This window comes from Hyposmocoma kahamanoa, unplaced genomic scaffold, assembly GCF_003589595.1.
Source record: "Hyposmocoma kahamanoa isolate Upper Pololo Valley unplaced genomic scaffold, ASM358959v1 270, whole genome shotgun sequence".
NCBI classification, from domain to species: Eukaryota; Metazoa; Arthropoda; class Insecta; order Lepidoptera; family Cosmopterigidae; genus Hyposmocoma; species Hyposmocoma kahamanoa.
In genome coordinates, this window is record NW_020653770.1 from 72,965 (window position 1) to 140,230 (window position 67,266).

The 67,266-nt window shown below is 38.4% G+C and overlaps 1 protein-coding gene across 1 annotated transcript; it reads right to left on the minus strand.

Annotated features, from left to right (window-relative positions):
* Positions 1-3,386: 3,386 nt before the first annotated feature.
* LOC113229013 lies at positions 3,387-47,897 on the minus strand. Its single transcript, XM_026462484.1, has 8 exons — positions 47,836-47,897; positions 45,804-45,906; positions 45,392-45,604; positions 44,941-45,143; positions 44,751-44,890; positions 44,136-44,383; positions 29,308-29,477; positions 3,387-3,681 (listed from the first exon to the last, which is right to left on the minus strand). The coding sequence occupies exons 1-8, from the start codon at positions 47,895-47,897 to the stop codon at positions 3,387-3,389; spliced, it is 1,434 nt and encodes a 477-aa protein (XP_026318269.1).
* Between the last annotated feature and the right edge of the window lie 19,369 nt (positions 47,898-67,266).

A 67,266-nucleotide genomic window follows, 5' to 3' on the forward strand; every position in this document is an offset into this window, starting at 1 on the left:
CTTCCATAGTATAATGTCCTACGGGATTCTCATGTGGGGTAAAGCGGCAGATATTCAAACCATATTTGTATTGCAAAAACGAGCGATTCGTTCTGTGTACCGTCTAGGCTCTCGGGTATCTCTCAGAGAAAAGTTTAAGGAGACTGGTATCATGACTGTGGCATCACAGTACATTTACTCAAATATTTTATGCCCGTAAAAATATACATAATTTCAATAAGAAAGAAGATATCCATAATATTAACCTTAGAGCTAAGTCCAAACTCATGGTACCACGATTTCGTTTAACCAAGGTAAACAACTCTTTTATGGGGAACTGTATACGTTTTTATAATAAGATTCCGGAGCACATATTAAGTTTATCATTTCCTAAGTTTAAAAAGTACATTAAAAATATTTTGATCGAAAAATTATATTACAAAATTGCAGACTACGTGCTAGATAAAGATGTATGGAAAGACGACACGGCTCCAGAATCCAGACAAATTTGATTCCACAGCATTTAAGATTATTTGAAAAGAGCAATCCCTAGAGTTTCTTGCTCGTTCTTCTCAGGGAGATCAGCGTAGTGTACGAGCAGTAGCTTAAATGTGACGTTTTCAAGTGTATATTTATTATACCTATGGAATAAATAATCTTTGACTTTGACTTTGGCTTTGACTTTGTCTCGCACGTGCGGCGACGAAAAGCTTTGAATAATTAAAAGTTTTGCATTCTTTTTCTTTGCGTCTAGGGGCGGCTCTTTCAATGGATACACTAGTTATGTGTCGTTATGGCTTTTTCAAATAACCTAACGAAACCGTTTTGCGTTTTCAGATAACGAGAAAACTATCTATTTTTGACAACTATCTACTCGGACTTCGGCGCAAGTGACGAAGCGTTGTAAAACGTGACAAGCGCAAGGCTACAATTGATATCATAACGTAACTAAAATAAGAAAACCGTAGTTTGTTTCGTGGTTTTTTTTGTTTAAAAGCGCTAATATCTGGAATTTAAAAAAAAAATGCATTTGGTAGCCCAAATCTTGTCCATACATATATCATCACGCTACAACCCAAAAGTTTTATAAATATTATACACTAAATTACAGGTTCATTTATTTACAATTAAACACTATAAAGTCTCATTTAAAATAAAACTAATTTGCGCAATCCGTTACGATCAGTAAACAAATAATTAGTATGCCTATCATCATGCGCGACTGCAAGCAAACTAATTCATTACTAGATAGCAATGAATTAGTTTTTTAAATTTAAAAACAACAATCGCAAAAGAAAAGGGACCCTGCAGATACACGTGTCAAGGTCAAGGTCAAAACTGCAAAAATTTTAAATTTCCGAAAGTTATTCATTCTAATAACGACTTTTATTCATAATACAAAAGTCACATTATGCAACAACGAAACGTCATCAATTTCATAGTAAATTCAATCATCCTACCTCGTACTTATGCAAACGGGACGCGCGTCCTATCTTATATCTTACTCGCTCTTACCGTTGCGTTGCGATGCCTCTACGTCGCCAACCACAACGACAACATCTATTGCGTGATTATATAGAGCGTTGCAAGATAGCAACACTTTAAAATCACTACAAAACAAGCGATGGTTGTCAAAAACGCAGTGACAATCTTAACGGCGCGCGTTGTGAAAAATAGAAAGTTTTGCTGGGTTAGAAAACGAGTGATGGTTATGAAGCCAAATTGATAGTTTCAAAACTGTCTACGCTAAATAACGCCCATAGACAGGAGACACATTTAATACGTCGGCTACTACATTATGTTTGCTCCGGCAATAAATACTGTCGTAATCCCATTAGTAAGCGGCGAGGGCTCAGAATGCTAATCGCCACGTTGTAACACAAGTATAGGTTCTTACGTGATCATACGATCAAGTTATTTTTATTTATTTGTTCACAAAAAGACAAACTAAACTTACGTGCTAATTACTTATACTATGTACAGATTTGATACTTTGTTACACATTATTGCTTAATAATTTGAGGAAAGACACTCTTTGTGTTTCCTCAAAAATCGAGATAAATTTCCTACTGTGGGAAAATATCTTTAACGAACGCTTGCCGTCCTTGGCGGTATTCAGCGCAGCAATAATTTGCACGGTCTTTATAATGTTTGCGTCTGACGTGGTGCTTTCGAGGTTCGAGAGCCCTGAACCGTAATTACTCCAAAACGAAACATCAACGAGGACTTAAATGATAATTTACTGTTTGAAATTAATATAGTAATAAAAACGTTTTGTATCGCGTGCAAATATACAGGGATTGTTTTTCAAAATATATCCTATTTTTGGATTGAAGGCCGTCCAGACGTAGTTAACATTCTTCCATTCACCGCCTTGAGGAGCAGGACATGCATAAAAGTAATGCATCATTCGATGAGGCATGACTTTTATGACTTTTTTTTATGAAGCATTACTTACATGAATGATCTGTCTGTTATAAAGGAGGACGAAACAATTCGTTACTTTATCGCAAAACCAGTGCTTGGAAAATATTGACAACTTTTGGTCGGCCTCCATGTCGATGTCAGCAACCGATACGGGGACAGGAACACTGTGTGCCAATCTGCGAACTCGTGTGGCATTTTCTGGCGGGGCCTTCGGTTCGGTCCGCGACCGGCGTTGTTGTAGCCGAGTGAAGGATTCCGTTGTCTATCAATGGCGCTGCGCTGTTGTTCCCCCGTGATGCAACGAAGAAGCGCATCGTGCCACTCAACGTGGTTCTTTCTTGGAGAGTATAGATTGACGTGTGAAGTGGCGAATGTGATTGTAGTGGTGTGGTAAATCCTCCACATTTGCAGGTATGTCGAAATTTATTTCCGTCTTGTTATGAATTTTCTTCAATTGCAATGCTTCGAGTTCTTGCTTATTCTGAAACTGAATTATGGCCAATATACGCTTGAAGGTTTCACGGATTAAAAAAGTATGTAAATGCAGAATATTGGACAAATTCATCCTTGGACCTCTTAGAGAAATCGACAAAATTAACGCCAGAGTCAAAAATCATCGATTGTCACAAATTGATTGTAGTAATTACAATTAATTTTTATATCGTAAGGAAGTTAGAGTGTTTTACTCGGCGCGTTCAACTGATTGAATAACTTGAAACTGTGAATAAAATTAAATCAGGGAACAGAAACACGTTCACTTAAACACTGCGTCAAGATACGGGAAACAAGACAAATGTTGTTCGAGTTAAAATCTGTATGTAACGTAACCACCGATATGCGATTTGTGCATTGCAGCAAGAGCAAGATAAATTTCACGTAAATTCTGTAAATTTATTTGAAATTTATCGTAAACAAAAGGTAAATCATCTACCAAACAAATACTAGAACAATAAGTAACAACTCGGCGGAGGTTTGACTTCTTAACAGCATTTGTCCATTTGTAGTGGCGGTAGCGTAGGAACGAGCCGCAGGCGGTCGTGACGGCGTCGGCGCGGCGTCGGCGCGACGTCGTCCGGCAGTCGCGCGGCGACCGCATCCGTGCTGTGCTGTGCCGCGTGTCGGTCTGTCCTTTGCGTTCGCGGCAACTCCAAAACTTTGCCGGTGATAGTTCGTGAGTTGATTTCAGCCAATTCCCTTCTTATGATGATGCGTTGTTGTGTTTCTGGGTGCGATGTGGCGGTTGCTGGGCAGAGAATCTTTCTTCCGTGCCGGCAGCTGGCCGATTTCAAAGGTGAGGAGTCTTAAACTAAGTTTGGATATTTTCGAGCAGAGCAGGCGTATGGCCTAAACGTTTAGATAGTTCCCTTTTTGGGGAGAGAGAATTCGATACTCACATTGTGTTCTACGTTATTGCTCAACGCTACGTTGTTGCTATTGAGCATTGAGGCTCCATTGAGCACCTCTCAGTACAATATGGATTTGCTTCGGTTCGACCGAGCCTTTAGTTTTTTAATTCCTTGGTGGATTCGATTGCGTAAGTGAACTCACGCAACGTAATTTGGCCTGCGCTGCGTAAGTCGGCTTGTTCACCTAATTACGAGGTCTACCGCTCGAAGCCATTGCGGTCCGAAAGTAATCAGATTGGTCTCCGAGCGGCGTCGGCGAGCGCGCTCGTGCGATTTGTTTTGATACGATTTTCTTTGTAATTCGAATAAGCGTAAACGAAGATATGATTAACATGGCATTATGACAACAAAATATGATCCTTAATGCCTCACACGTTAATGCATATTTCCTACTTATACGCCTACACTACTACTTTCCTTAAATACCAACACTGTGCACAGGTTCCATCCTGAATTAATGTTCTCTCTATATGTGTACGTCATTCTACAATCCTCTAAGTAGAATGCTTCGCCGTTCGCTGCCTTGGCACCACAGCCCGACGGACTAGATGTTTGCTACTAATTCTGGTGTCGAAAAAACATAACAAAAGGTCCAACGTCGCCGTGGGTATTACTAATTGTCTATAAATATGTTAAATATGAGGTGAACTAATAACTTTTTATAAATACGTTACTTACCTTTTAAACTATTTATTTCCACACACATTAATTCCATAATAAAGAAAACAAGACTATTTAAAAATATGTATAACAAAATTAGTATACAAAACTACTCCATAAATATTCTTTGTGGAGTACATTGAAATTTATATTCAACAATGTCTCCATCATCAAATATTTTTATCGAGTTTTTTTATTTAATTGGATTTGAATTAAATTTTGCGTAAAGAATTGTTTAAAACGCTGAAATATGGAAACAAGCGAGTGTGCAGTGATTACTTAATAAGCGTTTTCAACTTACCTGTCTCTCAAAAAATATACACTGAGTAATTTTTTTTTTGGACGTTCAACAAACATTAGGAGAAGACACTTTACTTTACTTTACAGACGTGACTGGGTTGCTGAATTTCAAAAGAATTTAGTAGAGCTGTAAGTAGTCTTCAACCTCTAACACGGAGCAAACATCAAAAACGTTGAAAAGTTAGTTTTGGAAGACCGAAGAACAACCATAAAACATTTAGCCGAGATCCCACAGATTCATTTCAAAGAATTTAATCAATTTTGACTGATTCATTGGGATTTGAAAAAGGTTCGGCAAGATGGCAATCACGAATGTTAACTGAAAATAAAGAGCCACGTTTCGTTATACAAAGCGTTACTAATCTTGCAATATACCGTCGTGATCTAGCTCTATATTTTGTCGTCGTTTTGTTGCCGTGACAACATGATCCTAAAACCAAGAGTCTTGAAAGCGATCATCTTCTCCACCAGTGAAGAAATTTTGAGTTGCTCTATCCGCTAGCAGACTCATGGCCTCTTTATTCCGAGACAATAATGGAATCCTTTTCATCGATTATATCCTGAAAGGACACACGATTGCTGGACGCTCTCACGCAAATTAAAAGTGAATGAACAATGAATTTAACCTTGGGCGTGTTGTTTCATCTAGTGTTGCCCAAATGCAATATCAAGACGGAACTGAACCTAGTCTAGGTCTTGCGTCATTACACCTGGACCCCGATTCAGAACTCTTCGATATCTTAACCGAATTGTTCGATTGGATATCCAACAACGTTTACGGAGTTAGTCGGCGAATATAGATTATAAGAAAAATGAGATCCTTTTACATACATTTTTAAAATTTTAAAGGCCTGAAATACAAGAATGCATAAGTCTCGCATTAAAATAAATTAATAAAATTGAACAAAATCCAGATTTTATTTAAAAGATTTCCATATTACATTCTTGCTTTGTGTACAATTATACATTTTACACATGTGATGTAATTTTGTTGTGCATTGGTCTCACCCAAGGAGCACACTTTAAACGCCTTAAAACTGTTATATCTATAAACAGTCTTAATATGGTATAGATTTAGATAATGGTTCTCTATAAATGGTTTTAGAAAAAAGAAGTTGTTCTTATAGACTTATTTCACTCAAGTCCAAATTTTAAAACCTTCTCAATACCAAACAACTTAATTAAGTGTAATCTCTCTTAAGATTTACTCTTATAGTCCTTATTTTAAGTTCATCTGTAGAACAACTGATTATTTTTAGTAAAATTGTTCTTTACAGATCCAGTAAAGCCTATTAATACTCTAAAAACTAGTGTTCTAAAGTTTATTCTAGATATATTTAATTTATAGACATTCTGTAGTGTTTGTACTTATTGACAAACACGTTATAGCACGTCTTCAGTAGATTTTATTTAAAAACATACTACAATTAGGGTTTTTACTCTATTGGACGTTGTAAGAGTTTATGCAAAATGGATACAGTAAAGAATACTAAAAGATCTGGTGGAGGTGGTAAACCTTGGATATTAAGTCACATAATTCGATACAATCAGCGTCGCCAATGCCAATTGTTCAAAATCCCCAAAAATCACTATAATAATAATAACGTACACACTCAACATAGCCCCGCACTGGGGAAACCTTGTGTCGCGGGTGCCATGGACACACACGTAGACAACCACAAATTACATCCAAACTCACGAGAGAAATAAAGGCCATACAAATATTTCTTCCGACCCGGGAATTGAACCTGGGACCTCTGCATGGCAGTCCGGCATGGTAACCGTTCGGCCAAGGAGGCGGTAAAAATATTTTCAGTAAGTACTACATTGTGTTATCATAGTTATCATTTAAAAGTGTTATTTTATGCACTAGTACCTATATATAGTATTTAATTTATATTTAAATTAATCGTAAATATAAATTACAAAAGCAATCAAAATAATCAAATAGCTAACTGTCTCTTTCCGACTCATAGCTTGCGTAAAAGACTGAACGAGACCCAACACGTCAATTTCAATTGTTTCAAACACAAGCGTTTGAAATATTTAGAACAAAAATTTCATAGAGTCGCTTTGATGCTAATGTTATTATTAAAATATTTTTTAATACATGTTAGTAATACTTTCAAATATTGTTGTACTCTTTCTACGGCTTGGGGTTACGAATCAGAAGACCGAAAATACATTTGCCCGAAGTAACGTTTGCACGAATTTCCATAATTCCGAAAGTATTTTTTTAGGTTTTTTATAGAATATTACAAAACAAACCTAAGCTAACTTAGTCTTTTCTTTGTAATAAGCATCCAAAACTCCCTAAAGCATAACGGTTTTATTATGAATCGGTTTTCAGGATTATGAAAGTTTGGCTTTACGTTAAATTTGAATTTAAAAAAATCGAAACATCGGTACATTTCTTATGGCATGGCATAATAAATGTATTTGTTTCAGTTTTCCTCGAGATATATTTACCTATACTTTGCTCACTATGGAGAAATATAATAACTGAATCGCGACGAGAAGAACATTAAATTTTATCCTGAAAATATACAAATTTGTTTGCTCGGTTCATTTTAGACAATCGGATATGTACATAACGAGCAAAGGCTTACGAAAATTAAAAAAACAGCTTTGCCCACATTGCTAGTAAGAACTAGATTTTGGTGCCTAGGCATTATATTAAATTTATATTAAAGCTTTGGTATGTGATTACATCAATGAGTGAACTGTGCATAGAAAGGAGAGAATACAGGAATTTATCCAGTAAACATAGCTTGAACTTAAGGAGAAAGTGACAAGTATTAACAGAGAACATCTTACACCGCCAAAATGCATTAAAAATCAAAAGTTGGATGAATGACAAAATATACCAATTTAAGAAACAAAGAAGGTAATTGAAGCAGACTGACACTGCAAATTAAATAGGATTTTTTTTAAAGTTTAAGCAATTTGTAGCTTTCACATGCAAACAATACAAATAGTACAACCTTGATAGCCTAACGGTTTGCACTGTGGACACTGGATGAGAAGTTCCCGGGTTCGATACCGGTAGGATTAATTTAACAAATTAACATTTCTAAATGGTTCTGGTGTTGGTATTCTATTGTAAGACAATCACCTGGTCTGAAACTAGGGAACTCTCTGTACATACTCCCCATGAGTATCAGAACAACAGAATCCCAGAGCAGAACCAATTTACAAAAGTTCATTTCCCAAATTGGTTCTACCGGGAATCGAATCTGGGACCAAGAACGATGGAATTTATTTCGGGGCACAACTCCGAACACCCAGGCCAAAACAATTTTCGAAAAGTTCACATTTAGTTTTATAGTTGATTGAGCTAATTTTTTAAGGTTTTTAAATAAAATCTCGAATAACTCGAGAAATCGGGTACGAGAATTCTCGAAACTCAAAAAAAAAATCAAACACCCCTAGCTCGTAATGAATGGCATTATATAAAATTCAACATTTACGTATAAAATTTATTTATAAATAATAAAGGCTACTCCATTATACCTGTGTTCAAGTACTTTTCACTAGAAGCTACATATGGTGCATTTTGGTAAGATTCCAGTAGAAGCTGAATATGGTGTTTTTTTGTGCCTTTCAATTGTTGCAAGCAAAATTAGACAGTACTGCGATGACATTACAATTTAAATTCAATGTTTTAGCTTTTTCATATTCCTTTACATGTCACTACGTTTAAATAGGTTGACTTGGGACGTTTTTTTCGTGGTTTTTGTATTAGACCCGTCGTTTATTTATTTATTCTATTAGATGTCTTATAGTATATATTTAGATATGGGTGTGCTGCTTGGGCAATCTATTATTTGTACCTGTAATGAATAAATAGATCGACCGTGTTCATAAGAGTTCTAGAGGCATCACAATATAGGGCTTTTCGCATAATAATCAAAAAGGTCGAAGCTCGTGTGGCGAAACGTGGAGTGGATTTTTGGTTTGTCAGACGCGAGAGTGGGCTGAGCGAGCAGCGTAGCGCACCACGTCCGACATGCAATTTGAGATGTAAAGGCGGAAAGCTACGACGTATCATAGTATACTTTTGGCTTTGCCACATGGTAAGTAAAGTATTCACGTCACAAAACAATAGTAATCGTCTTCGTGTACGTTAATTACGTAGAAAAAATAAATAACAGCATTTGCGGGGTGTTTGTTTGTCAAGACAAAGGGTTTCGGTCTCGTTAAGCAAAAGGTACAGCTGAGACTAGTCAGTAATAGGGCGCGCTCACCGTGCAGCAGTAGGTTGTTGCCACCCGCGCTTGCGAAACATCGCAAGGTACTAATTAGTTGAAGACCTCGTTGACGCCTGCATTGTTTCTTGTGTTCACAACTCTGAGCGCAGGCTGCACTTCTTTCACGACACATTTTGTCATATTATGCGAGCCCGGATTGGAACGCACGGGATATGTTTAATAATAGTATAATAATGTATTTATCATCTCCACAAACATAACAATTGTATATAATGAACCAAAATTTGCAAAAGACCGGTACCTAAAGTAAAGAGACGCTGTTTTACTACGTCTCGTATCCCGGATAACGACTCTTGAATATAATGTTAGATAAGTAGGACTTACGTTTAAAAATTCCAATGAGGTTAAAATAAGTAAGGAACATTAAATGTATCAAATAAATTATATTGTGTTGTGTGTGTGTATGAATAGGTTTGCTACTACAAAATCATAAATAGTTCTTTCATTTCGTGATAATTAACTGTAACAAATATTTTTTGAATTACCTCTCCAGCTTCATGTTTGGCCACGAGTATATTGTGTTGTATATTTATGTGTCCATTTTTATAAGTCTATTACTAATTAGATATGGGTTTAAGTTGTCCGAATAATAACAATTATTATTGAAGACATTGTAAAGACGACTGTTAGGTCCTAAAGGGATGTAAAATTAGAAATCAATTCAATTACATAGGCTGGTTTGCAACTAAATAAATGTAACGAAAGGTCGCTGTCGCCTGTGGTGTAGAAGACGAATGCTCCTGTGCCGCTGTCGCGCGTCGTGACGTCACGTTAGACCGTGTCCTCTCGCGCGTCTCTCCCGACGACTGCGTCTGAAGTAGAAGTTTTGTGTCAACGAAGTTTTAGTGCTATTGTGGTCAGAACTAGTAAAGAGTCTTCAGCTCAGACGTTCAGAAGTTCTCAGTTCAGAAGTTTAGATCAGCTTCAAGAAAAATAAACGAGTTTAGGCGCGTGTTTGTGTTGAAAGGGGGAAATATTAGATGGGAAATTTTCGGCAAGTTGTTTACTTTCAGCGAAAATGTACGGATTATTTATAATCGTGGAGGATTGCGGTGACTCACCAGATTTAAAGTGTTCATGTGGGATTTTTTGGTAAATTAATGACTAATTTTAATTTTTTTTTGGAGTTGTTTTAGCCATTATTAGTCGGTCACGTTCACATTGAAGTTTTAATTATTCTAAGGTAGCCATTACAAAAATATTATGTTATTTTTCAATTGTAGCATACGACGGTATTTCTGCTGTCGGATTTTCTGAACTTTAACTAAATTTAATTTAATCACCGCAAAATGCGGCTGTCTTTGGCAACAGCCAATGCTGTTATTAACATACTATGGATAATTTAAGTCCGAAATAAAGAAATTTATTATTATTATTATTATTATTAACAGTCGATTTTAATATGACATAAATAAACTTTGTATGTGCTTTAAAGAGCACAACTCGAAACTGTTGAATGTTTCACGCGCAACTTTGGCGAGGCCGCGGTGTCCTTTTCGAGAGGCGAATCTGAATTATTCATAATTCATACTAAACTTTTGTTTTGCTAACTGTAACCAGAAGCACATTCGCAAATTATTGTTCTCAGAAAAGTAGACGAAGGGGGCAATAACCTTATCAGCGGTTCGCGTCTTTATAGATTACTTTTAGAACCGCTCAAAAGTACATAGAAGATAAGATATCCACAGACTAATAGCAATATCTCTGCTGCAAACCTAGGGTTGGGTGGGGTTTAGGGCAATGTGTAGTTATTTATACAGCATCAACAAATATAATATGATATGTACATAAATTTTTATTGAATTGACATTCTATTATTTTTTATGTGAAATTACTCCACTAGTTTGTTATAATTATTAATACAAAGATCGAACACTAAGAAAAAATCATTCGATCCGGCCGGAATCGAACCGACGTTTTCTAGCAAACCGTGTCAGACGCTATGCCCACTAAGTCACGGAACGAATCAGCGGACCTCACGAACTTTTCTATGTGCTTGTTGTCGTATCTTCGTATTTGGAGTAATTTCACATAAAAAATAATTTAATGTAAATTCAATAAAAATTGAAATACAGTGAATAGTGACGTCTGTAGCCGGGGCTGGTAGCTGTAAAGGTATCTAACTGGGTGTCGAAATACTTTCATAGGTTTCTCATAGATGGCGCTACGTAGACGTAAAAAGTCGTTGAAAAACCAAATACAAAGACACGATAACAAGCACGTAGAAAAATTCGTTTCGTGGCTTAGTTGGCATAGCGTCTGGCACGGTTGCTAGAAGACATCGGTTCGAATGCGGCCGGATAGAAGGATTTTTTCTCAGTGTTCAATCGTTTTTTTTTTTTTTTTTTTTACACACTCAACATAGCCCCGTTCGTTGTATTAATAATTATGATAATATTTTTTCACAAAATAAAGTACGCTTATTTTAGTATGAATATAGGCATAAGAAGTTTCCGTTTTTCAATTCATGTTGCCCAACTGTTCGATTATCAGCAGCAATGTTATTAAAAATGCAAAAATTTTCATAAAACACATTTTATTGGTACGATAAAACAACTTAATTTATTTAGCTCGAAACTGGTTTTCTGACAATCGGTTCTATATAACATAGACATAAGTTCTATATAGCGTAAAATTACTATCTAACACTAACTTCGTCTGGATATAAGTTTTCGAGCACTAGTGGTACTTGCCTCCCCGCACTTCGCCTTTGTGATGCACAAAAGTTTTTGAATGTACTACGCGCTGCATTCAGAAATAATCATATACCACAGCAAACCTTTCTGGACTGGTTTATAGAAACCGCACCGAGCGGCTGCAGCGGCGGGGGCCCGGACCCCCCGTACACCTCGTAGCGCCAGCGTATATAGATACCGGAACAGACATTTTAAGGGTTCGTCCAGTCGTAGAATATCTACAGAGGGTGTACAACATGCGTGAGATATTCGACGAAGAAGTCTACACCACTAATGGGACTCCTTCCTGCAGCGAGACTTAAACCGAGTAAACCATTTAAATGTACAGGGGTGGATTACTGTGGTCCCGTTGATATAAGGCTCTCGCCGGGCAGAGGAGAGGAGCAAAATCGTATAAAGGTTACATATGCCTGTTCGTGTTTTTTTATAATATCAAGTGACGGGACGAACAAGTCGTGCGCCTGATGATAAGTTACACGCTTGTCCATAACAGTTGCAGTGCCACTCAAAGCTTCAAATCGCAAAGATTATATAGGGGCACTGCCACTGCGTCCGTCACCCTGAGACATAAGTTGACAAGTCCCATGTGCCTGTAATTTCACCAGCACCCTTACCCTTCTAAACCGGAACGCAGTGATGTTAACTTTACTACTTGGCGGCAGAAATAGATAAGGTGGCAGTACTTCCCTGGACGAACTATTTCACAAGGAGCTCTACTGCTTACAAAATGTGTGGTGTAATGTGCATGGTAACCTGTGCAATTCATCTCGAAGCAGTTACGGACTTGACATCCAAGGGTTTCATTGCAGCCTTCCGTTTTACTGCTCGAAGAGGTCACTATCAAGATTTGTATAGCGACAACGGTACTAATTTCATCGGTGCAGACAGAGAAATGCGAAACATGTTTAATAGTGCCAAGTCATCACTACCCGATGAAATAGCAGCTTTGCTCACGTTGGAGCATACAACATGGCACTTCATACCCCCTCGCACACCCAATTTTGGAGGGCCATAGGAAGCGGGAGTACGTAGCACAAAGGGACATTTACGTAAGGTAGTGGGAAACAACACCCTTACTTATGAGGAGATGGTGACAGTCCTGGCGCAAGTGGAAGCATGTTTGAATTCACGGAATAACGTTGCTGAGCGATGATCCAAACGACCCTCTCCCCTTGACACCGGGTCACTTTTTGGTAAGTGAACCGTTGTTAAACATAGCCGATGAAAATGTTACTAATTGTAATGTAATTGGTTTAGATAGATGGCGTCTAACGCAAAAAATTGTAACTGATTTTTGGAATAGATGGTACAAGGAATATTTAGTAAATCTTAATCAGAGATATAAATGGAATAATAAATGTACCAATGAGCCCGAGATTGATGATGTTGTTGTTTTGAAAGAGGACAATATTCCTCCTGCTAAATGGATTTTAGGTAAAATCATACAGAAACATACTGGACCTGATAATATAACGAGAATTGTCACGGTAAAATGTAAATCTGGAATATTCAAGCGTCCAGTTAGTAAATTTTTTAGTTTTATTGTTTTTGTCATTTTTTGTTATATGATTTTGCTTAAGTTAATAAAGAACTATATTCTTGTGGGGCGGGATGTTCAAGTTACTATGGATATTTAAGTATACTTAGTTATAGATATAGAGGTAGATACAGGCCACAGAAAATGTATAAGTCAGTTGAGAATAACGGAGCACACAAAATACACGGTTGTTTGATTGAACATAATCCCTTATTGGTATAAACACAAGGATATCGTTTAAAAATACGAAGTTATAACTTTGAACATTTTTAACAAACTCCAAAAGTGGTTGAATAATCGCTAATAAATAGTTCACCTATCTTGTGATAGTCGAAGACGACACCGAAGGGCGGATGTCTGCGGACGCAACAGGTGCGGGGCGCGGGGAGAAGGCTCTGTGCTTCGAATATTACCAGTGAGCAAATTGAACACGCGTTCATCGCCGCAGCTCTCTCGGGCCAAATTAGACGAACGGTCGTGGTCTGTTACGAGAAGTTGCTCGCTGCGAGTTAATTCATCGACGTAAAATGCGCGCCTGTGAATTCGCTGTTCGTCCCTTCCGTGTTCCGCCTGACAAATGTCCTACAATTAAAACATGACGTCCAACTCCCAATTCGCTTGTATTTAGATATGTTCTATATAAAATTTCCTTATTCCGTATTCCTTATTAATACGATATAAATGTTAGAATACAACTGGCGTAATGTAACATAACTATAAATGTGATTCTGAGCACGACCCGATTTGGGTGCTCGAGGGACGGAACAGGTCTTTCAACTTCTTACTCACGAAAACCTACATGGCCTAGCTGAAGGTAAACACCAAAGGTTTTCATTTCAATATTATATTGCTGTCACTTCAAAGTCAATACTGCCACAAAATTCAAGTTATAATTATCGTTGATTACTCTTCTTATTATTTTCTATGAAAACTCTTGTGCGCTACACGATTTGCGTCGATCGACGACGGTGCGTGATCGAGTGTGCGTAGAACTGACCATGCGCGTCTCTTTCAGGGCGACGTGACGGCAATATGAAGGATACACTCTCTCAGGCTCAGCACACGTCGGCGTGGGGACATCGCGCGCGGGTGTTCGAGGGGACACTTCGTACAATTTTGTTCGAAAACTTCTTTGTCTGCGACATTTTATTACTTTGGAGTAATTTGCTTTATAGACGACATTTTATAGATGAAGATAAGAGATGATTAAGTTTCTTTAAGTTTTTATGACCTTTGGATAAGCGCCTCTGATAGGCGCCTGCATTGACATTTCTCTAAGCTCGCAGATAAAGACGAGTTATCTGGGAGGCCTCGCGGGGGAGAGCTATCAAATTAGCATAAAGTTGCTCCACGCCTTAATCAGGCACTCGGTCGACTCAAAGGTGCACAAAAAAGTCAACTCTACGGATTGGAATATAAGGTCGTTGTGCCTTTGTCATTTTAGTCCACCTACATTTTTAGAAGAATGTGCGCGGTGGTGGAGGTGGGGGTATGATGACGTCACCTGTTGTTGTTTAAATGAGCGTCGCAGGGACAACGCTTTCCTGCTTTTTTTATTTCTCTCTGTCTCTAAGACTCCCAAAAGTTCGTCTTGCACTCACAAAACAGCCTTCCGAACGACCTCTGAGAGTCGTATTCCAGAACTCTACACAATGCTCAAGTCAGAATTTGAGCAGACTTGAGGATGATTTCAAGCACTGGAAATACGACTCTAATGGCAAGGACATGAGTATCATTTCTAGTGCTTTGAATCATACTCAAATCCTGACTTGAGCATTGAGTACAGTTCTAGAATACGACTCTTAGTGTTTTCTTAACCGATGTAGCTTTAAAAACTAAATTTTGTTCATCTTGTGGGGCAAAATGGATGAATCATGGAAGGTACTTGAAATTAAAAAGGCATAGACAAAAAACCACAACGAAAAAAAAAAAAAAATCTCATTATGTTTAATATACTACCTCTTGCAGTTGTTACATTAGAGCTCCTTGTTAAAGAGTTCGTCCAGAGAAGTACTGCTAGTGGCAACTATTTCAGCCGCCCAGCAGTAAAGTGAGCATTGCTGCGATCCCATTTTGCAAGGCGCGGGTGCTGGTGAAACTCCAGGCACTTGGGACTTTGCTATTTAAAGCTCTGAGTGGCACCTGCGACTGTTATGGATAGGCCTGTTGTTTACCACCAGGCGCACGACTTGTTCTTCCCGTCTCGTTATATCACAAAAAAATAGGACTGGAAAAGAATAAAATATAGTAAAAAAAAACCGTAACAGAGTCTACAAGAAAATAAAAATCATGCAAATGGAGGATTGTACGAAAAAATATTTGAATAGTAACTCCCCTGTTAATAATTAATAGGTTTTAATTAGTTTTTCACGCTCTTGTGATATTATTAAAAAAAAACAATATTATGTTACACTTAGGTGTTAAAGATGTTTGGTTTCGTGGTAACTTCTATAGAACCTCTGCTTTCACAAATAAATGAGTTACTAATTGTAACACTTATTTAGGTAAATTGCACCCAAATAAAGTTTAGGTGAAGTGGATCGTCGTTTGTTTATTACTACAACAATAACGGAGCTTCTATTTTCGAATAAAGCTTTCAATTTAGTTGATTTAAAACTTATTTAATTCTAAAAATATCGAAATTCGATACTTGTTTACAATAAAATCTGAATTTAGGTTCCTGTAACGTCCATTGTCTTAAAATTGTTTATTTGTAAAACAATATAATTATGTGATTACAAAAATCTTAGCAAAACACAAATTTTTATGAAAGTATCAATAAAATCTTGTATTAGGAGTTTCGGGTTTAATTAGTTAAAATGAAGTACATACTTTTCCTAAAACATTGAATTATGAGAGAATAAAACATTAAAGTGACACAATCGTATTTGCCAAATAAGCGCTACATAGTAATAACCAACACTGTAGCTTTTTCTTCAATACGAACTACTTACTCATTTGATACAGAAGAATGAAGGAAGAAGCAACAGCATGCACTGAAAATGCTCGTAGTCCGCTACGCATCTAGTCCGTCCCGGCTCGTAGCACATTGCTACGCGTCACAGTTTTATGACAACATCTTTGCTGTATAAGAGGCAGTAAAACTTATATCCAACATGTTGTTGAGTATAAATTTAAACGCATGTGTATACATTTGCATATTACTATTACCTACGTAGATCGTGTTTGGAGTATTGCTGCCACCTATGGGACAAATACCAACTCGCCACCTTAATTCTCTTGAAGTGTGCCAAGAGGCTTAAAGGTGACTCGGAGTTAGTAGAAGTGAAACTGCAGAGACTTGAATTTTGCCGTAAAGTTGCCTTCTCATCGGTACGGACGGACTTCATCGTCACTTATTTCCATCTGGTGAGATAGAAGTTAAAAAAAATCTTATTGTATTTTATTACTCGAAAACAATGATAATTGGAATTTTCATCATTCCATTTATTCCCACTTACGACTTGCTTTGGCATTAACAAGTTTGTGTGTCAACGTTATTTGCGTCGTCGCGACGTCGTTTCTTTATGAAGCTAGAGACGAATTGTAAACGAAGTTGTTTTCGCGAGTCGCAGATGACATTATAAAATTTGTGCTGAAAAACAAAAGGAGTTTGGTGTGACACGACAATGCGACGTCGCTTGTCGTTCACGATAAGTAATATATAAAATGGAGTAACGAAACTTTCCGACATTCGGGTATTTACATTGTATATGGGATAATCGCTCTTACCCCTCTCCCGGCCGACTAAGTGCTCGCACCGTGTCGCAATAGCATAATTCAAAGTCGTATTTATTACGTATTTGACTTTTTTATGTGTGATTGTAATCATCTACGAGCTCTATTTAGTGGAGGTACTTTACTTTATACACGAAAAGAACATCTCCCAGATATTTAACATAACGCAAACGCGTTCCCCCGGCCGCACGCCCGCGACACCTCGCGGATAAATATGTACATGAGATCGCAAATCGTAAACACATCGTCACATGATCGCGTCGACGACACGACGCCGGGCGGGTAACACGATGTCGAATGACGCTATCACACGCTGGATTATTATGTTAGCTATGAGCTTTGAACCGTCAAACGGTTATATTAATATTGCTGCTGGGTATAATACGATAATCAAGACAACTAAATCACAAAATAACAGTGATGTGTTGATCAAAATTTTACTGAATGGCTTAACAAACAGTCGAATATTTTGAATTTAATAAAAATTTTGGGTGTAATTTATTAAGTCGCGAGTGCGGCGCGACCCTGCCGCTTCTGACGTGTGGTTTTTACTACTGCTACTTAAGCAAAGTATTTATGTTGTGTATTGCCTGCGGCTATAAATAAAGGTCAATGCGAGTGCTTCATAATAGCTCTTCCCTTTGCCGTACTCTAGGTTTGTTTACTTCTCGTCGGCTTCTACGCGTTACAAGTATATGATACAGCTGCTGTCAACATCGTTTAATTGCTCTACCCAAACCAATCTCCAAGATCTTCAAGCCAAGCCGTTTTACGTTAAATATTGGTCTTCGGCGGTCTTTGGCCGGTCTCCGAATGAAGAATCGAAGAAAGGGGTTACTAGTTACATAGCATTTATGGGGTCGAGATGGACGCCACTCGACCAAATATCTTCACAGAGGCGGTGGAACTGATCTCGGGCCGGTAGCGTCATTCTTTCATCAAACATATAAACTGTTCAAAACATTTTGAACGTTATTTGAGGAATATGTAGGTATAAGAAATCGTTGTTTTCGCGTAAACCTTACTCAGCACAATTTGTTTAGTTCATGTATTTGTTTATGAGAGAGTATGGAGGCCTCCCCGCATTTCTCTAGGCACCCGCCGTGGCCCCGGCCCGGTTCGGGACTTTACAACTTTTTTATTGTTTATCCATGTTTCGTGCTACACAAATAGAGATTGTTAACTTGGTAATTAACACGAACGGTTGTTGCGGTATTAGACTTTAGAAGGTGTATAAAATTATAATTAAATCATGCTCTTTTAACAGAAATAAATGATTGACTGAAAGCATACGTCTTAAGCAGGGAAATCTCGGAAGTCAGAGGGGCAAGGTACTGAAAAATTCTTAACCGGTTGTTTCAAAGACCAAACGATAAATCAAAAAGCTTCAGTTGAATGTTAGTTGAAGCGCGACTGTTTAATTATTGTTTTATCGCCTGCGACACGACGAACCGCGAGTCGTAGCCTTTCCGCTAATGAGTATTGCATTTGCCGGCGAGTACACACTTATAAATTCCGTGGTGTTAAATACCTGATGTGCAAGGTAGGAGCAGTTTTCGTGATGGAGTGGTGTATTAAAAAATGTAGCAAAAGTATGTTCTTTATAACTTCGAGCTTGTTAATGGTCGAACAACAAAGAAAAAGCAAGAGGACAGTTGGGTTCGATTCCCAGGCCGGGACAAATATGTGTATGACCTACATTTGTTTCTCTCGTGAGTTTGGGTGTAATTTGTGGTTGTCTATGGACACACAGTCCATGGCACTCACGACACAGGGTTTTCCCTAGTGCGGGGCTATGAGTGTGTTGCGTTATTATTATTATTATTATTATATCTATTTTGTAGCGCAATTGAGGCCAGAGTGAATTTTATCTTCAAGGCGGTTCATCTGTTTATATTATACCCGTGATTGTAGTAACATTGATTACTTCTTGGATCACAAATGGAAAGTTTATTACTTAGACACGCTACTTACTTTTTGAATAGAAGCGCCGTCACATAGTCGGGTGTGTGTCCGAAGCAAATGATGTTTGTCGCCGCTGCGACTGGCGCCGTTCTTCCAGTCAATAGTTCCTGACGCCCACGTCAATGCGAATGAACATCCTTCCATCTTGCCCTTTACGAGTACCTACATACAACCAGTTCTCTACCCATATACGGAGGACATAGTAGGTACTACATAAATATAAAACGGGAGACGACCTGCGGCATCTGGTATTGTGAAACTCCATTAACGAATGGCGAAGTGTACAGGACCAAATGTCAGATCGTAAAGTCCTGCGAGCAATTTTGTTTGTATTGGAAACCGGAGTATGGAATTGACAGAAATCGACTTCGTTTATTTCAGTTTCCGAGGTGGATTCATTTAACTCGCAGCCATGTCTGGAGTCTCTGCTTCCGTATTAATCTTACCTATATCTGGGTCATGGTTTACCACGCTGTTGGTCCAACGCGGGTTGAACCAGAGCGAATGCAGTGGAACAGCATTAAACGCAACACGGCATCGATGTATAAATGTACAGGAAATAATAATAATGTGATAATCAACTTGTATTTAAAGTAAACATGCTTGCTAAATTAATTTTAAATATAACAGTGAGATGATGAGCTTTGAAAATGTTCAGAAGCTTTTTGTTGTAACGGCGTGATTTCCTACGCCGGCGATCTGTCGGTGCAAGTTGTTCTTGTTCGCAAATAGAACCTTAGCCGGGGCGAGGGATCGAGATATGGGCAGCGGTGGCTCTCTGTGTATTAGATTGCAGCTTTAGTGCGGCCCCAATCCCCTTAAAATAGGACTCTGAATATACATAAATCAGTGGACAAATATTTAAGCAGTTAATATGACCATTAATCGGTCGTCGGGAAGAGCTGTTATAGTGAACGGGACGCTCGGTTGCTCACTCGGGTTTATTACATTTGGCGTACACAGTAAACACAACAAACAGCAAACACTCGTAACACTGAAATGACAGTTCTCGCAATGTCATAATTAAACTGACAGTATTATACAAGTTGTCTTATCTAAAAAGTGTAAAAGTAAATGAAAGACATTCAAAAAGAGAGGCAGTTTATTAGAAATACAATGATTCGAGTAGACCTAGGCTGCTAAGGTAAATATGTATACCTAACGCGGCTACTTTTAACGCAATACCAAATGTTTATATTAAATAACGTGTTGTCCATTCCCTGACTTGACTTTGACAGGTGCTACCAAGCAGTAGCAACACCGTTCAATGCAGGGTCACGCAAACCAAAAAGGTGAACTCACCTTGACCAACTCACGTGTATTTATGAAGTACATAACAACCACGTTAACTTTTTATGATGGGCTCTGGACTTAAATAACCACCGAAATGCGTAATAATCGACTCGTGAAAGCTTTTTTCCTCTAAACAATATTTATTACATAGGATTCTAAGCAGAAACAATTAGATTAAGGGAAGTTTTTAAATGTACAGTCGCGGGGCATCAAGTTTTGACATTTTGAATTGTTCTTATCGAGTACGGCATAGACTTCTATAAAAACCTTCTTAAGTAGATACCTATACTACGTTGCTTATGTATGCGGGTATGTGTTATGTGTATAAATGTGCAGTCTGTGCGCGCTTGCGTGTGTGCGTTTTTGCGATATTAAATTATATTGTCTTGTGGTCAAAGGAAAAATATTGCTTACAGAAACTAACATGTGACCAATATTTGCTCCAAAAATTCTAATACCCCGCATTTTTTTGTGCGTCAAAAATGCGCTTAGTGATAGTTCACCCTTCGGTTTTTGTCGTATCTTAATGCTACAATATAATATCGAGTTCTTAGGTTTTCGCGATTGTTACAAATAGGAAATGAAACTATTTTTCCTGTGCTACAATATAATGTTAAACAAAAAGTAATTTTGACGTAATAATTTATGAAATTGGCTGCCAGCTTCGCGTGCTGCCGGGAGTACGAAGCGACAATCGCAATGAAGCCTTGAAAATATTGGTATAAGTGCCGCGCAAATAGCGCCCACGCTCTGTTAGCCTTTTAATATGTACGCCGTAGTTAAGATTTGGAAGTGCCTAAGTTTTACTTTTAACCTCTTCTATAAAAATGTTTTGTGTTTATTGTGTTTATTATAGTGTAAAAAGCGGTCACGTGTAGCTTGACGACCGCGGCACGTGCGTTGGGCGCTCAAGCCCAACGCTACTTTAATTCCAATAAACTCACAAACCTTATTAAATCGATGTTTATTTTATGAACACGCCCTAATAGAGCTTTCATTCGGAAGGGAGTCGGAAATATCAATACCCGCCTACGTTTCTGCAGCTTCCGGATACTGAGCGAGTGGTGATATTGGTATACTTAGTCCCGCAAAGCAATACTTGCCGTTTGAAAAAATTTGGCTATTCAACTGAAAGAGCTCTAACCGACCGGTACATTTTTGTGACCGCGAAGTTATCAATCAGTACATTCTAATTTTTTAATAAAAAACGTATTTAATACAGGTTAACTTTTTAACTTTTAGGTTTAACTGAACGGTTACCATACCGTACTGCTACGCAGAGGTCCCAGGTTCGATTCCCGGACCGGGAGAAATATTTGTATGGCCTACATTTATTTCTCTCGTGAGTTTGGGTGTAATTTTGTGGTTGTCTATGTGTGTGTCCATGGCACCCTCGACACAGGGTTTCCCTATTGCGGGGCTATGTTGAGAGTGTGCGTTATTATTATTACAGGTTGTTGTCTGTCCCTAGAGAGAGGCATCCATTGCGTATTTTAATTTGCTTCAGCTCACTCAAGGAGGCTTTACTTAAGACCTTTGCAATAACAAAGGAACTCTTGTTTAACTTCCCTTTGTATTTTGTCAAATTATGTTGTAATTCGCAAAAAACGGATTTGTCTAGTACTCATTAATAACAGAATTTAAAAGTAAAAAAATTATACTTGTATAATGTTAGGACGTGCCTGGGGATGCAAGAGTTGAGAAATTAAAATTTTTAACATGTACTGTTTTTGTATCCTTATAGCACCTATATTTAAAACCACAAAGTTTCGATGCTATCGTATGAATCTGGTTTTGTTAAAGCCCCAGAAGAAGGTATACATAATATATATCTTTAGGGGTCTACGCTAGTGTATATCGGTCGCATACTGGAGACTCCGAGACGACTAGGCTGTTCAACTATCTCTACAGCTCGGCGGAAACATTTCAACAAAGGTAATAAGTATATAAGGTAAAACACAACTAGTCTTTTTGAGGGACTTTAATGCCCATCACCAGGAATGATTGTTACCGTACCAAAAAACCCATAACGCTGGAAGAGAGGCGCGGGCATGTGCTCTGTGGCTAGACCTCACCCAGCTGGTGAGTTGAGCTACCCGGGTACCGGACGTTGACGACCACACAGCCCATTGCCTGGATCTTCTGCTGACAACCGATCCAGACTGTTATCAAGTATCGGTTTCGTCCCCACTAGGGATATCCGATCACTGTCTGGTGAAATTTGTATCTGTCTACTCCCCATCCGATCTCAGTACGAGAGGTACTAGGAGGATGGCGATACAAGTCAGCAGATTCGGATGCGATGCGGCATTTCTTTGCATCCTATCGCTGGCGGCAGCTGTGCTTCTCTTCTGACGATCCGACGTGCTACGCGTCTGTCGTCTCTGAGGTGATTATTCGCGCTATGGAATACTTTATTCCGTTCGAAGTCTCCTCCAGTGGCATTGCTCGCCCTTGGTTTAACACTGGAGTGTGCTTCTGCGAAAACGCTAAAGCAATCTGCGTACCAGTCTTGGGCTGATGCTGGAGATCGCAAAGCACCGGAAACTCTCCCTCTGAAGAAAGCATATAATAAAGCTGCTAGACCCTACAAAAAAGCGATACGGAAAGCTCGCTTCAGCCATATTAGTCGTATTGGAGCCAGGTTAGCTTCATACCCATCAAGCAGTAAATCATTCTCGTCACTCGCTAAATTGGTCGAAGCAAATTTCTGCAGGTCATCCCTTCCGCCTTTCTCATTATAGAGTTGACGGATGGCTCACACCGCTGCAGAGAAAGCAAATCTTTTTGTTTCTCTTTTTGCTTCCAACTTCCGTCTTGACGCTACTTTGCAAACACCACCTACACTACCTTGCTGTGACTCGGAAATGCCCGAGATCATTATCCGTCAAAAAGGGGTGTTGAAAACTTTACGCAAATTAGACGTCAACAAAGTCAGTGGCACTGACGGAATCCCAGCGATTGTCCGGCGGAACTGTGCACCCGAGTTGTCTCCGGTGTTGACTCGCCTGTATCGCCTCTCTATGAGTTCTGGACAAGTCCCGTAAACCTGGAAGGTTGCAAATGTACAGCCTGTACCTAAGAAAGGTAGTCATGCCGATCAATCTAATTATTGACCTATAGCAATTACCTCCATACTCTGTAAGACTATGGAGCGTGTATTGAATAGCCGTCTCCTTGAATACCTCGAAGATAACGATCTTCTCAGTGATCGACAACATGGTTTTTGCCGTGGTCAATCTACTGGAGATCTTCTTGCGTATGCCACACATTTATGGGGCGAGGCTGTCGAGAAACGCGGTGAATCGCTTGCCGTATCTCTCGACATATCAAAGGCCTTTGATAGGGCTTACATGATAGCCTGTTAAACAAGCTTCCAGCTTATGGATTTCCTGTTGGCTTTTGCACATGGCTAGGCGATTTTCTGAACGATAGTCCATCCGTGTAGTTGTAGATGGTTACTCGTCTGCTCCTCATGGTATAAATGCCTGCTGTGTACCTCAGGGATCTGTCCTCTCCGCCATTCTATTCTTGCTGCATATCAACGTTCTGCTGCTGATGCCCGGTTTCTTTGGGTACGCAGACGACAGCACAGTGGTAGAGCATTATGTGTAAGACGCTCGAGATAATAGCCAAGAGATCCGATGTAAACGTCAGGCGATGGTCACCCGGTTGAACCTGAGCCTGAAAGCGGCTTCCGACTGGGGAGATGCGAAGAGGGTCAGGTTTAATGCGGCTAAAACACAGGCGTGTCTTTTCACATCAAAACGGAGTTCCCTACACCTTACTCCGACTTTCCGAGATGTATCCGTGCCGATAAGGGAGCAGCACCTTGAGCTACTTGGTCTGGACTTATCGTCCAACCTCAACTTTGGGGATACATCGAGTGCTTGGTAAAAACTGCTGCCAGAAAACTAAGCATACTTTACAAGGTCATGCGGTACTTCACACATGAACTGCCTTTATATCTGTATTTATACAGTGCTTTACACAAGTTCGATCGTGTTGTTGTGTGTGAACTTTTCAATTTAGTTCTAACCTCACCGTTCCTTCTTCGGTCGACTTCTTATGTCGTTGATATTCCACGTATTCGCACTGAGTGCTTTGATTTCTCCTTTCTGATGCGTACGGCAAAGGAATGGAATATTCTACTGACATCTGTATTTCCCGAAAAGTACAATTTGGGGCCATTCAAGGCTAGAGTGAATAGGCATTTTTTAGGCAAACGCGTCCCATTGTCGGTCACATCGTCGCTTAACATCAGGTGAGATTGTGGCCAAGCGTGTGTATATTATATATTAAAAAAAGAAATAGGCCGTCGCAACGGAAGTCCGCAGCAATAAAAGCGACCCTTAGATAGATTGCTTGTCCACGATGTTTGTTTCATTCATGTTTCATTTGATTGAATACTGCACTACATACTCATTGATGTACAGAGTTAGTGTTTCTACGCAGCGTACACGTACCTACAGGGTAACAATGCGATGACACGTGTTGTGCGTTGTACACGGATGTTCAATTCATCATTTGTGTTTTGTGTTCGCTCGTATTTTATCAAAAATGCGACTGCATACGAGTCCCATCACGTTTCGTCGTGGTTTTGAAATGTTAATGGTCCACAAACAAGAATCATGCCAGTGCCGAATGCTATATATATATATAGCACAAACCCGTGTTTATTAATGAAATTATGGTAAGCAGTATAGCAGTATTATTTAAAAAAGGCTAAATAGAAAGAACACTTTGTCTATTGGCAGCATCCAATGAATTAAACGATAGATTTTTCTGTTCTTTGTTTTCTATTTGTGAAAAATTTACGAAGTTTAATCAAATATGGCATAATATCTTCTTTTAAGAAAAATTTAAAAAGTTTACTTATATTTATTGCTGCTTTAATGTTGTTATTGAGTCGATTGCAAACCATGACATGGCGAGCAAGCCACACAACGTTGAGACACATTTATGACCGAATAAAAGTCCGAAGGTTTAATTCGTCAAAAAAAAAACACACATATGAACCAGTAGTAGGTTAATAGATACTGACAGATAAGCTGTAGTTGTTTTCAATATGGAACCAAACCTTCGAACATTCAATTGGAATATCCTGATACCTCCCCAATACAGGGAAGGCATTAGATCGCGGACAACAAAGACAAAAGAAATAAAATGCATTTATTATATATTTTCCTGTTATTTTTCCGCAAAATTGTAGACGTTGAATGCGCTAATTAGTATGCAGGCAACGCCGCGCGCTGCGCCAGTTAATGTTCAACGCGTGGTTTCCTCCATGCAAATCTTCAAATGTGTATGTTAATTTAAGCAAATCAATACAGAGGATACAAAGCGATGGTAGCCTAGTGGAAGAACGGTTGCTTCTCAATAGTGACGTTCATGGTTCGAACCCTTGTACCCTTTATTAATTTGTATGCTGCGTACATCTATGAATGTTTTGTAGCAAAACATCGTAATAAAACTTGCGCTTGAAAGAAGCTTCGCTACATTTGCCGTACGTAGATGATGACGACGTACGAAGATGAACCCTCTCTTTAAAGGAGACCCGTGGTAAAAATACGCAAGTTCCAATTAGAATTGAAACGTTATAACTGCGTCAATCCTTTGTTGCTACCTGTACTTTTGGGAATTAATTGGTACTTTCATGTTACTGTTCACAATAATTTGGTGCGAGAATTAATAAATTACAATTAGTAATACAAAGATCGAACGCAAATAAAAATGTCTTGCATTCGACAGGACTCGAGCCTGCGTCTATGCCGACCGAGCTACAGATTTAGTTTAGGAGTAATTCACAAAAAATAAATTATATCGTTGAAGTAAAACATCGTCATAGTCATTACAATCAATATTAGAATTAACAAAAGGTTATTTTCCATATTGATCGTACATAGGCCAGCGCAAGTCAAACCTCAAGCCAAGTCTGCGCCTCCTAAGCCAAAGTTACATTCTAAAGGGCATAGGAAACGCGCTCCTGGCCCAAGGGCATGCCAAGGGTATGCCAAAGACGTAATAATCATCATCATTCAGTTCTTTAATTGTGTTGACCTTTGGATCGATATGTCATTAGTGAGCAAAGGTTGTGAAGGCCCTCAATAAGTCACCTTAGGAATAATAATAATAATAATAATTGATCTTCAGCCCTTGAGAGACACTAGGTTCTAAAATACGTACCCAAATAGTAATAGCATATTTTTGGTAGGTAGGTACACATTTGAATATATTCGTAAGCATAGTGGAGTATTATTATTGTTTATTCAGATTTTGAACACAAGGAATATTATAATAGGAAAAGCTAACAGATAACTCAGAGCTGGATAGGGAGGGGCATTGACGGTGAGGTGCAATGTGTTGGCTCGCAGGTTTGCGAATGAGGGCAAAGTAACTCTTTTTAAGGCCTACTGCCAGACACTGTGCACCTGCGGCCTGTGGGTTAATTATACGCAGAAATCCTTCAATACCCTGAAGGTCCATAATAACACTTTTAGAATGCTGTTGCGGCTGCCCCCGTTCTGTAGTGCGTCCGGCATGTTTGCGGAGGCGCGTACCGACGGTTTTGACGCAGTTGTACGGAAACGCATTTCGTCGACCATGAGCGGGATGCGTGGCAGCGGTGACAGCCTTCTGAACACCATATCGGAGGATATAGCGTGTCCGGTATTGTGCCATTTGATCAGAATTCATGTCACCAGCCCTTCTTGGTGATGATGAAGTCTAATTCCGCATACCTACTGTTAATCTCTATTATTTATTTTTAAGTATTTCTATTTTAATTATTTTATTAAGTGTAATTTACTAACATAGTCCTCAGTTTTTAATTGTTACTAACAAAGTGGATCAATGATCTTAAATGAATTATTATTATTGTTATTAAAAGCTACAACGCCTACTTTTTGTTACCTGACAGACATTATTATTAATCTGCAAAGTTCACACTCGTGTTCTTAATAGCCATAGATCGCGAGTATCGCCTCGCGAACTCGTAGGTACAACAAATAAAATGAATCGTGACGGAGGAAAATATCACGTCGAGGGAAACTGGCTGTCGGCCTGTGGCCACCTGTTGCTCGCTGTACCCGCGACGATCGGCGACGCCGCGGGCTGTCTGTGCGCTGGAAGAAATTACGGATTCCAATCAAGTCTTCATTGTCGAATTCTTAATCGAAGCAATCCCATGATTTAATTCATTACTTAAAATCGTTGCACCAACCATTGTGCTCGATAGGCTGGGATGGACACAAGTTACGTTATAATTTGAAACAGCACCTTGTTTATTTCAATTTTTTTCAGTATTGTTGATGACAAATATATTTCACGGTTCTTATGCTCCATTGTTTCGTGGAACTGATTGTGCGTAGCATTTCTTCCTCACGTCGAAGCTGCCAAATTGCATTGTACCTGTCGCTAATTAGGGAGTAATCCATTTTACTAACAACACGAACTTTTGGCAACGCCCGAGATACCTATCAATACTATCTTACCTGGCTTACTAAGCAATCGTCGTGACGACACGCCGACGCCGACGCGGGCTCGTCCGCAACAGGTGCCCAAGGGGAACAATCGCACATTAATCGTGCTTTTACTACGCTATGTCTAACTAATAAGCTGTTAGAGGGTTCTCCTGTCAACCGAGATAAAAAGCACATTCTCATTGTTATAATCCACAGGCGATTAGTAAGTTTCAAGCTTCGTGATCATTGCTTGAGTACATTTGATTGCGTAATCAACACACCGCCCTAAAATCTCACTTTCGCACTTATAATATTAATAACACTGTTACTTTACCAAATTTTACTTTCAACGTAACATTTTTTCGCCAAATTTTCCCGGATCGCATAGACAGTTCCCCGCACAGCTCATTCTCTATTCACGAGGCTAGATTGGAGCCTGACGGCTCTATGCTTAGAAACACATACGCGTGCAAGGGGCGCACTGTATGCCATTTGACACCACTGGCATATTCATAACACAGGGCGCCACGTTAATGTACTACTTTAGTCCGACCGCGGAAATTGTTGGTTGTGGCTTCTAAAACATTTTTCGTGATATTGTGAACATTTTGATACGAACAACTTGAATTTTTATTACAGTACATTATTTACAGTATGCCGGTCACTAAAACAGATTGTGGGATGATCACTTTCCCAATCGTCAGTGGCAGAATTCGTCGACAGCTAGTCATATCACGTACTCGTCTTATGTCCTCACAGATCGATCCGCGAACCTATCTTCCCCTCTCCGTCAGTCAGTCCCGACTCCCGATCATGAAAGAACATAGTTAGGTGGGACCATAGCACCTATTTTGGTACAGCTGGTTGAGGTCGTGAACATGATTGTACGTCATGCATCGGATTTAGGCAGCTGAATTGCCCAAATTTTGTTTTTCAAATAGTTATACTTTCATACATCTATTTATAATCTTCTGTTAGTTATCGAACAACTAGCTGTGCGTGCTTTGGTACTGTGCTACGAATTGCCACAGGTGCTACCATATCGCAGGGTGTAATTGGCTTATTTAGATTGGACCTTAGTGGACGTAGTGGGGTTAAATTGGCTAGTTCCCGGAGATAATTCGTTTCGCAGTTACGTCGTCGTCGCTGGTCACAGTAAGTGTGATCCAATACGGCAAATTAATCAGTTAATTGATACTTAAAGATGGCGTCGCTGTGTTTTGTCGACTATCGTTGCCCGTAGGTAGGGAAAATCGAATTTGCAAGTGAAAGAATAAGGTTTATAGTTCCACCTCTTAGTTATTCTGTGTCATAGATAACACAATCTCTTGCCATTTACATGCTGTCGAGAAGCTACAGGAAAAATGTCGTTGGTGATCTTGAACGAAATCACAGTAAAAAAAATGGATCAGAGGCATTATAAAAAAGTTTGCGAACGTTACAGTGGCTTAAAATCCATTATCCCGCATTGCAGTCCGCCTAGCCGTCCGCCGCGTGTTGCAGGATTATAAATATAGTCGCAGCGTGCAAACCATGCTGCAATCCTTCAATGCGCCCTGCGAGTCTCTGTACCTGGGCCACATGCAGGATATTGTGTGAGCAGTCTCCTTCCTGCGCGGCGGGCTGCCAAGCAGGTAGTGAATGGGTCGTTTTAGGCCGCGATCACATCCCGCATCAATTAGAGGGCCGGTGACGTCGCCGGGGATGTCGCGGGCGTTCGCGAGCGAGGAGTGCCGGTTGAGCTGTGTCCATCGAACTAATTTATTTGGGAAGGCAAAGGATAGAAGTTGTTTGTTTATTTAGGCACCATTATAATGAACTGATCCTGGCGCCAGGATTTCGGAACAGCTTTAGGGTCGAAGTTGTAACGTTGATTAAATACCTTTTTCAACCGAAATGACGTTGTTGAATTGCTCTTTCTGGTTTGATTGAATCGGTATCCTTAGTTCTATTTATGCCTAATAACAAAAAGGTCAGTTTTGTACGTTTATCGGAGAATCGAAAATTTCAATGTTGCGGCAACACGAAGGGGTGATGATTATCTGTCTAGTTTTTGAGTATTATGTTAAGTAGCAAATCATAATTAAGTTAAGAAACTAACATGAACTTGGGTTGTGGTGTGTACTGAGAATTAGGTGAGAAAAACGACAATGACAGAAGTGGAAATTGCGTTTGAACTTTCCGGAAACGTTTGGTATATTGAAGCTGTACTAAAAAGAGTCTGGGATGATCCTTATGACAGTTCATAAAAATGTACAAAGTAACCTTGAAACGACGTGCACTAATTTACCTATTTCTTAAATTATTTTGATAAGCCTCCTGTTTAAATGAATAGCTGTTGTTTAAGTAAATACTTATAAAAATTACTTATTATTAATAATTGGCGGAGGACAGATCGTTCTGGTATTCTTTGAGGGAGGCCTGTGTTCAGCAGTGGGCGTCTTTTGGCTGAAATGATGATGATGATGATTAATAATTACTTAACAAATAAGGTAAAAATAACACGAATTCAATGTTTATTTATGAGAAATTAGCGAATAACATTATTTTTCAAAAATTCATTAATTTTTACGACAAGGTGCAAAGGTTACTTCACTAGACTGCATTTACTAGAGATTTAATGAAAAAAATAAGTGTGTTCATTAAATATAAAGCATGAATTTTAATGATAGACATGTGTACTACTTTTTTGAAACGTACGAATTAATGATTTGATAAATGGTTTTAGAAATTTACTAAAATGTCAAGTGAAATTGCATTGGAATTATTGTTGTATGTTTTTCTAGTTACACATCGTTCACAACATGTAAGAAAAAATTAAACTGTAAAGAAGGCTTCAAAAATAAAAAAAAAACTTTAAAGAACGACTTCACTTCATCCCTATGACAAACGTGAAATGAAGTGTTACAGAGATAATACTAGTTTGTGTTTACTATAGAGATAAATAAGTAAATTTATAGAAAACTCTTTAGCGTTCAAAGTGAAAAAAGATCGTAAAGCTGTTCACGCGCACGCAATGTGTTATTTTGTTACGTAATTCAGCTGCGTTTTTATCACTATATTGATTCTTAAAAAAGTATGTGTACATATATTATAATTGTATTGATCAGAAAGTGGATAGAAAAATGGCTATTTACGGTAAAGTGCGACACAGGAATTAATGATTCGGGGGTATTGTATGGGAAGGAGCGCCACTCAGCAATAAGGCGTCCCTTTTATATTATTCATTTCTCTTTCGCCTTCGGCATTTGCACCAACGAGTGATTCTGTACCATTTCTTAGATAAAATGTCCGAGTCCCACGGTAGTTGTCTATTTTAAAAAACCTCTATTAGTAGGAAATTAAAACAAATCAATGAAAAAAATGTCAGTCGATTAATTTTTATTTTCAAAATAAACTTGTAGTGTTAGGTTGCAATCATGACCACGTCGTTTTTTGCATACTACATTGTATATTGTATCATACTCGAACAAATGTGGTTTTTGAAATGTATCACTTTTACAAACTGTTACATAGAATTCGTTATACCTTTTCACAACAAATTTAAGTATTATAGTTAAAGTTCTTATTGTTGAGAAATTTGAATTACAGATGACATGTTACTTTTATATCGGTCTTGCCAATTGATGTTTCTTAATGCCATAGACTGTATCGTAACTATAGGCTTTGCTTGTAGTCGGCCATCTGTTGTCATCTTTTCATATTATTGTTGATCATAGCCAATACCGCTTAAACAGCTATTCCTCGATGATGTTTGGCGGTTTTGGCGGGAAGAAATTTGTATAAATAAGCGCAGAATGTTTTGTATCGGGTCTTTTTCACTTTTGTACACTGACTGAAGAAATAAACCATCACAAGCAAATTACATTTTATTTCATAGTAGGTAATATGGCCGACTAGAGTTTTGAAAAACACTGCAATATTTTGAGGATTTTATTAGTGTTCTGCTAAAGGTACCGCTGTGTGTATTTCGTTACAATATGTTTAATCTTACAAACGCCATCGAAGAATGTTTCAATTTTTGTGTTAATAATTTTACACTACCTTATAATGATTTACGTCATTTTGAATGTTTATTGTTGTTTTTCTTTGCAACATAAGTAAATTTTTACGAGTAGGTATCGTGGGATCAAATTTACAGATGCATGGTTGGTTACAAGAACTTGCAAATAATAATACACAATTTCAATTCATTTCATCCCAAAACCAGCTTAGCCATTTCCTCACCGTATGATAGTGATAAAGTTTTAGCTCTTCAACAACATTGGATAATAACATTTCAAATAAAGGGTAAGCCTAGACCCAAGCTTAGTATCATCGAGATGCCAATTACTTTGTCGAGCGCAAAGGGAATTGGCATTTATTACACAAGCCGCAGCATATTTCAAGAACACCGAGTTGGTACCTATATAATGTTCATGTTCGCAAACAACTTTTGTTTCACAACTTTCGACATTCGCACATTTTGTTTTCAACATCTAATACAAACCTGAGCCATCTGTTCCATCAAGTTACGTATAAATTCACAAGTAGATAGTTATTCACGGTAGAAAGAACCCTGCATGAGAAAGCCTTCCATTATTTTGAAATACCAACGATTATGACCGCCGCAAAATGTCGCTCATAGATAATATTAGGATAAACAATTTAACAGCGGAAACAACACATCTTCAGTAACCATTGTTTCCGGGAGCTGTGCCGGTATTACCGGTAGCTTTCGCAGATCCGGCGAAACTTAGGGGCGGGCGGTCTCGCTGTTTTGCGTCCTTGTGTTATCTGCAGTATCATTAGCATGGCTCAGTGAATATTAATGCTATTTACATGTAGCAGATAGGTATTATCACCATCCCATGTGCTAAGGATTTATTAGCAGAATCAATTGCATATTACAGAGCGAACAAATGACAAACACATTTCGCAATTTATGTTGCAGGCCCTCGACTCCCATTACCTTGATTTGTCATGCAACGACGAAGGTAGAAAGAATAGGCGAAGAAGATATTGTCTTGCATTGACGTCATCGCCCTTCGCTCCTGCGGGGGAATTGACGCACGACTTGTTCGTCCTGTCACTTAGTACTGATTATAAAAAGATACACAACAACGTTCAGGTCGTGCTTATATGCTTATACACTTGAACAAGCTATACTCATACTTTTTTCCTTCTTTCCTTTTTTCTTGGTTTTACATTTACTCCCCGTATATCAATAAATAAAACACAAAACCTAAATATTAATATCAAAACGTGACTTCCATATACGTATTTCGCATATTTCTTTTTGAAGTACGATCATTCACAAAGATAGTTGATCAAATAACGTGAGCAGCAAGTAGGTACATTTTTTAAAGTCATGTTTTTCTCAGGCACAAATTTCAAGTTGGTTATATACTCTTTTCTCTCTCGCTTTTCTTTAAAGTGGCTTCCATATTCGTATTGCATATCGTTCCAAAACTCGATAAATTCATCTAATAAGCATGCGTAATCAAAACCAAGTGCAACTAATTGTGTTATAATTTTTTTCTATGTGCCAGGGATTTTCTTTTTTTTTATCAAAAAGTAAGAGCGCATATGACCTCCACCTTACCTGATGGAAACTGACGACGAGGTAATTTGTTGTCTGAATGAATGTTCTTGCGCATCTCGCTTAAAATCTTAAGTAATATCTTAGAGCGGCGTAGTTTTAAAAAGGACCTTCCTAATCATAGGGTTTCGGGCCGCACTAACGAGCTTGGCGGGTCGCAGGGTCAGTATAGACAAATGCTTGGGACGACAGCGTCCCTTACGTAACATAAACGTTTTAATGTCACATAACAACACTTGGTTGCCTAAATGGAGTTGGAATTATGTCAAATAATGGATATACCAGTAAGTGCAATCTGAAACGAGCTGTTCGCAAATTCGCTCGTGCGAAATGAACCGGCTGATTTAGAGCGGCTCCAGTGCTCTGCGGCGGCGAACCGCGATACGCCTCCCTAATTTATTGCCATTATCCGCCATTGTCCACGCCCCGCGCCGCGCAGCTGCCGCGCCGGCGGTTGTATGAAGACAAAGGACGCAGGTCCATGAAACGAACATTCCGGCCCATTGTGTAATTAACACAGCTTGTACTAAAATGATATCTTTTCGATATTACAGTTCGTGAAGGTTTGGTTTACGGCTCGTAGTAGTCTGCAACAACGAAAAGCACCATAGTAACCAGAAGAAACTATTTGTTCTACCGTAATGTTATGGCGCACATGCTTAGAGCCATCGCTTCTTCCGGAAAAGTTTTATTTGTCTCGTACGTTTCCTCGTTTGTGGAAGCCGGTATCAGTTGTGCAAGTTGCCTATCGTGTAGGTGTCTATTGTGTAAAGTACTTCTGTTGTACGAAGTACCCACGCAAACTACTTCTACCTTTCCAAATTATTTGTATTCTCCGGCTGCCTCCATCGATTGTGTGTGCTGCATCTGTCGTGCGAACCACTTATATTGTGCAAACTACTTCAATCGTAAAAGTAAATTCAAGTCCGTCCGTAAATCTTCGCTGCTTACCCGACTCGTTGCTCCTTCGGCGCTAGCCGCAAGCCAAAATTACAGCCCTTTGTCGTAAAGTTCTACAGTACTCAAATTACAAAGAATTTTATTCGCAACTCAGGCGTTACCCGTCTCTTAATATGCTAACTCGTCGCGTCACGAATCGTGTTCAATGTAGTGGTGCAGAGGCAGTGGCGCGACTGCCTCTGCGCTACTTCACTTCAGATACGATTACAGGCATCTGTTACAATCTTTTCATAATTAGCTCCAAGAAAAACAAACGAATTAAGTTAGTGTATGATTATGTTTTTAAAGAGATTTAAAATATCAATAAATTGTAATAATAATATATAAAATACCATTGTAAATTTATCGAAAACACAACATTTTTTCTATGTTAATATGATCTAATATTGTAAAATGTATTCTCCATCCGCGTTCAAGGCTGGTCTTCAAGTAATGGAGTGTGTGTGATGTGTGTTGATAATTTGTCGTTCATTGTTGGCCCCGTCGTTTGGTGCAGTTTCGTGTTTTTCTAAGTCTGCCTCCGTGGCCGAACGGTTACCATGCCGGACTGCCACCCAGAGGTCCCAGGTTCGATTCCCGGGCCGGGAGAAATATTTGTATGGCCTACATTTACTTCTCTCGTGCGTTTGGGTGTAGTTTGTGGTTGTCTATGTGTGTGTACATGGCACCGGCGACACAGGGTTTCCCTAGTGCGGGGCTATGTTAAGTATTTTACTCATAGCGTGGTTTGCTTATATCTATTTTAGACTCTCGCCTTTCTTAAGGCCTAAAAGACTAATTTTGAATTTTTATATGGGAGAGGCGGTATTTTTATTATTCTTATTATTCCTTGTATAATCAACACAGCACACAAGCATTTTATAATAATAACAATAATAATAGCATAAGGATTTGGAACTAAATACATATGTAGAAAGCGTGTGTGCTGTGCTGCCAAGGAAACCGCGACCCACTCAGCTTGTTGTCGTCTCACGGCAAGTGCTATGACGCTGAACGTCAGCGGATCAGGCTGGTCGGGCACACACGGAACTCCAATCCCGTTTTCAGAGTTACAAGGCGACACAACTGTTAAAAAGAGACCAGAACAATGCTCAGTACTGACGGTTGTAAATGATAATCGAATATAGAGGAATATATATATATTATTAGGTACAGAAGTGGAAACGACTTAGGAAAACAATAATACACTTAACTCAAGCTTTATATGATTTTTATTTACTTTTTATTTAACAATCAAGACATGAAACTAAAATAGTAACAATTGATGAAATCTAATTGATAAACATGTTTGCTATCTCAATCAATTAATTTCAAATAACAAGAGTTGAAGGAAAAATGGCTTGTAGGAGAAGTGGTCGCTGCCGGTCGGTGCTAAAGCATAGCACTTCTCGATGTTTATGCGCGAGCGCTGAGTGGCAGAAAGGTGAGCTTGTTTTTGTTTTTTTTTTGAAGGAGTGCGAGCGGGTAAAAAGTCAAAGCGTCAGAGATGGCTTTCAAACAAAAATTGTCGAGGATCCTGGTCAGGTTCTACCGGGATCAAAAATTTTCCAATTTGGCGAATCCAAGATGGCCGCTGTACGAGATTGAGTTTGCTGAATCTTTGCAACTATCGACGATGTACGGGTGGTGTCTTATGGGGTACTTAAAATACGACTTGATGCGATCGTACCAATACCCTGGTCTCTCCCACCAAATGTAACCTAACAAAACCAAATCCTGAAACAAAAACTACAACTAGCAAACAGTCACAAACCTTCCACAAAGACATCGCGGGCCGCTTAGCGGCCCAGTGCAACGCGCAACATACTACATGTGGGTACCTCGATTACTACTGACTGATGTAGACATTTAGGTAATTGTTCTCCCAAAAGGAATAGAAATTGTTCAAAATGATTTACAGGAATAGTGGCCAGAAGGGGGATCAGGTGGGACAGAGGCTGTTCGCTCAAGTATCGGAGATGGGCACATGATTCTCAAATAAAAGTTGTCAAGGATTTTTGTCAGGTTCTACTAGAACCGAAAGTGTTCTGATAATAATATGACGAATTCAAGATGGCCGCCATAGGAAATTGACTATTCTGAATCTTCGCAGCTGTCAAGGTATACGACTGGTTTGTTCTGAGATATTTAAGGATACAACTTGACGCGATCATACCAACTAACCCTACATATAACTAAACTGCATAAATCCCTCCCATCCAAACTCAACCAAAGAGGATTCTCTACTGAAATATGAAGTCTAACTCCCAACCTGTCACACAAGTCTCAAAGAAAGTCTTCGCGGGCCGCTTTAGCCCGGGGCGACGCGCGCCATCTAGTTATTATTCTTATATATTTAAGGCTACAAGTTCTTACTCACTGATAAAAATAGAACCCATACTTCCTGATATGGTGGAAAAAATATATTTATACCGTTGTACGCGAATAGATTCCAAAGCAAAGAATTAAATATGAGAAGACCTAAATGTGGAAAATATGAAACAGTGATCTACGGCCTACAAAATCTATTATATAAGGAGGGAATATTTGTGCACTTTTATGAGGTACACCCTGGTCAATTTCCGCCGGAAGTAAAAAATGTTCGAAATTCAAATGAATAAGATGGCCGCCATACAAATATCAAAGTCTCCTATCACGGAAACTATTAGAGATAGGTAGGCGGTGCTCGAAGGAATGTCATAGAGATTAATAATGGTCAACTGCCTGGGTTAAAAAAACAAGATGGCGAATTGAAAATGGCGGCCGAAGAAAAACTTGCTTCGATCCGGCTGAAAATTGGTATGCGGGGGTCTTTAGGAGTCCTTAACCATAATTTGGGGTCAAAAGTTTCTTTTCGCCATTTTTTAATATGTCTGTCATATAAGCGTTTTTTTCGTCAAAAGCGGCTGCCGAAATGTACTTGCTCTGATTCGGCTGAAAATTGTCATGCGGAGGCCTCTAGAAGTGTCAGGTAATAACTTGTGGTCAAAATTGGTTTTCCGTCATTTTCAAATATGGCCGCCATAGAAGCGTTCGTTGGCGGCAGAAAAAAATGCTCTGATCCCTTTGAAAATTGGCATGTGAGGATCTCTAGGGATGCTTGATAATAATTTGTGATCAAAAATGGTTTTACTCCATTTTTTAATATGGCCGCCATTCAACAAATAATAAAAATTAGCTCTAATTCAACTGAAAATCGATATGTGGGGATCTCTATAGGTGTTTGATAATAATTTGCGGCCGAAATTTATTTTTCGTCTTTTTCAATATGACTGCCATACAAACTTTTTTAGCGCCATATAAAAATTTGCTCTAATTCGATTGAAAGTTGACATGTCGGGGTTTCTATGAGTGTTTAATAATAATTAGCGGTCAAAATTTATTTTTCGCCATTTTGAAATATTGCTGCCGTACAAACATTTTTGGCGGTAGATAAATATTTTTCGATATAGCCGTATTTGTTTATGTAAATGGCTATTGAAAAAATTTTCTTTGCTAGGACTGAAAATTGGCACGAAAATATTTCTAAGATTGTTTGATAATAATTAGTGGTCAAAATATATTTTTTCAATTTTTAAATATTGCCGCCATTAAAAAGCTATTTCAATTTTTTTCAAACAAAGCCATTAGTGCCGAAGACCGAGGTCCGCGGAGGGCGAAGCCCGACGCTTCCGCACGCCATCAAATGGAGATAATATACGGAGACGTAATAGATTACGAGTACAAGATCTCACAATTGAAAAATGTAAAGCATGCTTCCCGATGTAGTGGAAATGAGATACTTGTTATGGCGTTGTTGTATCTCAACCGTCTCTATGTTAGATTTCATTTTCTTGAAAGCTATGCCAAAGGAAGTATTTAGGGGGAATAATGCCAAACTACTGCCGAATTTCCATTTAGGTACTATGAATACCAAATCAACGATAACCCAGAATAGTCAGATCAAAACCAACTTAGAAATGTTCGTTTCTTAAATTGGCATAAATCGGGAATCGACCTCCTCATCAAGCGTCCATAGTACTAACTGCTGTGTCACCGAAGAGCATGAGCACGCCCCGTAAACTGAAACCGACCACGCGTAGCAGGCTGAGCCCGACCCCATCGTAGGTGGGGTACAGGGCTCGTACTCTATATAGCTCGATTACCACTGTCTGACTGATTGACCCAGTCATTTAGATAATTGTTCTCCCAGAAGGAGTCGCGGTGGGTCAACATGATGTACGGGAGTCGTGGTCGGATCGGTCCGGTGATTGCCAGAAAAACCCGAAACCTTCGAAAAATGAACTGCGTCAGGTGGGACCCCGGCTGCTCTGCTAAAGTATAACACCTACCGTCAGGGTTGTCAAACTAAAAATGGCCGCCATCTTGATCAGTTTCTACCGGAAGTGAAAAAAATTCGAAATTCGAAAAAACAAGATGGCCGCAAACAACAAAGTCTAGAGCCTTATAGCTCGGCGAGTGTCGAAGATAGGCGGGAAGTGCTCGACCAAATGTCGTAGAGGGCGGCGGGGGCCAACTGTCGGTGATAAATTTTTTCCAAGATGGCCGACTTAAAATGGGGGCCCAAAAAAAAGTGGTCCGATCCGGCTGACATTTGGCATGCGGCCGTGTATGGGGACCCACAATAGGAATATGTGGTCGAAATTTTGGATTCCGCCATTTTCCAAGATGGCCGCCATACATGTGAATTTTCTGCCCTTTGGCGTCATATTTCTCCCAGAAGGAGTGCGGGTGCGTAAAAATGATGTAAGGGAAGTATGGTCGGATAAGTTAGTGGAGTATCAAAAGGTACCGTAATCTTCGGAAAGTGCTCCGCATTATGTAGGACCCCAGCTGCTCGGCCACAGTATTGGTCTTGGTCCCGAGGTCTCCAAACAATTGTTGATCTACACCCTGGGCAGTTTTTACAAGCGATAAAAAATATTCGAAATTCGAAAAACAAAATGGCCGATATGAATTTTGGGGGACTATATCTCCGAAACTATTAGAGATAGGTAAATTATGTACAAACGAATATAAGAGAGGATGATAGCAACCACACGGCTGCCAAATTTATTTTTTCAAAATGGCCAGTTCAAGATGGCGGTCCAAAAAAATGACCGATCGTGCTGAAATTTGGCACGTGGTCGTGTATAAGGCCCCATAATAGGAATTTGTGTCTGTGATTTTTCGATTCCGCCGTTTTCCAATATTGTCGCCTTACATTTTCCACCGTCCAACATCATTGTCTCCTAAAACGAATCGAGTAAGTAAGTAAGTTAAATAAATGTACAAGGATTGTGTTTGACTGGGAATACTGAATACCAAAAAATCCAAAACCTTCAAGAAGTGGTCTGCATCAGATAGGACACCAGCTGCCCGGGGAAAGCGTTAGAGATGGGTGTATGGCTTCCAAATAAAATTGTCAAGGACCCTGATCAGGTTCTACCAGAACCAAAATTTTTCTAATATGGCGAATCCAAGATGGCCGTCATAAAAAAAATTACTTTACTGAATCTTCGCAACTAATGATGATATATGAGTAGTTTCTTCTGATATAAATAAGAATACGACTTGACGTGTCTGTTTGTAGGTATGACTTGTGGATTTGGAGTCCACATAGTACGCCAGAGCCTCCTCGCTTGTCAAAGACCTTTGTTGCTTATGTTGTTCAATACACTTTTGAAAATCAATGAACTTTTCTGGGCTTTCACTGACTCCTTTGATTAATTTGGCTACGTTCCTCTTTCCCGATAACCGAGAAGAAATTTCAGCAGCCGCTGTTAGTTCTTCAGAACTTCAACTCTTGATCAAATCGTCAACACGTCGTCTTTTTGTTTTGGCACTTGCGTTTGTCAAGTCTGCCAATGGTCTTCCCACACCAGGTGGCAATTGGGAAGAAGTGGATGCCCCCACCATATCTTGCGACACATCAAAATGTATATCTTCGCCCTCTAGCCACTCTGCATAAGTAGCTAGAAAGCGGTCTTTTATTCTTCTGGAACTCTCCCATTTTTCCAATAATTTTGAGGAAAAACGCGAAATTGTCTCCTTTATCATTCTCACAGACTGGTCTGTGATACCACTCAGATGATGTAGTAAGCATATATGATGATACATAGCTTGGTTATGCTCATTTTTTGAGTGTTTCACCCATTCTTCAAAAAAGTCCCTCTTTGAGACAGTGAAACTGGTTCCTGCAAAAAAAAAGATAATAAAAAAGGGCACTTTTCGAGCAAGAAATTCCACTTGAATAATAAACTAGAAGACTGTACCTATCACAGGAAAAAATATCGATCCAGGGAGAAGAGGGGATTTTTACTTTTAGTCTTTTGAATTTGAAAAATGTAAAAAAAAAGTTACTTTAACAACTTTGCGAGACATTTCCTATTAAATGCCTTATTGCTTTTCGAATATAATGGTACTAAAAAATAACACTTACCCTTGGTTACTGAATCCATCACTTTAAATAAACACAACTTTTAAAATCAACTCGGGAGACGTTGTCATATCAAGAGCAAAAATGCATCTAATTTTATGCTTTTCTTCTAGTTATCTTATATACATATGCTTATTACTAATGATCTATGTCATTAGTGCAAAAATCATACTTACCGATGTGATTAGCAACTAATATCCTACTTACCGTAATCAACCTTTCTGGAAATGTTAATGTCAATATTGTCCAGCTAGCTTGTTCTACACGAAACACCGTGCAGCGTTGCCAATGCCAATTGTTCAAAATCCCCAAAAATCACGGTTAAAATCCTCAAATTTGGGGAGAGCAAAGTTCACGTTCCGCACAAATTCCCCACATCTCGAATTTTCATTATTTATTAGAAATACATCGCTTAAAAATATAATAAAGAATTAAGTAACTCAAAATGTAATAATCTATTACGTTTGCTGTGAATGTAAACAGAATGTAAAAAGCAAAACTAATTATAAAATTAGATGACCTTAACTCGTTTATTTATTTTAATAATAATAATAATGTACACACCCAACATAGCCCCGCACTAGGAAAACCCTGTGTCGCGGGTGCCATGGACACACACGTAGTAACCACAAATTACACCCAAACTCACGAGAGAAATAAATGTAGGCCATACAAATATTTCTCCCGACTCGGGAATCGAACCTGGGACCTCTGCATGGTAGTCCGGCATGGTAACCATTCGGCCACGGAGGCGGTTATATTAATTATAATATTAATTAGATTAAACATTAATTTGTAATCAGTATGAACAAAAAATCATTTTTCTTTGCCTTACAAAATTAAGTAAATTGATTATTTGTTGTGCATTTGGTGACACTGCTTGTTAATAATACGAGAGATGTGCGATGTTGAAAAACACGTCGATTTAGAAGACCCCCCGTAACAATAGTCCATCACAGTGTTTCTAACAATAACGATTAAACTAGCGATGCATCAGCAATTGATAGATTAAACAAAATGATAAAATGTTAGAATTCCCACATTTTCTTCACCTAGCGCCAATCCCCACAAAATTTCCAATCCAGTTGAAACTCCCCACTATTTGGGGAATTCCCCACAAATTGGCAACGCTGGATACAATAGTCGTAATTCGCGCTCGGGCCGGTCATGGCATTTGTTTGTTGACAAATAAATAAACTTGTGAAGTAATTCCGTGTTGTGAAATGATAAAAACAATTGAAATGAGCGCGTACACTACTGTACTTCAATGTTGTGTATGTGTATTGTGCCGTCTATCAATAGAATACAGTGAAATAATGTGTGAAATGTGGTTGGCGTGAAGAAATAACCTCAATATTGTAATGAAAATTTTATTTCTTCCAACATAAGTTAGGTATGTCATTAAAGTATTCCTTATATTTATATGATTTAATTTTTTTTGGAATTTATCCACCTTTCTAGTCCTATATAACACATTCCATATAAATATACAGAATAAGGTTTTCTTTGCGACAAATTGGATTTTTTCAATTTTTTTTTGACCTAGTGTTTTGAAAAGTTTTTTATTTGCTAATACGCTCACTATTTGCATTTGCATGCTATTTCCTATAACTTTATAAAGGTTTTGTAATACTGTCAAAAGAAAAAATCGCCTAGAAACATCGCGTTTTGTAGATAATCATAAAAACTTCATAGGAGTGAAAGTTCTTCTACAAATCAACTACACTAAAGCAAGTAAAAATAATCTTTTCGTATAGTAAGTTTTTCTATAGATATATAGCTTTATCTATATTAAAGAATGACTATGAAGTAACCGATGAAAATTTCTTTTCTTTTTAAAAAGTAAATCTAAGTTAAAATCAGCTCGAAGAAGCCTAGAACTTCTTGCAAATGGTTTGTTTTGTGAGTTATTTTGTATATTTAAGCTTTCTATAAATATTTAAAGCCGAAAATCGATAACTGTATTTTTATTAAGTTTACATTTTATACATAAATATTTAAAATTTAGCGAACGCATTACTTTTATGACAGGATTTACATCACTTTTCACAATGTATTTAAAGTCGCACGTCAATTTGCGCTTTCTAACCGATTAAACATTGCGCGAAAGTCAGAAATATTATATCTAATTTCGCCATGTTGCAATTTTGATAGTTTATATTTTGTAAGCCATTACTTGAAATCTTTTAGTATTAAGAGAATTGCGTCTTATGTTTGTAACACTTTAGTATTTTGGTTTTAAAATACCATTACTAAGAAAACTATCATAGACTATAAATTATCTAAAAACTGTCTACAAGACTAAATAAAAATTGTCTACATTCTACAAATTGTCTTGTAGCATTCTAGAAGGGTTACTTGAGAAAAAACATAAGAATGACTCTTAACACTACCTACAGATAGTTTCTCAAAGCACTCTTGTGATCTACTAATAATGTTGTGTCCACTTTTACTTTAAATTATCTAGAAACCTTCTTCGAGATATCTTAAGGGAATTTGAACTCGTAAAATATTCGAATAATCGAATTAAATTCTATTAAATATCTTATAGTATATATTTAGATATGGGTGTGCTGCTTGGGTGTTCATCTTAAGACCCACTCTTTGCGAAACGCTAATGAGATCTTCGAGTATTATGTTCAGGTCTCCCGGGGTCTCAGCCATAGGTACTATATCATCGGCGAATCGAATGTGTGCTAGATACTCGTCATTGATGTTGATGCTTTTCGTGCCTTTGAGTCCTTTCCAGTCCAGAAGCTTGAAAATATCCTCCAATGCAGCAGTGAACAGTTTCGGAGATATCACATCTCCCTTTCTCACGCCTCGTTGCAGTTGGATAGGATTAGAGCTCTGATCCTGTAATCGGACTGACATAGTGGCGTTTTTGTATAAGCACCTTAACACCGAGGTGTTAAGGTGCTTATACAATGTACCTATAATCTACTTGGCACTTTTGGAGAGACTGCAGCACTGCCCAGGTCTCAATCGAATCAAAGGCCTTCTCATAGTCCACAAACACTAAGCAAAGTGGCCGGTTATACTCTTCGCGCTTTTGTATAACCTCCGCAGCGTATGGATGTGGTCTATGGTACTAAAACCCTTTCGGATACCGGCTTGTTCGGGAGGTTGGAAGTCGTCAAACCTACGAGAGAGACGATTCGTGATAACTCTGGAAAAAACTTGTAGATATGGCTCTGAAGCGAGATTAGCCGATAGTTCTTCGGTGTTTTAACACCCTTAAAAGAGTGTTTTAACACCCTTTTTGAAGAACAGGACGACCTCGCTTCTGCCCCATGCCTTCGGCGTTTGACCTTCGACGATGACAGAATTCAAAAGCTTCTGGAGGACTTTAAGTATCGGCTTGCCGCCCGCTCTCAGAAGTTCTGTTGTGATTCCATCATCGCCCGCCTCTTTGTTGTTCTTGAGTTGTTTGAGAGCCACACTAATCTCGTACAGGCTAACGTCCGGGATATCTTCGGTATAATGTCGGGTAAGCTTGGCTCTGGCGTCTTTAGCCTCGCTTTCAACAGGTGCTTTCGTAAAATATAGCTGTCGATAGAAACTTTCTACTTCCTTCAGGATTTCAGACTTAGATGAAATGATGCTACCGTCATCAGTTTTCAGCTTCGTCAGTTGACTTTGCCCAATAGACAGATCTCTCGCGAACACCTCGGAGCCTTTGTTCTGCTCAATGGCCTCTTTAATATGCTCTGTATTAAATTGGCGTATGCAGCTAGTTCGATATCTGCCTATTTAGCCGCCTGTAGTGATTTGCATCTGTTCTGTAGCCTCATTTCATGTCTCTGTTCCATGAGTTGGAGTATTTTGTCGGAGAGTTTCTTCATTCTGGTACGATGGGTTTTGAAAAACTTGGACCCAACCGTACGGACAGTATCCACCAACATATTGTTTAGATCGTCCACATCTATGACGTTTTCGAGAGCTCGAAGCGGTTTTGAAGTTCGAGTTGAAAGATCTCGGGGTTTTGGAGTTGTGCAGATATTGGTCGGAGCGTAGACTTTATCAGTCGAGATCTTTCAAGCCTGATATTGATATTCAATGTGCCTCGTACCAAACGGTGATCACTTCCTGTTTTAACGGTGTTGATCACAGAGACATCATTGAATATAGGCCTTTCCGTCGACATGATAAAGTCAATCTCATTTTTTACTTTACCGTCCGGACTCATCCAGGTCCATTTTCGAGTTGGAGATTTCCTGAAAAAGGTGGTCATCATGTAGAGGTTCTCCTTTTGCATGAAATCAACCAACATCCGGTCTCTGGTGTTCCGTAGTCCAACTCCAAATTGGCCCTCACTCTCAGCACATCACCGTAACGCTTTTCCAATTTTGTATTGAAGTCCCCCATCACAACCGTGTAGTGGGTTTTGTAGCTATGCATGACTTTTGAGATTTCCTCATGCATAGCCTCCACCTCGTCATCTGGGTGTGTCGAGGTCTGAGCATAAACCTGAATGACATTCAATGAATATCGTTTTGATAATCTGAGTATCAGGTATGCCACCCTGGTGCCTGATGCCACACTTCCGATGGAAATTATGTTGTTAACAAGGGACTTGTGGACGATAAACCCGACACCGCCAAGGGACTGTTGGTCACCCTCCCGGTAGTACTGTAAGTTGCCGGAGTTAAGGATTATCGAATCCTCCCCCTCTCTTCAGACTTGAGATAGCCCAATGATATCTCAGCGTAACTTACTAATAGCTTCTCAGCTTCTTCCAATTCTGTGAGCTTTGCGTCGGTTGTCAAATGTGCGCGTGTTGTAGGTTGCCAAGTCCAGTCGTCGTCGCTGATGGTAGCCGGGTCACTCCCGGGGATTCTTCGCACCCCATGCCCTGTTTCCAAAGCCGCTACCGTGACTAGGAAGAGCAGGACTGCCGGGAAGTAGGAGCCAATTCTTTGGTGTGTGAACTGTAGTACAGGCAGCAGGTTTTGTATTTGGAATTGTAAGAACAATAGAGTGTTGATGTCGAACAGACATTTAGGAGTTCAGGACAAAGCTTTGAAATTGAATACACGTATAAAGTTATAATTATGATATAATCGTCGTTTATGTTTATAAAGTACCTCTCGCTACGCAAGCCCAAGCCACGTTCCCTTGCTATAGTACCATATCATCTTTGGGGTTTTGCCATAATCGCCACGCTTGGCAGGCGGGTTGGCGATCGCAGTTCTGGCCAAGATGAGTAGAAGACACTGCTGCCCGTCTTCTTCTGGCAATTTTCCTTTAGTCACCTTTTACGACACCCACAGAATGAGAAGGGGGTGGTGCTATTCTAGGGCTGTACCACGCGTCAATACTTAACATTATTGATTACTATTATTTAACTGTTTTATTTTCTTTTCTGTCTTATTCTTTATAACTTTATGTATTGGCTTGTACTTATTACTAGCATTGTGAAGACTTTGGGTAACACTGTAAACTCTCAATGTATATTTTTTAAATAAATAGTTGAACGACGACGAACTCAAGATAATTAATAGATTCAGGCGTTACTTTGCGAAAGTCCATGTAAATAAAAATGGACGTAAATTAATTTGCTACTCCGCGAACCCAGTGAAGGTTAAATCGTGCAAAATAGCTGCGTTTGTGTTGAATAGGTTTTCATGCAGTTAATTATTCCACCCTCCCTCCGCGTAACATTAATAAAATAAATAACACAAACGCAACTATAGTCACAAACCATAACCAAAAATATACCCGACACGTGTTTCGCCTCTCCACGAGGCATCCTCAGGGGCTGTTGACTGCTCGACACTCGGCCGAAGAGTGAGCTCGTTCAGAACGGTTGGTGTATTTATACCCCGCTACCCCCAGTGTTGCTATTGTTGAAACCCAAAAATACCCGTAATAAAGGTGATGATGCAAAATTCAATTGTTCATTAATTATACAACCCCTGTTGTTGTACCTAATTATTTCCATCTGTTCTAAGACACTCTGAACTCAAGATTATCTACAAGTTATCCAAAGAAGAAGCGTTACATGGTTGTCGTAGCGTTATAAGGTTTATGTTCGTTTCTTGTTACATAAAAAATAATATTGATGATGAAAAATTACAATTTATTAAATTAAATAAATTAAGACTTAACAATTATATGCAACACCACCATTGACTTACAATTATATGGACGTCGGGTCCGCGCTAAAAAGTGTCCGCACTTGTAAGGCGCTAAAATCGTATACAGAGCGCCAAACTCCGCTTTAGTCTTCATTTGTTCGACTGACAGCGCGATACTGCGATGACATTACAATTTAAATTTCGAATAGGTTGACTTGGGACATTTTTTTCGTGGTTTTTGTATTAGACCCGTCGTCCATTTATTTGTAAGTCAATGAACACCACCATGGATAAATGAATGTAAAATAAGATTTTTTCCCACCATTTTCGAGGTTTTGCGCTGGATAACTTACACGATCATAACGTACAAAGTGAAAATGGCGGACTGAGCTTAAGTATGTGGAACTCCGCGTGCTGTTGGCGCACGTGCCGCGCGGGTGCCGCGCGGGTGCCGCGCGGGTGCCGCGCACGTGCCGCGCTCTCTAAGCACTTCAACTCTATTTGTTGTTCTGTGCTTCGTTCGTTACGTCGACGTCGTCGCCTTAGAGACACTCATAGACTCGTTTGTTCAATGTAATAACTTTGTTTTCTCACTATTATTTTGTTTGTTCTCTTTTGTCTGTTCGCTACATAAATCAGTAGTATTTTTATTGCGCTAAACCTCGTGTTTACTTGGGTTCAAAAGAAATAGCCGAGCTTGAATAATCATATCAAGATGTTTTTATTTATAAACAATATTTCAGTTTTTCTTCGCAATTATTAATAAAATGAATTAATATTGAGAAAATAAAAATAGAGATGGTGAATTGGTAATATCGTTTTCAATCTGTTATTTTCATTTCAAAATGACACAACTCTTTATATTTCTATAAACTTTAAAATTCACACAAAAAATACTAGTGTAGTATCGTCAGTTGACTTATTTAACAGTATATTGCATATATAATGTTTTTTGTATTTAACAAATATAAAACTAAAAATAAAACAATAATGTAACGCTGTTGCCACAAAAATAAACTGTTCTGTAATATCTTGAGCAGAAGACACAAAGCATTCAAAAGATGATTCGTTACACTTCATACCTGCTACGCATTTTATCCTCCTTGATTGATGCTGGGTTCGCGAAGGTGCCCTTAGCCCTCATCTGTTCCTTAACTTTTCCGGTCGCGGAAGAAGTTCGACGCTGCGACAAATGAGGTCACATTTGTTGTGTGCCACAGCCACGTGTCGCAAATAATATCACGCCAACGAGTGACAGTACGACTCGGTCAATTTATTAAAGGTGAATTTCGACGCGCGCTATTACTTGTTGATGAGGTTGCCCTTATGTGCACACATAAGTATATAAATCTATATAGAAATAATTTTTATTTTCTGTGTTCTATCCATGAAAAACCAATCTAAGGTTGTTTGTTTTCAAGGGAGCGTACCTATATACTGCGCCATTTCAGTTGTCACTTTAAAACCGCACGCAACCACGCCGCCGGCGAATATAAAGCCTGTACACATACAAATTTGGTAGAGTGCGTGACGGTGAAATGACGTGCCCATATTGAATATCTCCTTCCTGTTCATCGATACCTTGTTATCTCACGCCCTCCCGTCTCGCCTGCTGTCGTCTCCGTCGCCTCACTTGGTCTCGCTTCCCTTGATAATCTTATCATTCGGTTCAGTTTTGACGCCACTCTTTTGATTTACTCATCTTCATTGTAATACTGTTGCTCGATGTGCAGCTTTCAGGTTTTGGGAATAAATGACGACCTGTTAATGTCGAATAATGTGGACTTAGTGTATTGATTGAACCATAGCGGCTAAAGCGTATTAAGGCTTTTTGTCTCACTTGTTTATTTTCCAGGCCAGTAGATACCCTTTTGGATCAGTGTGTCATTTTTCAGTCATTTTCGTACATAAGTTCAAAATGCGTTAATTCATAAATTAACCATTACTCATACGTCATTTCACAAGAATTATTTGTAGTTGCAAAGCTGAATTACATCCTATGGCAACACAAAGCTTTGCCATGTTTACGTACTTATTACATTGATCGATCCACAACACAAGTCTATACGTTGTCAGTTAGGTACAGATGATGTACAAAAGAATGGAAGCGTAGACCGCTATTAATATCTAATACAAGTCAATAATAATAATTATAACTCATACACCCAACACAGCCCCGCATTTGGGAAACCCTGTGTCGCGGGTGCCATGGATACACACATAGACCACCACAAACTACACCCATACTCACGAGAGAAATAAATGTAGGCCATACAAATATTTCTCCTGGCCCGGGAATCGTGTCTGGGACCTCTGCGTGGCGGTCCGGCGTGGTGATCGATCGGCCACGGAGGCAGTTAGGCAATTCAAGCGCACCATACAAATACATAAACGTCGCAATAAACGACACAATATCGCGGCGCGATCTGCGCTTTATGTATTATTTTCATACAAATAAATTATTTGTTAGATTGATATTTCAAAGGTAACGGCGCGTAAGTAGCCGCAGAAAGCTACTATACGAGATTTGTAAACGGGCAACTTATTTGGACAAATAAACAAATTGCGTAGCAGTGATATTATTTATTTACCATAAATGTACGGCGATCAAAGCCAAAAAAACCCAAAATAAAAGATATACAGCAAACACTTAGAGAAATTCGTTCTATAGCTCGTAGCTCAGTGGGTATAGTGGTGGCCCTGGTTTGGCATAGACACAGCTTCGAGTCCTGTCAATTTCCTGAATTTTTCTTTGCGTTCTTCCCTAGTGGAGTAATTTAAAAAAAAAGTGAAATGGATGACATTATGATATTCAATAAAAATCAATACGAATAAAAATGTGAAGCCACATATCATTATATAAAAATTATTTATACATTGTTAATATATAAATCATTAAGTAACATACGGCTTACCGTATACGAAAAGACCAGCGTGCACGTAGTAAAATGCTACAAAGTAAATATCACCGATTGACGTCTTCAGATGATGCCTAATGATGAGCGAGTGACGTCATTTGCACGGCGAATTATTCGGTTCTAAGTGTTTGTCCAAGAACAAAGACTTGTACAGTCGGTGCGCTAAGATACCTGACCCTCCAGCCAACCTTTTGATTCTGAGAGCCATTTTACGCATTCAACAGAAAAGCGTTTAAGGAATTCCAGCTTAGACGTTAAAGATCAAATTGGATTTAAAAGTTTCTAAAACGTCATTCTCTAATGATGCAATCAGGAAGTCTTATCAAAATGAATTTTATAGTTCACAAGTTAAAAGTTAAATTTGTTTATCCTCATTAGAGTGGTCGTCACTCAATCGTGCCAATTTCGGTTGAATGGGTTTAGAGGATATTGACCAGGAAGATAGTCTATTTCCACGATTTTTTTTCTTACACACGTACAAAGTCGCGAGCGAAAGTAAAGAAATTAAGGATAAAAAATGTGATCTAACTTTTGTATAAAATATAATTTTAAATGCCTTTTAGGGTGGTCTGTCCATCAAAATGTCAGCACAAAATCGATTTTCATTTTTATTCAAAAATACCCTATAGTCTCCTTGGAAATACATCGATAGCATTTATGCCGTGGTGACAGGAAATCCCTGAGATGAATTAACGAAAGAGAACTAAGATAAATGGCCGTGAAGATGACTTCGCGGTTAAATGCTTATTTATCTGAAGGATTTCGCTATTCACCGCGTGAAAACATCAAAAGCCTTTTGCATGTTTCCACTTAAGTCCTGTTTTCGCTACCTTGTGAGTCCACCAAATCATCGCGAAGGTTGTATAGAAAACAATCAACACTTTTCTGTGTCTTTGGAGTATGTTTTTAATTTTTTTATGTAAATGCCCACTGCATTTTTATGCGTATTATCACCTCAAGTGTATTAATCAGCTTTGATATCCAGTGACAACAACTCACCGACGGGTTAACGCGACGACTTCGGAACTTCAGACAACAAAACAGAATCGGAAGATTAATTAGTTCAACTAAGTATCAAACTGTTGTATACGTAACCAAAATTAAGCTTAAACTGTATAACAAGTGTCAAGTGTCTGGTGTCAGGCCCGGACGAAATTCGCTAGGGACCTGTTCTGTTAATATTCAACCGCCTGTTTCGAGGTTCGGTCGTTGAGAGGCCTTAGTGAGTAGGTTACTCTACTCGGTCTGCAGCCAAAACAGACGTGCGGAGTATTATATATTAGCTGTATAAACATTTTCTCTGTTTCAAGAGACATGTGTTAGCATTTCCATAACAACACAGCTTGAATTTTAAACGCTTATCACACATTGACAATGACATTTTACAGAAAATAGTTGTGGATTTGACTTGAGTAAGTTTATGCGAAGAAGTGAAACCAAAAAAGTAAAGAACTATTTGAAAGTATTTTTTTATTGAACGTATGTACCAGTAGCATTCGTTGGAGTCGGTGGTGATATTTGTAAGTCATCCCTGAGGAGCAGAGCTGTACAACCTTAGCAAGAGAACGAGGACGTTGTTATCTTTCGCATCCTATCCTTCACTCGACAACTTCCTAAAGCCTATATCTTAGCCCCATTATATTCTAACGGCTTTTGTCTAACAGTTCACGGTTCACAACTTTGGCCTACTATCAGGGTTAGTGATTTGCGTAAAATTCTTTTCAAGAGCTTTAACAACCTTCTTCACTGACGCTTGAAGTGCAAATTTCAATAGCCGTTACAAACACGTCTCGTCTCTTATATAAAAAAAAATATTCAATAACTTCTAAAAAGTTCCTCTGTCACTGCTTTAAACTGCAAAAATTAAAAACCATGTAATTTAAATAAAGTCAAATTTACGTTCTACGTCATTAAATTAAAAGTATAATTTTATAGTCACTACTGGGAACAACCGAAAACAACAAGCTCAATTACTCTACGCTGCCACGTAAATTTAAATTGAGATTTTCGGTTAATTTTGCATAAAATAACATCTTTTTAGTAAATCGAAGCCCCAAAAACTTCTCGTAACCCGGACGTAGGTATAAAGCAAAGCTCCAAAACCATAAAACGGAAGGAACTACATCTCCTAACCAACCGCCGATGCGTACTACTTACATCTTGATCTCCATCTGTTTTATGCCTCGAACATTCACCTTTCAATCCAAGCCGTCGGCGTCTTTATACTATTATTGTGCGGAATTTGCTCACATCGTCACCTTGTGATAGGTGCGAGTAATTGTTTGAAAGCACAACGATAGTTATTAAAATAGTATATAGTTCATTTTGTCCAGCCAGTCTCACTAAAAACTAGAGGCGGTTGAATTTCTGTGGCGAGTCACTTCCGCACGAAAGCGGAAAGTAGTGATGGTCGACATGGTACGTGTCGTTTTCGAGTTCCTGAACCTGCGTCCCATACCCTGGCTGATTGTGCCACTACCGTGAAATATCGACTCTTCCATTTAAAAATGCAGAAGTCTTTTAAAAGAGGTGAAAATCTAAAATAGATGCCCGAAGTAATAATAAAAACGTTTTTGTTTGTCCTGCGAATGTTTAAGTCCTATTTGAAAATTCAATTTTAGTTTCAATTAAGTTTAAATTTTTAAATCGAATTTTAAAACAGAACGTAAATATTTTAATCATTAAAACGTAAAACATGCTCCAGTGAAAAATCTACGAAATATAGCTTACGCCTGTTCTACAAAACACCGATAAATTTTATCTGTCATCTATCATAATCCGTATTATCTCGGAGTTCAGACTTTCATCTCGGGAATGTCGGTCTCGAAAAAATTTCGAGTCTCAACGATTTTTTGGCACCTTCGTGACTTGAGATCGATGTTTTCAGTTTCGGGAATTTCTAGACTTACTCACTTTATTTTAACAGTATTCAAAATATACTAAAGCAACAGTAATTTACAATTATCAATATAACGATGATCACTTAGAAAAAATTGTAATAAACTAGTGGAGTGAGTAATTTTACAAACAGTAATAGAATATAATGGCGGTGGAACATTCTTTCTGACTTTCAATAAACTTAATTACAACAGTAATTCTTCATTCGGAGTCGTTCTCATCGCATGCACGTTAGCGTTTGCAATTTGTTCAGCACGTCGGCTGCATTGTCAGTTTGATTCGTAATCACCAGACTATCGCGTCGTAGCTGCCAGTAGGTGTAGGTGCCAACGTTGTGTTAAGCCCCAGGGTTTGAGTAAGTCTCCATTGTTTTTATTTACCACTTTATGACACTGCCAGTAGGTGATTGCAGGTTTTTTGATTTTATAGTCCAAGTGCTGAAGTTTAGGAGAAAAGAATTGAAGGTTAGCTTGCTGTAAAGTTATGCTTTACGCTTAGAAACTTGACTTCAACCAAGAACTATTGTTATATATGTTCTGTACTGAAAAGTGTGGGAAGTAGATATTTACGCAGTATTATTTTGTTTGGAAAACAATTGTCCCTGCCGGGTTAAGCGATAGTTCATATTCACTATCTTTCCACAATCCGGAGTGTAGCTTGCATAATATCGCTATTGGCATTATTGAATAGAATAGAATAGAATAGAATCGTTTGTTTCATGTTATCAATGTCACAATATTACAATTGGAAATACAATGTCAAGGGATAACTATGATCGTCAGTAATAAAATTATAATAATAATAATGAATATAAAATAAAGTAGTATAACTACTGCTTGTCGAATAAAATAAAATTAAAATTGTTTCAAAAGAAACTCATCGACACTGTACAATTCAATATCCAATAAAAGGTTTTTTAGTCGGGTACAAAACGTTGCATCGTTTCTAACACTTTTCAGGTCTGTGGGTAGATGTTCGTAGAATCGGGGACCTATTACCCGCGGATTTCTAGTTGCAAGTTCGGTACGGTGGGCAACGGATTTTAGTGTTCCCGCGTTTCGTAACGCTCGGCCTCCGCCCGTACGTCGCTCATAAGTAGCCAAGTTTTGACGCGCATAAACTATTATATCATAAATATATTGTGAGTACATGGTCATTATATTGTATTTCTTAAAAAGGTTTCTGCAGGTCTGACCCTTTTTTATGCCTACTATTGTTCTTAGTGCACGTTTTTGAAGAATAAATACCCTAATCGACTCAGTTGAATTACCCCACAGTGTGATGCCATAAGACATCAACGAATGAAAATACGCATAATACGTCTGCCTCAATACCACATTGGAGACAAGAGGACGCAGTTTCCTCAGTGCGTATGCAGCACTTCCAAGTTTTTGACATAGAGTTTGTATATGTGACTTCCAGTTCAAATTGGAGTCTAGCGTTAAACCCAAGAATTTACAGGTGTTACATAATGGAACAATGGAGGTGATAATTGGCTTTGTTATAGAATTTCTTCCTGAGAACAACATAAGGTTTGACTTCGATTCGTTAAGAATAAGTCCATTCGCAGAGAACCACTCACACAGCTGCTCATACGTGCAGGCTAATTTTTCTTCCAACTCGTTGTAGGTTTTAGCACACACTATAACGGTTGTATCGTCCGCAAATAGAACCACAAGACCCCCTGATATAAAGTATGGCAGATCATTGATGAATGCCAGGAATAGTGTATTACCTAGGGCAGATCCCTGTGGGATGCCAATGGTGACGTCACCAGCCGCTGACCTAGTTGTTGTACCGTTTGTACTGACCTGAACCGTTTGCCGTCTGTTTGATAAAAAAGACTTTAATAGGTTATGGGCGACTCCGTTGACGCCATACACAGCTAGCTTTTGAATTAATAAATCATTTTCAATTACATCGAACGCCTTTGTTAGGTCACAAAAAATGCCTGCAGTTTTATACTTATCATCTATACTGGTAATAATAGAATCTACTATATTTTGTGCTGCAACTACGGTGGATTTACCTTTCCTATAAGCATATTGTCTATCTGATAACAAATCGTTCATTTCGAAATGATCCATAATACTTGTTGATATAATAGATTCTATTATTTTTGATATATTCGGAACTATGGTTATCGGTCTGTGGCTTTCAACATGGGTCACGTCCCCCTTCCCCTTAAACACTGGACATACACGAGTACTTTTTAAAATATCAGGATATATACCTTCTCTAAACATTTCATTTATTAAAATAACGAGTATGTCTCCAATCACTGGCCACACCGACATTAATATATTTATAGATAGATTTATAGATTTATAGATATTGCCTGTTACAAGAATAGCTCTCTCATGACAGGTCATAGCTGAGGTGATAGTGTTCCACCGTGGGGTACCCCTTCGCTACCACTGTCGTGCCCGCTGCTGCTTTCTTAGATGTCTTTCCGGTGTTACTGGTTTCCTCAAATTGCGCTTCAGTTTGGCGAATGAACGAAAGTATTAAAATCTGTTCCTCTCTGTTTAAAACTATATTAAACGCTCTTTTTCATGTGTCCACTATACAAATAAAAAAAGACACAAATTTAATACGTAATTTTTGATTCAATAATTTAAGTTACTATTTGAGATATTTGAGAACATGATTTAAATATCATGTTTTTAGTCTATTGGTATAAAAACCTAATTTTGGAACAGTTTCGAAAGTCTCGTTTTTTACCGGGATTTTCGACATCGCACCGAGTCTCGACTTTTTGTCCCGGGGCGCAGCGAAATTGAAAGCCTTACTCGGAGTAGGTTTTTTAATTACTACCAAACAGGAAAATCGATTTTGGACAGCTATTATGTTTGGATTCTATAAACTTTAAAATTCCAGCTCTAAATTTTTTTTCTATACGTGTATATTATGCCAGATCGTTTAAAATATAGCACAAAAAGAACATTTTGGGATGCGTAGTATAAAATATTGAACTTGGCAGATTTTTCGTATTCTCACATGTAAGGTCATTGTTAGACAATTTAATTATTTAAATTGATATGTCAAACGTAAATCGAGTTATAGATGACCGAAAGCAACTAGAAATAAATTTCATATTATAATACGTAACATGTGCAGTGCGTCGCCTTTTTTTAATATTTAGTTATTTACACAGTGCCAATTGTTTAGATAGTGTTTATACCCAATTTTTAAAAAACCGATTGAACAATTATTTTTTTCTGGTTCTGCCTGCCGCGTCCAATAACTTTCGCTCATAAATGCATTTGCATATGGGCGTGGAGTTCGAAATATGGCCGTGTCGTCCGTGCCGTCCGTGCCGTCCCGGGCCAGTCCAAACGCCTCTACGGGTTGCTTGAATTATTGACAATCACTTTCATTTTCGCGTTTCACCTTTTATTATATTTGCTAAAAAACTGACACCAGAAATTTTTGTTTTCAACGTCCCATATTTGTTGTACACGAAGATCAGAAGACTTACTTCGAAATTGGAAACGAATTACGTCATGGTAGTTCTTTTACAGGGTATCTGGTGTGTCCACGGGGTTGCTCTTTAAGTGTTCTTGTATAGTGAGGTTACATTATTTGGTACTTGTTACTAAGGGATAAATGTTCAACACCAGACACTGGAAATTTTTTGTAAGAGCTTACTTTATTTGCTGATCACGGCATTGACGCAGAATTCGCACTAAGAGGGTTCGACCAGTGGAGGACATGTCATCGGCGTGAAGAGCTCTTTGCTTTGAAACTTAATTTTACATCGCTTTGTATCTGGTCGGTGTCTTCGGGAGTACCCTTCGGTACTACTTGAGACGCGGGGAGCTGGTGCGGGGCGCGGGGCGGGTATCCACTTTGTCACGACACTAATGAGCGACACTGATTTATATTTTATTTTAAAGCAACCGCCGCCACTGAAATTACGACTGTACAAAGAAAAACGACTGCCTGCAAACTGAGCTCACAGTAAGCTATTTTTATAGAAAAATATTTAGAATTTGATTTATTAAGACGGATTTGTTAATGTCTGTTTTAATTTAAACTCTTCTGGACAAAAATTAGGTCCATTTAAATTTGGCAATTCGTTTGTGAGTTGTATTATAAGATGATGAGCGCAATGCTACGTTCCAATAAAGTCTATTTTACATTTATTGTTTCACTCTTTCCGCTGACAAAATAAGTGTCCGTCAACAACGTAAATTCAAATTGGGCATCTAAGTCAAAACTGCTCAAAAGTAGACCTCTTGCCAATTGACACAAACAACAGCTGATACTGCAGCAGTGCCACGAAATAGGCCAACAAACAATTTATCTGAACCGTGTAAAAAGTTACTCAAGCAGTAATAACACCAAGTAGATAGCTGACAACTTTCAAAATGATTTCCCCGATGTTTGGCGTCGACTCGAGTGCTAATATTGGCCTAACTTAGCCCTCGCAGACGTGAAACTCTCCAACTAGCAGATTTATCAGGTACGTTTGCTTTGATGTGGCGTTGTATTTGGCGAAATAATTATTTACAGTGGACCTTATAATAGCGGTTTACAACGCAGCGCAGTTGGCGTTGAAAATGTATGAAAATAAAATATAGTTGCTCCGTCCAGCGGCTGCCGGTTATAGCTTTACTCTCTATTTAATATACCACACAGGCCACCCACTCGCACGAAGCGGTTTGCTTCCTCTTTCCTGAAGCTCTGGACCAATAACCGAAGAGGACCGCTAGTCACGGTACAAGGCAGCGCAGTCGGGCATTTAGTATCTAATGTCGCTACACACCACATGTCGTGACGAGTACCAAATAGTTATTTTTGTAACTAGTTTTGTTTTACATTGACGAGCTGCAATTTATCCTAATAACGTACTCTAATTTTTTTGAGATCAAACAAATGAAGTAGATGACGTTTATTGCATATATTCTTGTGGATACCACCGGCTATACTTTTATTTTGTTTAGGATTAGTGCCACCTACCCATGTATAAATTAGTTTGTAACACACAATGCCATCTGATACGCGTGTTCGCTAAAGATGGTTAAAGTTCAGAAAATAATATTTGCTCACGATCAAATGACCACTTTTATTTTATGGTAAAAAGCAATTCAGTGATATCCACTGCCATTTACATAATATAAGCCTGGTAATATAAACCGATCAGCGTTGTCTACATATAAGACGGAATTTTGGCCTTTTTCAGAGTTACGACCTGTAGTATGGAGATTAGCATTCCGTTCGGGAATTTCCAATAATGGACTAAGCTTAAAAAAAAGAAAAAGTTCAATACACGCCTAATCACCTCACTTACTCTACACGCGATTACACGTTTTTAGTTTTTGTATTATTTTTATGAAATTTTTGTATTGGGATTGGATTATAGTTTTTAAATTTTATTTTATTTTTAATATTTTAAACTTTATTTTTTAATTTTAGCTTTTACTTGGACGAGGCGCTATATTTCTTTTTCTTCATTTATGGCTCAACTGAAAACCAGCGTAATGAGGCGTCCTCTAACGTCTCGTTACAAAAAGCTGAGTGGTGACCATTTTGGTAACATGTTATAATTATATAATTGTGTCTGTTTTACGTTAAGTCCTTTGTCTAATTTACTTTGTGTTTTATTTTGTTATTTTGTAATTTTTTAGTTTGTTACCAAATAAATTATTGTTCTTTCTTTCTTTCTTTCAATTAAGGGTTGTTCATTGCTATTGGGAATTTCCTCACTTTTTTCGCCTAATATCACGCTTGTGGTGAAGCGTGTGTCCATTATTTATATGTTATGTTCAAAGAGTTTCTAACGTGCTACCTATTCCTCCGCCGACTTATAGCGTCGATGCTGAGAGTACCGTGGGCGTATTACCGCTTCCAGTGGAATATGAATCACGACGGTCCCTTTTGTGATCGACAAGCAATAAGCGTTCCACTCGGAAGCTTACATCAGCCAGTTGAAAGCCAATTCAGCGGCTAAATTGTGCCGCAGCCATGCGGCGAGTTATATATACGTATGGGACTCGGAAAAATTCAATAGAACTTAGACAATATGCAATACAAACGCAGATATGAGCGTTTTGTATTATGTAATGATAAATCGGTTCTGCCTATATGTATGCGTCCAAAGGGAATTGGCTTTATTCGACTTTAAAACCTCGCTGAAAACACCATGCTTGCGTGCGTGAAAAACACATTGAAAATGATTGACAATTTTATTTCGTTCTTATAACAAGAAGAACATTATATTCAGAGAGACTTTAGAGAGCTGGCAATTGGCGAGCTCACACTCAGAGATTATTTTAATAGGGGTTCTGGAATCATTCAGTGGTGGGTGTTGTCATAGCAAGTTTTGTTACTCTAGTACGCATCATTTCGAAAATTCTTTGTTTGAGGATACATGATTTGTTATAATTTTCATGTATTATATTTTAATTTATTAAATTTAAATACTGGTTAAGTACACAACGAATAACACAAAGACACTTATTACATTATTTTATATTACATTATTTTGACATAATAATTATGATAAGGTACACAACATCCATATTACGTATATAGTAGGACAAACAAATAAAATACATAATATTACAAAAAATGTCATGGTGAAACCATAATTGTGCTCCTGTTCGTGCAATCAATACATCCTGCAAAATGGTCCATTTTATCAAACGTTGTTTTTATGTGTTTGCTTACGATCCACGAGTCACTGATCGTTTTGAGTGTTCGGAACTAATTAGATTAATTAGGCAACTTACGTCAAAGTTAAATGTCAGACTAAGCATACCTTCTTGTTTCTGGTGAACCACTACTTAGCATTGAGAGAGCCGCGCACTTATTACTATACCACTTTGTTGTCGTGTCGGGATCATGTCGAGATTGAAGGGAAGAGCCAAACAATCGTTCCAGTCATGAATATCGGCCAAAATTCTGCCGTCAGAACAGTGTCGTTACCGTATGCCAAACATACACAAGAATTGAGATTGGAATTACCAAGCACAGTCATACATTTAGTTATAGCGCTTTTCCGAGTACTGTGATATTATCATAATGTGGCACTTAAGATTTTGCAAGGGATAAAATATAGCTATTTTGTCATTTTGCAACATCTCCAACTCCTCGATTTGTCACGGGGGATCTAAGGGGTCGCTTTATCGCCGGCGCGCCGCCTGTGAAATGGGCGGTGAAGTTTCAGAATGGAAAAGCTGGAAGCGTTTTTATTCTATTCAAATTGAAATTATTTATTCATGAAACCTATTACATTTTAAAATTTATTCAAAGAAACGGCATTAGCTCAAATACTGTTAATTATCGGATACGAATTTTCTCGAAGGAGGCGGTATTAGCATTAGGTTAACAACTCAACATCTCCACCCAATGCGGGTTGGAAACTTCATAAAATTATAGGCTTAGAATAGTTCTTTACTCTACTAACACTTGTTTCCTGTTTAAAGATATCAGTTGATTATGTAACATGCGTGCCACTCTGCAAACATAACTCGTTGAACAAATAAACAAACACACCGACGCATACGAATTAACTCCGAATCTATACTTCGACCAAATCGACTGAGCAGTCGCTACCGGCGCTGTATTCTCTCACGGACACGAGAATCCCAGCAACAAATACTCTGAGCAAACTGAATCAAGGCATGAGGCAAGTTTAGCAACCTCTTTGACGTCACTGATTCGACACTGGGTTTACAAGAATACCTATTCGATCTCAAAGCAACACGTGGAGTCTGTTAAAGCAACGTGGCGCTTGAAAACACGATGCAAGACGTATGAACAATTTGGAGTTATCTCTCACGAATATAACGTTGTTAGTTCAATGTTTGTCCACCGGCAAAGCTAAGTTAGCATCGTTGCGGTGCTCCCTCCTCGCGTAATGTCGTGTTTACCCGGGCTGCTTCTCTTGGCACAGCCTGGAGGTGGATGTTGCCACACTTTTAGTTCACAGTTAATTCACACAAATACTAATGTGTCCAATAGTAGAACGTATGCATTTGCCTACGCGGGGATCAGTGGTGTAAATTATGTGACTATGATATTACATTTACGTACTCACAGTACAATGCACTATAAGTTTTACTTTAGAGTTACTTTATTAAATACACTTATTACGACTTGTATTATCGATAAACAGTTGGTGATTCAGCGCACGTATATTTGATTAAAACATGGCTCCTCATTGATTGAACGTTAAGAAGTTCCCGGCGAAGACGGCATACCCGTCGCATCTGAGGAAAAGTGCCTCAGACAGACTTTTGAAATAAGTAATAAGAAATAATAATACTAAGTCAAGAAAAGTTTCCAAAATTCGGCCTATAACCAAAATAGTGATAGATAGGGTCGTGGAAAGGAGAAGGGTTTGCCTTTGACCATTGATTAATATTAGCTTTGAGATGAATTCCTCTGTCCAAAACACATTTCATTATCACTGGTATGTTCACATTTTTAGGGGTATTTCTAATACAAAAGCTTTTTAAATTCAAGAACAATGTTGTTATTTCGTATACACGTCACTTGTTGTGAAACACAAAATGGCTTTGCGATTCTGCTGGAGTTGCAGACAGAAACCTTCGTCTCATAACACTTCGCTCAACAATTTCAGTAGTTATTCGTCACAGGCTAAAAAAATTGTCAATTGCCTTTTTAAATATACGTGTAGTACTAATATACAACTTCATCGTGTCAATGCCTCGGGTGACGTTTGTGGTTCGCCGCCTCCTGCCGCCGCGCTGCACAGTGGGCCCAAATTGACAATTCTTGGACATAGGAATAACTTGTGGAGTATCGAGCAAATTTTTTTTATATGATAGATAATAACATTCCTAACAACTTTTATTATTGTATAATTTTTTGAAAAGTTGATAGTTTCGGAGAAAAAAAATAATTATTATTTTTTTGTATGGAGAAATATACATTTTATTTAGAAGCTGAATATGATGTTTTTGAGCCCTTAAATTGTTGCAAGCATAATTAGGTAGTACTACAATGACGTTACAATTTCAATTAAATGTTTTAGTTTTTTTATTTCGTTACATGTCACTACGTTTGTATGGGTTAACTTCGGACATTTTTTTTCGTGGTTTTTGTATTAGACCCGACGTCCATTTATTGGTAGGTCACTGGTTGCAATCATTACATTCATTTGGAATCTCAGGGGAAATTTAGCTTTTGGGTCCGTTACCTTCTTTATTGGCATTTTCATGTTTATTTAACCGTCTGTCTGACCCGACTGAATCTCTACGTATTTGTCGGTAGTAACATTTCACGAATTAACGTCCAGTCAATGAAGCCCTCAAAATAAAAATCACAGTAAAATATGAAATTAAACCGCGTTCGAAATCCGATAATGCGTGTGTGCGTAGACGGCCTTAGCGCAGAGCGTATAAATACCCTACTTAGTGTGAGCCCAGACGAGCGTAATTTTGTGAGTTGTGAGTTGCGTTTTTTTTGCGCTTGACCGAAATTTGGTTGGAACGCCAGATGAACGTATTTTATTCAGTTGCTTTTAAGCGTTTATACGGGGTGTTTATCAAATCGCCCGACACAAGATGCGACCAAAAGTCAGTCCAGTCAGTCGTCATTACGCCCGTGAGACGACAGATGACTCATTTTGCGTCGTCGTGTGAAACAAACCGTACTTTTGTATGAAACCGAATGCAGCGCAAACTGCGGAACTCAAAAAACGCAACTAACAAAATTACGCTCGTCTGGCCTCACACTTATACCTCGTGACGCAAAGTAGCCGTTGGCTTTGTTAATTGTAGCAAGGTCATTATGATCAATTGCGACTTGGAGCACACCTTTTCATATCGCTTGTATTAACGTTTTGTTCTTTTCGACAACACGTGCCAAAAATGTTACAGCAATGACAATCGAAGAAAAAACACCCGCAATTAATTGATTTCTAATTCGTAACTTTCAAGAATAACAATTTTAGAACTATAGTCCAACATCGAATGTATTATACTGGTACGCGTTGTACCCTTTGTTGTACCCTTTTCTACGGCTACTTGCCGAGTATGGCTGATCGGTTGACCACTGACGGACACGACGTAACAAACGGTGGGGTTCAGTTCTTTTAGTTAGCCGACGACTAGACAGATCTAAAGAGGCAACGCAAATCTGTATTGTTGTTCACCAAAAAACTGACCTCAAAAGTACGTGGAATTACATATAATTACCAAGTTTCATTGAAATCCGTTACCGGAAAGAGCGCAAACCCGGATTCACCCCCTAGTTCGCCACTTTACGGGACTGGACACATGAGATAATGAAAATCGGTTCTCACTACTCAAAGTATAGGTATTGAGAGAGAGAAACGCCTTGAATTAGAGAATAGCAAAATCAACCATTAAAATAATTGCTCCTTATAATAAAATTTAGGCGCTATTTATAAAAATGAACCTTCATTCGTGAACAGCTACCCTTAGATGTGGATGATTTTCTTGAAAATTAAATGGGACTATACATACCCTCATATACCCTCTTTCCAACAAAAAAGAATCATGAAAATCGGTTCACAAATACCGGAGTTATCACGTTACATACATACAAAAAAACATACAATCAAATTAAGAACCGGCTTTTTTTTTAAAGTCGATAAAAAAATTAAGACAGTTTCAAAATTGCAAATGGTTAACTCGGGGCCATATTCTATGTCAATTAAAATTTTTAACGCACTCACTGACTTTTTAAAATTATAAAAAATGATAAATAACCTAAAAATGTTTAAAAACCAACTTAGTAAACATCTGTCTCAAAAATGCTACTATTCATTACTGGAGTTTTTTAGTGACGAAGAAAATTGTTCATAAAGTTATAAAAAAATGCAAAGTCATTATTATTATATAATACCAGAGTAATTCGACGATTAATTGATATTTAATAATTTTATAATTGATTAATTATTTATAAATAAATTGATTTATTTTTAAAATACTTTAAATATAAATTTGACAATCATTTTAAAATTAATCATTTGACTTTCTCAATATATTTGCTTCCATTTATTTATTTTCATTGTAATAATACTATCATGAATAATGTGTACGTTAAAATTGACATTGCTGCGCCCTTACAGGGTAGATGTTGACACTTTACCAACTACTATAAGACCTAAATGTAGCAACATGTTTTGTAATAAACGGTATTATTATTATTAAAATCTTGATCATTTTTGTTTTTTTTCTCTTTTCACCCGAAATCAGTACAAAACCGGAACCGCCTTCCTTCAATAAACTGAGTAATTGAAATGGCTATAAAACTTCGACATCTGGAGGCTGTCGCTAGAATTGCTTCCGCATCTGCTCTCGACGTGTGTCACACGGCGCGCAGCGGCGCGTCGCAGGAGATGCGGATGCGAACAGCTTCAGACGTGGTGTACGTGTACGTGCGGCCTTACCTACCGCCGCAAAGAGCTGGTTTATTTATAGACGTAGTAGAGTCTATATAGAGAGTATAAGTGACTGGATATAAAGCTACCAGAACCTTAGATCAGAACAGACAGTAATGTCTGTTGTCTTTGGTTTTGGTTTAAGGAGTCTACAGAATCTCAGACAAAGGTAGCATGGAAATTCTGGATTAGTCTAACGGTATGTTCAATAGTAGATACGGTTTGCTGATGATTCCTCGCTAACTTGTGTCTCGTGTGTTTAATTTCCTCTTCGGTATTATTGAAAGTCGTTAGGCGAAGGAACCTCCACCGGTAGGCTGTAATGAGTGTTAATACCCGCGTTACGACGACATTAAGCCGCGATTTACGGCCGGCGTAGGCGCCGCCCGCGTCGGCGCGGCCAGCGCCACCGCGCAACACAAACAGACGGATAATAATTTAGGCTTGAACAGTCGCGAATGGCTTTTCCGATTTGACCTCTAAGCAGTAGTAACAATTTCATACGCCATCTATCGACCACTCGCTTGTACTTTCACAAAGTCAAATAAAGATAAGTTGTAAATTAGAATACAGAAGAGTCATGAGTTTTTTGCAATCTATACTCACGTTGTTGTTCCCTCAGAGACTTTCGAGAATAAATCATCGTAAAAATAAACATTACATTATATTTGAGGGTCAAAATAGAACTAGCATAAATAGTGAAAGTATAAGGTAAATCGTGCAATGATGCGATCGTTACATCTTATCAATTAACAACTAATACTACTATTTTCAACTATAAAAGAGAAGTAGAAAAGAGTAGTAAAATTAAAACAATAGTAGATTGTACAACAAGTGACAATCTTACCCGAGACGACGAGAGAGACGAGAGAAAAAAATAAGAACTTCCCGCCAATGTACTGCTTTTTTTTCTACACGTGACTCAGGGGACTACGTAATGCTCAGTTATATTTTACAAGTTTTTATTTTTTATGCATTTTTATTTCTTATAACTTATTAGAATTACTATTGCCTACTTTTGTAATATGACACGGATTAAAAAAACAAAAGTAAAACTTTATTTTATAAAGTTCTAGTGTGTGTGTGGCTGTTGGCGCAGGCGTCATTGTCTCGGTTTTAAACGACGGTTTTATTTTATGCACTAGAGGATAAAATCCTATTTTATGCAGTCTACACCCAGCATAAATACGAACTTTAAGATCATGAGAAGTGAAAATACTTTTATTCGCTATATTTAAAATGCATTTAACAAACTTCTATATTTCCTAATTAATTATGCGTCATTGAAAGTATCACTTTTATGTATTATTTATTCAATTTGTTTTAATACAATACGTAAATAAATACTTAGATTAATAATTAAAAAATAAATATAAGTGATTACGACCAATATGACTAATTTGTTTTTAACTGATGGAAATTCCAACAATAACAAGTACGAGGTTAAATAAATGTACATTAAAATAGGTACTTCATTAACTAAATTGTTTTGTTACCATTAAAAAGCGTCAAAATCTAAAAATTTAAGTTGGAGTAATAAGAATTTGGAGTACTATTTTCTGGTTGAAGCGTGGGTTCGTCGTCATGAGAGCAAATGTTTGCGATATTTTCTGGATCAGTGGTTTTATTTTCTTTGTTTTCTATTTTCTTTAAAACAAAACTGCAGCAAGCGGCGGTAGGCGGAAAATGCAATGTAGTATAAATAAAGTGGGTATGTCTTTGTGTCCCGCGGTGCAGCGCAGCGCAGCCTGATGTCACCAGCTTGTGCCACCACGGGCACTACAAAGTGTGGCCAGGCTTCTCAACAAAAAGGTATTTTTCTTTGAAAGGCAAACGTTGGCTGAGCGACATCGGACTGCTTAGGGCGAACTTTGGAAATAGCAGTACAATATAGAACTTCAAATGTGTTAAATAAGGTGAATATTTCTTCTCACGGGAATATGCTGTGTGTGTGGTCGTGTTTTAAGCGATCTGTAGATTTTACATAAAGCACGCACGCGAAGGTTCCGGGTGCGATTTCCGGCAGAACCAATTAGGGAAATGAACGTTTATAAAATGGTTTGGCCTAGGTGTTCCGGAAAGTGTCGCGGATTGAATTCCGTAGCTCTTAGTCCTGGGTTTGATTTGCAGTAGAACCAGTTTCGGAAATGAGTTTTCTTAACATGGTTTTGTCATGGTGTCGCGGAGTGTATTCCGTAACTTTTGGTCGCGGGTTCGATTCCCGGTAGGACCAATTTGGGAAATGAACTTTTGTAAAATGGTTTTGGTCTAGATTTTATGGGTAGTGCCGCGGAGTGTATTGCGTATCTCTTGGTCCCGGGTTCGATTACTGGTAGAACCTATTTGGGAAATTAACTTTTCTGAAATGGTTTTGGCCTAGGTGTTCTGGGTAGTGCCGCGGACTGTATTCCGTAACTCTTGGTCGCGGGTTCGATTCCTGGTGGAGCCAATTTGGGAAATGAACTTTCCTAAAAAGGTTTAGGCCTAGGTGTTCTGGGTAGTGACGCGGAGTATATTCCGTAACTCTTGGTCCCGGGTTCGAATCCCGGTAAAACCAATTCGGGAAATTAACTTTTCTACAATGATTTTGGCCTAGGTGTTCTTGGTAGTGCCGCGGAATGAATTCCCTACATCTTGGTCCCCGTCGATCGATTCCCGGTAGAACCAGTTTCGGAAACGAATTTTCCTAAAATGGTTTTTTGCTACTAGGTGTACTGGGTAATACCACGTTGTGTATTCCGTAGCTCTTGATCCCGGGTTCATTTCCCGGTAGAATCAATTTGGGAAATGTACTTTTGTCTGTTCTGTTGCCAACCACCTGACCTCAAACTAGGGAACTCCCTGTACTCCTTATAAGAGCCAGAGAAACTGAATCCAAACATAGGCATTACCAGAAACCCAGACCAGACCCAAGTTCAGGAAGTACATTTAAAAAAATTGTTCTACTGGGAATCAAACCCGAGACCAAGGGCAACGGAATTCACTTCGCGGCACTACCCAGAACACCTAGGACTTCTTTTCCAGAACACATAAACCTTCTCATCCAGTGCCATATTATTTGCATGGTTATGTACAAATTCCATACTTCACCTTAGATTTATTTTTTATTTCGGCATATCTGTATTGTCTAGTCTTTGGTAGTTATTAAAAAAGATGCAATGTAAATATAACGAAATAACTAATTTATAAAATATAAAAACTAAGTCTATAAACATTGACTATGTAAATTAAATTAATTTTCTTTGAAAATTATCTATTTGACAAAGGAAAATATCGAAAGGAAACTTACTACCTCACTACAAACAAACACTTTT

What these genes read in the sequence shown, in the direction of transcription:
- LOC113229013 (XM_026462484.1), bottom strand. Translation starts at nt 47,897, where the DNA reads ATGAGGGCTAAGGGCACCTTCGCGAACCCAGCATCAATCAAGGAGGAT. An exon ending in AAAACCCCAAAGATGATATG is followed by an intron (nt 45,605 to 45,803) that starts GTACTATAGCAA and finishes CCTGTACTACAG; the next exon opens with TTCACACACCAAAGAATTGG. An exon ending in AAGAAGCTGAGAAGCTATTA is followed by an intron (nt 45,144 to 45,391) that starts GTAAGTTACGCT and finishes AATGTCATTCAG; the next exon opens with GTTTATGCTCAGACCTCGAC.